The sequence below is a fragment of the Urtica dioica genome, chromosome 8, assembly GCF_054948205.1.
Source record: "Urtica dioica subsp. dioica isolate 48M chromosome 8, U.dioica_male_clone48M_v1_H2, whole genome shotgun sequence".
Lineage (NCBI taxonomy): Eukaryota > Viridiplantae > Streptophyta > Magnoliopsida > Rosales > Urticaceae > Urtica > Urtica dioica.
The window spans coordinates 31,148,278-31,220,366 of record NC_142763.1 but is presented as its reverse complement, the minus strand read 5'-3'; the positions used below and the strand labels follow the sequence as shown (position 1 = coordinate 31,220,366).

Genomic DNA, 72,089 nt, shown 5'->3' with positions numbered 1-72,089 from the left:
CCGCACAATGCACACGAAGCTGTGGTTTGACACCGGGAAAAAAGTTATGTTCATGATGAGTGAAAATTGACAAGTCAAACATCGTTGAAGGATTAGTTTTGGGTAGAGATCGTACCTGGTGTTTTCTACCGGTGAGAGGGGAAAGTTCTAACCATGTATAACCTGCAAAATCAACTCTTGGCATAAGAAGAATATTACTTGAAAGCATTGTAGGCTTCTAGAACAAATTTACCATGGAACTACTCTACCTACCACACACAAATAGGACCCAAAACCAAGATGTTGAAGGAAGTAACTTGCCTCCTTTTCAATTATAATCCATGATATTGTAAATTTGAAATAGAATTTTGAAAGAAATTAGTATGTGTTGTAATGCTCTTTACGATGTTACATGATGCCGAGGGGCACTGTAACAGATTTGCCAATAACATGGATGATTGCCGGAGAGCATATATAAGCTGAGGAAAATTAATAATATAGAAAATTCGTACTGTGACAACACAATTACTTTATACGGAGAATCAAAATATAACCCACAATCTTCGAGGACACGGTGAGCATATCGAGAATCGAAGTTCACGTAAAGAGAGCTTTCTGTGTAATATTTTTGGGATACAGTGATGACACGACTACAAATCCCAATATATAACCTACAAAGCTCTCTTGATGTACTTTCAATTTCCATGATAGTTCAACCTCAAAGTTGCAACTGTGATAGGATTATATTTGACCAAAAAGTCTCTATGATCCGATTTTAGACGAATATAATTCATCCATAGCTTAGATTTGGATTGAACACCCTGCTATCTCGGAGGTGGTCAAATGCCACCAAGGACATTCGAAAAACAGCACGCATTGCTAAAGTAACTTGGGAATTCGAAAACACCAACGTGATTGTTCTAACCATGAGATGATGACCCGATCACTTTATACTCCGTGACGGCATGCTGAGACGACGAAGTCAGTGAGTTGTTTACAACGGTAATTCGGTCAGCTTTTCCATTGTCCAACACCACCTAAAACAATAAAATTACAAATTTCAGCGGACGCATTTAAATTTTGTCATTAAAAAAAATTATCTTGTTTTTGGGCAACATTAAAGACCTAACTTGCACAAATTGTTCTTGTGTTGTATAGCAATGTAGTATCCCATGTTTTTCATGTAGGAAATGCAGTCTAACAGATATTGCTTAGGTGGTACCTAAATCAAATTTTAACTAAGTAAACATTGAAGCCAATTGGTATGCACAAGTGTTAATTCAGCGAAATTCAAGGTCTAACCTTTGCTAAAGGTGCAGAAATTAAACCCTGTGGGCGTCTCGGAGATCCAAAAACAAGGGCCCAATACTTTCTCGTTAGAGCTCTTGGTTCATCGACACTTTCCTACAACACGCATCGGAATAATAATCATTAAAATATAAGAAAACGAATGCCTCGACATGTTATTAGAAGGCATCTTTTTCCGCTTATCAGCAAGTGAAACAACATGTGCAAACATGCAAACTAGAGTGAAAAATAAACATACATCATTGGATGCTCCAAACGTCTTCTCACGGAAAATGGAATGCAGAATCGTGGCACTTGTTTGTGTCCGTCCCATCACCAAGATGCCACTGCAATCTTTATCGAGTCTGTGTACCTAAAAACAGAGTGTCATGATTACAAGAAGACAAAATATTCTGCCAAAAGAAAAATCCATGTAGGCAACACTTTACATGGCTCAAAAGTTCCTAATGATAACCGCACGGTGAAATCATGTACGAGAGTAGCTCTCTAACATAGCATAACAGGAAGCACATATGATCCCTATTTTTTAATAAATAGACATTTTATGTCTTGGACACCGAAAATTTAAATTATAGTGTACGTGGAGCTAACTAATCTTTTATAACCGTTATTTAGTTTTTTTTTTTAATATTTTTTTTCCTGGGACGTGGAAGATTGACAAGGAGGAAGTTCTTCTTTCTATCAGATAAGACAGACATTTCAAATCACAACTTCACAAGCTCTACAGAAAATCATTAGCACGAAATGCCACGCCAGTCCCTATTCTCCCGAGTTAGAGATATAGTACATTGACTTAGATTATACATGGCAGGCGTCAAATAAAACTAAGATCAAAATAAACTCACGAGACGAGGAGGTTCTGGACTGCCAAAACTCAAGCAACTGATTGCCAGTTCATCTAAGCTAGTTCTTATCCCAATGCCTCCCTGTAACACTCATATAAATGTCATGGGAAAAAAAAAACGAATATACAAATGAATGATCTAGCACAACGAATAAGCTGACCTGAACGGGCAATCCAGGAGGTTTATTGACAACAATAATTTCCGAGTCCTGTTTTCAGCAACGATGGGAGAGAGATACAGCAAATCAGCTACTGTAAACAATGCTCATTACACCATATTTAACACGCCAGCAACAAGGTATAAACATCATGAAAACCTTATGCAAAACAAGGCTACGAATGAAGCCAATTTCATCTTCCCCACAAAAGCACTTTTTTTTCGCCACGGGACGCTCTTTCACCGTTATCGGAAGAAGTATCCGATCTCCCAAATTCATGGAGTCTTTAGCTCCTACCTATCAGCAAGTTTTGAAGCACAAATCTTCATAACCACATAAAACAATCAAACAACGAAATAACAGTGCTAGAGCTTGACATTTCCGAAAACTTACCCTTCGAAGCCGAGGCTTTCGTGGTTGATCGCCGGCGTCGGAAACCTCGGTCTCGGAACACTCTCTTCGAACCTGAAATCGTATCAGAAACTCCAAACACCGTAAGAAATAGATTTATCACTCTCTTCAGAGCTTCAGCGGTACGACCTGTCGTAGCCGAAAGAGCTTCTGAACGAGGTTCCTGGGAATATCGGGGCAGCAACGGACGATCCACTTCAATGCCGTGGATTCCGAGGCTTCGCTTAGGCTAACGGAATCTTTTTGAGCTCCAGAGATTCGCTTCCCTAAAACGGCGGCGCTAGCGGTGGCGGTGTATGGTGGCAAGGCGAACCATTTATCGGCAACACACTTCTCTGGTTCCTCTTCAGCTGCCGAAGCGTGTTGAGACCGCACGGTGGCGAACACTCTCTCGGCGGCGCGTGACGGTGATCGGAGGAGGAAGAGCCGGCGGAGCAAGTTTTGGGTTGTCATCATAATTGGGCTTTTGGTTCGTTTGTGGCGGGGGTTCTTTTCCTCTTGATTATAAGAAAACTAAACCCTATTGTTTTGTTAATTACTCACATAGTCACGGCTTTTTAATTGAGCGCAATTTAGTCCTCAAGGTTTTTTTTTCCTTTTAAGAAAAAAAAAAAAAATATATATATATATATATATATATATATATATATATATATATATATATATATATTATAAAGCAGAAGAATCCCCCTGTTTTTTTTTTTTAAATTTTTTAAGAATTTTTTTTTAATTTTTAAGGTAAAATAAAATATTGACCCTAAATACAAATAGTGTTCATTTGTACCGATTTTTTATTTTTTATAAAAAATATAAAAATGTATCCAAAAAATTTTAAATACATTTTTTTCAAACCTAAATATTTATGAACATGTCTCTATATATTTCTTCCTCCAGACTATAATATATTAATTATTTCGCAGCAACGCGCGGGACATATTGCTTGTATATATATATATATATATATATAATTTTCAATTTATAAATATATATAATTTGATTATTATTTCCATGTATACTTTTTTTTAGGTCAAACTTAACTCTTAACTTGTGTTCTTTTTGTTTTTAATTAGATTATCCTGAACATTTTATAATTTTAGGATGTTATTGTTGCGATTTTTCCGTACGCAAGTGCACGTGGTCGCTCAAGTAGTAAAGTTCGTAAGTACGAGTCGATCCCACGAGGAAAATGTTTAATTAAATTGACAAGATTACTAGCACGAATTGAACCCGATGATTTGATGATTGTGATGGTTATTAAAACGAACAAAAATTAAAAGCAATTAAAATACGATAGATCACGATAATGAGAAAGCAAGAACTATTTCACAAGTTATTCCTATGGTTTGGATTCGGGAATTAAGCACAAAACACACACTCTTATGTTTGCTAATCACGCTCACGATAATGGTAATCTAAGATTTCTCTCAAACATCTAAGAATCTAAACTTATGTCGGGATATCTTCTCTCGATCTCAACCCCTAAAAACAACGGTTATCATTAAAAACAAGAACGTTCACACGACTCCGAAACAACCTAGCTATTTCTAGCCTAGGAATGTATCCCGGTAAATTAATCCTTGTGCACGACTAACCTAATCTTTTCAGAGCATCAAGCAATCCTAATATCATGAACACGGTAGCTAATCGAATTCAAGCATTACACACGGAATTCAGCCCCGTTGGTGTTGTTGTTGCCCTTGTTGTTGATTTTGGAACCCCCGAGGCGGTCCTTGATTCAGGAACCCCTGTTGATGTTGCTGTTGTTGTTGAGGCTGCGGTGTCTATGCCAAATTTGGGTTGTTGTTCCGTGCGCCGGTGTAGTAGTTGTTGGAGTTCTGGAACGTTGGACGATTGTAGTTCCCCACGAAATTTGCATTCTCGGCTTGACACTCGTTTGCGTTCAGGAAGTCGTCGGTGAAGCGAGACCCGTTACACCAGAAGCATGAATTGAGATAAATGCAAAATTATGTGAGTAAATCACGAGGGCCAATATATTCACTTTCGAATGATTGTTTTAACTTTTAAGGGAAATATGAATTTCATTAATACTTAGTGATTCTGATAATAACAGAGATAACAACTCTACAAGAATATTTCACTCGTCTAAGGGCGCAGAGAAAAAGCTGTGTCGAGCTACAAAAAGAACGACACGGTTCGCAAACAACTTTACAAAATTAGTAAAAGCACATGCTGAACCTTTGAAGTTAACTCTCTACGATCGATGAAACGCAAGCCAAAAAGGGTAAACTATTCGACTAATTTCTTATTGAGAGAGACGTGTTCATTCAATGCTTTGCTTGTGGATTGAGAGAGAGAGAGAGAGAGAGAGAAAGAGATGTTTTGTATTTATAATTGACTCATGGAACTTGAGGTTAAGAAGAGATACAAATGGCCTAAAAAGTTAAAAAGGATTGGACAAGGGGCTTGGGGCTATGGGTTTGAGACTGAATGGGTTTGAGACTGAATGGGTTTGAACAGATTCATAGGCACAAGCCTAAGTATTTGAGGTGTCATTCTTTTGTTGAATTGTCGTTTAACATCATAACAAGTATCCAGCTCTCGTCCGTGAAGTATTCATTTGAGATGTTTATGACCGATCCAATTAGGGGGAAAAGACCTCATCTGGAGCTTGTGTTTGAAGTAGCTCCTTTAGAGGTAGAGCTCAATAAAGACTAATATATAGTATTTTTACACATTATTTTATTAAAAATACATGAAATATATTTAGAACTAAAATTAATATGTATTATTATATTTTATTTTTATCTATGTACATATATTAATCATTAATACATTTTTATATGAGCTTTGCTCTAAAGGTGGAAGATAATTGTATATTTTTATTAACTGATGGAATTGAATATTTATACAAAATGATTATGCCATTCTGGAGATATTCTCTCCGTAATGGTGAAAGTAATTACAATTGATTTGAGTAAAGTAAGACATAATAACAGGAATTAATTACAATTGATTTGAGTAACGTAAGGCATAATAACAGGAAGGTTCAACTTGGAGACCAATGAATCAAACCATGGTCGATGTAGTGGCTTGGTTAAAACATCCGCTAGTTGATCATCAGTAGAGACGTAGGAAACTCGTAAGGTTCCGTTTTGAACCTGTTCTCGAACGAAGTGGTAGGCGAGAGCAATGTGCTTCATCCTCGAGTGAAAGACATGATTGGAACTGAGACTTGTTGCACCAAGGTTGTCACAGTAAACTACTGGTGTCTTCTCCTGCTTGTAGCCAAGTTTATTGAACAGAGAGAGTACCCACATGAGTTCGGCGGCCGTGTCTGCAAGGGCCTTGTATTCTGCCTCGTGGACGACCGAGCCACCGATCTTTGTTTTCGCGAGCTCCACGAAATCGGTGTTTTACCGAGATAGAGGAGGTAACCCGTGGTGGAGACAAAGTCATCTTTAACGCCGCTCCAGTCCGCGTCCGAGAATGCGTGGAACTCCAGTGGAGAATGAGCGGAAATTGTGATGCCTTTGTCAAGGGACCCTGCCAAGTAGCGAAGGACTCGTTTCAAGGAATCCAGTGGGCAGAAGTGGGACGATGCATAAATTGTGACAGCTTATTGATGGTATAGGTAACATCTGGTCGTGTGAGGCTCAAGTATTGTAGGCTTCCAACAAGGGCTCGGTAGTCTGTTGGAGAGGGAAGCATGGTACTGCCATCTCGTTGAAGTGGAACCGAGGCAGACATGGGCGTAGAGACACCCTTTGTACCATTCATCCCAACCTTTTGAAGGACATCCATGATGTATTTTTGTTGGCTAAGAAAGATGCCATCCGGAGAAGGCAACACTTCGACGCCCAGGAAGTAGTTCAGAGTCCCGAGGTCCTTGAGAGAAAATTTGTTGGAGAGGATACGAATCAGATTGTCAACAGAAGATGGTGTATTACCTGTCACTATAATGTCATCGACATAAACTAACAAATAGAGGGTCGTTAGTCCGTGTCGATAAATAAATAATGACGCATCGAAAACTGCATTTATGAAGCCAAGCGAAAGAAGATAACCCCTTAATTCTTGATACCATGCTCGTGGTGCTTGTTTGAGCCCGTAAAGAGCCTTTCGGAGGCGGCAAACATGATTAGGGTAATCGGAGTTGACAAATCCGAGAGGCTGACTTACATAAACTTCTTCATTTATAGTGCCTTGGAGAAAGGCATTGTTGACGTCCAATTTCTTCAAGGACCAACCATGGTGGACGACAATGGTCAAGGCCACACGAACCATGACGGGCTTGACGACAAGGCTGAAAGTTTCTGTATAATCCCAACCGAGGAGTTGATGGTAGCCCTTTGCAACAAATCGTGCTTTGTACCGATTGATACTTCCATCGGGATTGTATTTTACACGGTACACCCATTTGTAGCCCACTAAGTTTTGCGCGGATGAGGCAAGCACAAGATCCCACGTCCAGTTGTGGTGGAGAGCGTCAAATTCTTGTTGCATCACCGCCCGTCATTCAGGTTGCTTCAAGGCTTGTGTTATAGTTTTAGGTTCGAGGGGAGGAGTGGTTTGAACATGTAGATTTAGTTTGGCTATTGGTTTTGTGATGTTGTTTTTAGAGCGGGTAAACATGCCTGGAACTGGTGGGTTAGTGTGATTTGTGTGTTGTGGGATGTGAGAGGGAGCTGGTTGATTTAGGGGAGTGATTGAATTTTTTGGGCTGGCATGATTTAGCTCAGGAGAATCTGCGAGATTTGTGGTGTGTGTGACGGAGGCATGGTCCGATTGGGAAGCTGCGGGAGAGTGGACCTGGATTGACCTGGGTTGGTCGCTTGGCTGGTTTTGAGGAACCGGAAAGTGGGCCCATTCATCGCCAATTGTCGGGATTTGGGGAGTACACCCCGCAAGAGCGCGATATGGGAATTCTGATTCGAGAAAGCGAACATGCCGAGAGGTGTATATACGGCCAATATTTGGGTCAAGACATTGATAGATGTGTTGATCGGACGCATAACCTACAAAGACGCACATAATAGACGTGGGATCCAATTTATGGTTAGTGTACGGTCGTAACCAAGGAAAACATAAACACCCAAAACTCTTAAGCTTGTGATAATCTGGTTCCTTATTAAGAAGTTTTGAAAAAGGTGAGGCATGGCCAAGAATAGGCGTGGGAAGGCGATTGATCGAGTAAACGGATGTGGTTAAGGCAAGGGGCCAAAACGTGAGTGGTAGACCAGCATGGGTGAGTAAAGAAAGGCCGGTTTCCACAATATGTCGGTGACGGCGTTCCGAGAGCCCATTGTGCTCCGGTGTATGAGGATGAGTTGTGTGATGGCTGATGCCAGTTTAACTGAGAAAGGGGCGAAGGCCAATATATTCACCGCCATTGTCTGTATAAAGAATTTTGATTTTATTTTTGAAGAAATTTTCAACAAGAGCCCTAAACTTCATGAAAATCATTTTTGTGTCAGATTTTTGTTTCATGGGATAAAGCCATACATAACGAGTAAAATGATCAACAAATATGCAATAGTAACGCAAACCATCCCTAGATAAAACAGGGGATGTCCAAACATCAGAGAATATTATTTCCAAAGGATAAGTAGACACAAGAGTTGATTCATAAAACAGAAGTTTGTGACTTTCATTGATTTGACAAGAGTGGCAATCGGCTTATAGAAAATCAGAAAAACCTCAATTAAAATTCTTTTGGATGAATTTGAAAACAGCGGAAGACGGATGTCCTAATTTGTGGTGCCAAGTGGTGGAAGGAGAGACGTAAAGGTGATGGATGGTTGGATGAGAGGAAGGCCACACATATACGCCGTCAACACAAGAACCCTTAAGTACTGTTGTTCCCGTTTTGAGGTCCTTCACAAGAAAATAATCAGATAAGAAAACAATGTAATATTTGTTTTGTTTGGTAAATTGAGAAACAGATAAAATATTTTTTGACATAGAAGGAACGCACAAAACATCTGATAAGGAGAAATCATCAAGCTTAAGAGATCCAGTATGTTTAATTTTCAAACCTGTACCATTATCCATAAATAGTGCACCAAGTCCATTATAAGGGTAGTGCAAAGCGAGATTGTTTAGGTCATTTGTGACATGGTGGGAGGCGCCAGAATCCACAAGCCATGGGTTATGATGAGGCTCGGTAGAAAGGGAATTAGCTTGGGGATTTGGCTGGTGGGTGGAGGCAGGGAAACGGGTTGAAGACGGGACCGAAAGATGGGGATGCTGAGAGCGGAAGGTGGGACATTGGCTGAGCACATGTCCCTGGGTCTTGCACCATTGACACCGGCCAAGAAATGGCTTGGTGGGGGGTTTGAGAGGCATGTCGAATGGGTTGGCTAGAAGCAGAACTGGGCGATGACCAGGATGAGCCGAAAACGTGACCAAAGCGAGATCGGTGACGGGTGGGGCGGGACTGAACATTTAGTGCCATTGCAGGGCCAGGAAGAGGGCGCTGCTCTGTCTTGACAGCAATCTCGCGTTGTATCAGCTTCTCATGAAGCTCTTCAAAGGTGATCGGGGTGTCTCGGGCATTGACACCGTCGATCACAGGTTTGTAACCTTCATCAAGACCCCGCAACACATAGTCGTTGAAGTCTTCGGAGTGAACCAGGTTTCCAATTGAGGCCAGAAGATCGGTAGTACCCTTCAAGGAGTGCATCTAATCAGTGATGGTGAGTGAGCCCTTTTCAGCAGTACGAAGCTTCTCCTTCAATTGTTTGACATGTCCGCGGGAGCCTTTTGCGAAAGTGCATTGCAGAAGATCCCAAATTTCGTGTGTGTGTTGAGTTTGGGTCACTAAAGAGGCGACTGAAGAGGAAAGAGTGTCAAGAACGGCACCGTAGAGGAGACGATCTTGACGTTTCCATGAGAGACACGCTGGATTTGGGGTTGATTTAGGTGGGTTGGTAGAATCGCTGATGGTGGCCTCCGACATGGGATGAGTGCTATCTATAAACTTATAAAGATCATGGCCCTCAAGGGTGGCTTGAATCTGAAGCTTCCAGGTGATGTGATTTGTAGATGTGAGTTTTATGATGTTAGAGAGATGAACAATGGTAAAGGGTTTTGTTGATTCATATGGGTTGGGAAGTTGAGAAGGGAAGTCTGCTGTCATGGTGAAACAAATTTTGTGATTTTTGTGTAGGGCAAGGAACGTTGTGTGCTCTTATACCATAAAGGTAGAAGATAATTGTATATTTTTATTAACTGATGGAATTGAATATTTATACAAAATGATTATGCCATTTCTGAGATATTCTCTCCGTAACGGTGAAAGTAATTACAATTGATTTGAGTAAAGTAAGGCATAATAACAGGAATTAATTACAATTGATTTGAGTAACGCAAGGCATAATAACAAGAATGTTTAATTCATCATTTAACCACTAATATTATTAACATGCTCGACCTCATAACGATCATGTTAATGAGCTCATAAGTCCCAAACAAACTCTTTTGAGCCGAGTGGTTGAGTGCTCGAGCTCATATTGATGATCAAACAAGCCTAAATATGTTCAAATCATAGATGTAGACTACGGTTTTAAAATTACATCTCGAATTGGATTGTTTGTCAATAAAAGAACATAAAAAAATAAGTATCCGCTTTAGCTAATTATTTTGAAAAAGTGTCCAATAAATTTTTAAAATTAGAAAACTATCCATGTTGTTTATATTTTATATGTGAGTGCTTGCAGTTTTCAACTAACGGTTGACAGTTTGCACTTACAATTTAGCAGCAAAAAAAAAAAATGATTTTCTAATTTGAAAATTTAGTGTGCGTTTTTCTAATTCGAACATAACAGAAATGTTTTTTTTATGAGATTTACGAAGAAACAAACAAAAAAATTTCAAGAGTCGTGTCTATCTCTTTCCTTTCTGTTTCAAACTTTAGTACTCGAGTTTGACACTCTCAAGTATAGGGGAAAAAATGTGATTTTGTAAAAAGAAAAAAGAAAAAAGCAAGACGAAAATGAATGAAAATCCAAAAAACTAATTATATTTACCGTCTTATCTCTCCCCTCAAGTACAATGCATATAACTAAAAAATCAATAAACGGTAAACTGTTACACATGTACATCTCATCAAAACTCAAAAGTCAATTACATTATACAAGAACATCAATCCCTGAAATTGCTGATTGGTCGTGGTTTAGTATATCCATCACGATTCAGGCTCAATTTTGTCCGAACCGGCACTGGTGACGAACCGATGACCTGGACCGCTCGGGCTCGGCCCAGAGTGCTTGATCGTCCTCAGAACCAACCGCTCGACCGAACCAAACCTCGTTCCTTCCGCAGAACCAGCAAACATAACGGCATTCAAAACTCGAGACTCTGCTCGAAAAGCAGCCGAGCTCAGCAGAATAGCGAGAATAAGAAGATAATGCAGAGCTCTTGACTGGCCAGCCATAATAAAGATCACCTCAAAACAAAAGTAGAGAAATATTTGATATCTTCGTTTATAAAATAGAAATATTCTAGTTGCATGTGATTTTTCTTGGTAACTAACTAGTATTAGTACATGCTATATGTGGGGAGTGTTACTTAAACCGTTATGGGGGTTTATATAGGACTGCAAAAATATCTAGTTTGTTTATTTAATAATATATAATTTTGTGCAGGCGCATGGTGTTTTCATGAATAAAAGGAACGTGGAGTGTGGAAGTACATTGAACGAAGTAAAAGGGTCCAAATCTGAATATTTTTCGCCGCCGTTTTGTCTTTCAATTCAAATTGATGTGGGACACTTTCAAACACGGTGTAGAATAATTAACATTTTAATTATATGCGGTGTTTCAAATTAGGACGCTACCACAAATATACTACTTTAGTGACACAATTTATTATTATTTTTTAATGTGAAAAAATATGTGATCGGATATATATTTCAAATTACAAACGTACGACTAAATGTGTAAGTTATGCCACGCAGTAAAAAGAAAAGTGATTAGAAATATTTTATTCCAGTAATAATGTTTACATCAAGGATCGAAATACCGTTACCGTTACCGTTCCGAGCCTTCGAATTTACTGGTAACCGCCCGTACCGTAAAGGAATACCGGGGGAAGCGAGAAAAAAAAAGGAAACCGGTACCGTTGAACTTACCGTTACCGTAGAGGAATACCGTCAAATACCGGTATTTACCGAGGGGAATTCAGAAAATAAATATACAAAAAAATATACAAAGTACGTAGGATAAAACAAGTCACAAAATTTTTTCATAAATCAATAAACAAGTTCATCATAACCTTAATCATCACTAACTAATCACAAAATTATCAAATAATTCGGATTAAATCCAAAAAAATTACAAACATCAACACAAAATTTCTAAAATTAAAAACAAGTCACAAATTTATTCATAAATCAATAAACAAGTTCATCATAACCTTAATCATCACTAACTAATCACAAAATTATCAAATAATTCGGATTAAATCCAAAAAAATTACAAAATTTCTAAAATTAAAAACAAGTCACAAAATATCTTCATAAATCAATAAACCACTTCATCATAACCTTAATCATCACTAAATAATCAAAAAATTACCAAATAATTCGGATTAATTACAAAAAATTAGAATCATGAACACAAACCTTAAATCAACACTACATTTAAGTTCACAACTATCAATTTATACTTAATCTTCAAAAATTATCAAGAAATTTCAAGTTTTAAACTCAAAATCATCAAAAAATAAAATTTGGCCGGGAAGTGGACCGGGAAACGGGTTACCGGCGGGATCTGGGAAGATTTGGCCTTCGTCGCGTCGGGAAATGGGCGGGACGGCGGGATCCGGTCGGAAACCGGTCGGAAAGCTGGCAAAAATGGTCTGGGTCGCGACGGTTTTCCCGGAACCACCGGAAAGTTCCGGTTTTGGTGGTTCCGGTGCCGGGGAGCTCCAAAAAGGGGGAACCGGACCGGTTCCCGTCCGGTTCCCCCGGTTTTTAAATCCTTGGTTTACATTACACATACAATAATTATTTTACTAGTCTTAAAATGTCATAACAACATAAAACGGAACAGCAGCGACAAATATGATTGTCACGATTGTTTCTCAAACAGCCGCGACTTTAACCATGATAGTCGCGGTTGTTGTTTCATTGCTGTCCCGACAAGTCGCGGCTACAGTCTGCCGCGACTAGTCGATCATATTACTCGAGAACAACTAATTCGAAATGAGACTTTGCAAAGTTCATGTAAAAGGGTATTATTTTATGGGAAATGTAATAAAGTAGTCATTAGCACATTGATTTTACAAACTAGCGCTCATGTTTAGTTAATTTTGTAATCTAGTTATTAACAAAAGTAACCAAGTCAATAAAATCCACAATACTCTTCTAGTTACTATCCCATGTTTTCAAAATAATTTAAAAAAACATTAACAAAAATTAGTTATCTGAATCAATTAATTAGTAATAATAAATAAAAACAAATTAAACCCCATGATTCATTCCATAACTTATAAATAATTTATTTTGGCAGATTAATTATATATCTCTCATTCTTCCCGTAAAAGTTTTAAATCATAGTATTAAAAAAAAAAACTCAAATTTCGTAACCTATTTTACATGTTTATAAATGTTAAATTCAATAAATAACGTATATGACGTAGTAACCAAAAAAATTATCTTAACGAAATAATTGAACCAATAATCAATAATATCCATATCCCATGTTTATGTCATCAATGAAGTCTCTTTCTTTATTCTATAATTATATTTTATTTGACTTCTCTAATTCCTTTATTTTAGGAATTAGCTATTTTCAATACTCTCTCTCTCTCTCTCTCTCTCTCTCTATATATATATATATATATATATATATATATATATATATATATATATATATATATATATATATATGCTTCTTCCCGTAACATATTTAAATCATCATATTTCGCAGCCTAATTTATAAACAATTTATTGTGCTTAATTTTGGTAAATATCACAGGATCGACATATTCGAAATTCAAAAATAAACATCAATTGCCTAATATAACTATTTTCTTTAATCATTTTTTTTAAAAGAACTAATTCCTAACATAGCTAAAGGTGTTCATCAACATTGAAACATTAGCTACATATTATTTTTCAGTGATTTTTTAAGTAGTAAGGATAATAATGTAAATTGAAATCTAATTAAGATAGACACGTAATCTAATTTGACTATATTTTAAACGTAGTTGAAACATGCGCTAAATAACAAACCAAAGATTTCAAGTAGGCTAGTACGTTATATTTTTCTTATTTTATTCAAACATAATTTTTTTTTCTTGCAGACAATATTCTTACCCTCCTTTTTCCTTTAGTTTCTTATAATTAGGTCGTTCCTTTTTATAATTTTAAGCTCAAGCTTGAATATATATATATATATATATATATATATATATATATATATATATATATAATTAACTAACTTCTCTTTTGAAAGCTCTTTGCTATAACAATTAGATACAGATGATTATGTTGTTTGACTCTTGTCCTTAGTGTGTGTCTGAGAGGGTTTTATGCCATGTCTAACGCCCACACGATTTAGGGTTTTAAGATAAACACAAAATGTTTTTAGGAAAAATGGTACAAAATAGTTATTTAAAATTTATTGATTAATAATATATTCAAATTTTCAATTTTTTAACAAATTAATCAAATTTACGTTTTAAAAAAAAAATTGATAACCAAGATTAAAATTTTTTACGATTATTATAAACAATCTTGGGATCAAATTTTTTTTGAAAACTATTGCACATTATTTGACTATTTCACGATAAATATTGATTATTTTCAAATTCATAATCTTAACTCGACTATTTAACTATATCTTTTTTATTACACTCTGACAAGCCAAACGTGAACATTTTCTTCTGCCTCACGCTATAGATTTATTACTTCTATGATTAATATATTTGCCTAATAATTTTTTATGCCATGAATTTCAGAGATGGCCAAAAAAGAGAAGAGAGGGCATTTCTCTCGTCTGCAGTAACATGTGCCTAATCTTATCTCCCCTATGCCACGTGGTGACTTATTTTTCAAGCACTTTCAGAATTCAACGCTTAATTCGCATTGCAATTTTTAAATACTTTTTAATGTGTCACGCAATGAAATCCTTATATAAAAGCTTAGTAATGTTCTTACTGGTTACCACAAACGTCCATATGACTCCAAAACCTTTGAGTGAACAACTAAATAATGATGAGAAATAGTAAATGAGAAATAGTAAAAATGTAACAGGATATTGAGAAAAATGTACTTATCGAAATTATTATTCCAGTGGTACCTAACTTTTTTTTTTTTTTTTTGAGAATTGCACGAAGCTTTCATTAAAAAACGGGTAGAATATCCATCGATACAGACGAATAACATCTTAGACACGCCACAGACTTAGATCGGAATGAATCTAACACTAAGTACAGGTGTTCGCTCATATTGTGCGTACTTCCAACAGAAGGAAGAATAAAGAACACACTCAAAATCGAGCACACATTTGGCTCTTTCGATAAACCCATAATGGTTGATGGAAAGATCCAAATGACCGCGGTCCGATGACCATGAAGAAGATGACTCTTCAACCTGCATAGACACGAATCTAACAGGAGATCCACACTGGGATGGTGAAGGACGGCTATTCCGCCTCCAAGAAAACAAAACAAACATAATACCAAAACCAAGTCTTAAACAACAGTAAAAAAACAACCAGAAAACAAATGGAAACTTAGGTATCTCGTGCCGACTCGCGCAGAACCACCGACGCCAAAAGCATTCCCCGGTGGGTGAGCACGAGTCTGTCCCGCAACTCCGAGAGAGAACCCGACCGACCACCGCCTGAGACCGCGACCCCCCGAGCGCTCCTCGACGCGCGACCACTGAAGCCCACCCAGAACAGAGAACACGACGCTTCCGAGACACCACCGGATCTGAGACACCACTGCGCGCGAACGGCGCTGGCGCAACGCCCTCTCTTCCCGGATCTGAGTCGTGACCGGCCTGAGACCGCGACCACCGCTCGACCGATCTGACCCCGCGACCACCGCCTGAGACCGACCTGAGACCGTGACCACCGCCTGAGACCGCGACCGACCTGAGACCGACCTGAGCCCGCGACCACCGCCTGCCGACGAAGCGGAGGAGAAGAGCAAACAGAGCTCGCCTTGGATCTTGGAAGCGCTCAACCTGGAGCTCGACGAAGCGGCCGACGAAGTGAAGACGCACGAAACCGAAGAAGCACGTCACCGGAGAAACCAGACTCGCGAAGAATCGCGACCTCGCCTTCCCCCCCGGGTCGGAGTCGAGAGACCGGCGTCCGAATCCCGAGGGGGGCGGCGGAGAAAAGGGATTAGGGTTTCTCGAGAGAGAAAGGTTCTGTAGAGAGAGAAAAGTTCTGTGTTTTAACTACGGTCTCTCCAGTGGTACCTAACTTGAAAGAAGAAAAAAATTGCTTTTTTTTTAATAAATATGGAGTATGTTAACAGACGAACCATTCAAACTATCAATTTCATTCCAATAGGATACTTGAAATGACATTCTAAACATACTTAAATAATGGCAAATCAAACAGAAAATTAACAAATAGACATTCGGTAATTATCATTTAAATTGGACATTAAATTTTTTTTTTTGAACCGTGGGCGGAACCACGGGAAAGATATATTAAAAGCCCTCACTTAAATGACGGAAGAATACCGTGGTTACATCAAGGACTAATACCACAAAGGTCGTTCTCGGCTTCCCGAACAACACAAGGGGGGGCCGAGTCCAACCACCGGGCGCCCGAATCAAAATTTAAAGCATAACTAGCAAGCACATGGGCCGCTTTATTACAACCACGGGGGTGATAAACAAAACTCAAGTTTTCAAAATTAGGTGTAAGTAAGAGGATATCGCTAATGATCGTACCTAATTCCGTAGGTGGCGCGTCAAGATTACGAACCGCCGAGATGACTTCGAGATAATCGGATTGGATAATCACATGATGCCAACACATGTCAAGAGCAAAAATCATACCTTGAAGAATCGCCGAAGCTTCCAAGACTTGGGGCGAGAGACCAAGGTTGATAACTTTAGTTTCCAATCCTAAAATCTCTCCCTTAGCGTTTCGAGCCACCGCCCCGAGGCCAATTCTTCTATCTTCCGCACGCACGGCGGCATCCACCGAAATCGCGACAAGGTTGGCCGAAGGGGGAATCCACATACTCGGAGTGGTTTTCTGACGCTCATCTTTTGGCCCGAAGCAAGCTTTGCGGTAATCGCTGACGAAATCACCCGTCCATTCAAGAAGACCTTCCAGAGTCCAAACCTTTCTTCCCGAGCAAGTATTGTTCCTATTGTTCCAAAGCTCCCACATAATAGTAAGAAAGAATTCGAGAGTACTAACCTTGAGTCTTGTTGCGGCGAGGAGGAGCATCCCAATCATATCGCCAGCCTGGAAGATATTGACGAGATCTTTGAAGCCCCCATATTTCCATACCTTTTTGGCCCAAGGGCAGCCCCATAGAGCATGGAAAATGGTCTCATCTTCCAAATCGCACACCGGGCACCGTGCATCGGTGAGGACATGTCGTTGACGGAGGAGAGACCGGGTTGGGATCCAACCCCTACACACCCGCCATATAAACGTCTTCACCTTTGGAGGGAGGTTGAGGGACCAGAGCTTGTTCCATCATTCGATATTCCCCGACGGCCTAGAAGGGCCCGCCCCGCTCGTTGCTTCTCTCGCTATCCTGTAACTGCTTCGTACAGAGTACTCATCATTTTTAGTGAAATGCCACCGTAGTATGTCAGGTCCTCCTCCTCGACTCTCCGGAATGCTAAGGATTGCGTCGGCGTCTTCAGGAGAGAACATCGTCGTGATAAGGGGGATGTTCCATGCACCTCTAACGTCCTTGAGCTCAGAGACACGCATCTCTTCCGGGATATGGCCAGCATCAGTGAGAAGGAAGGAGAGAGGCCGGGGAATCCAACGATCGCCAGAAACAGAGGTGGTCTCACCGTCTCCGATCCTCCATCTCGAGCCCCTGCAAATAAGATCCTTACCCCAACATAGGCTCCTCCAAATGAAGGAGCCCGTCGAGCCGCAATTGGCCAAGAGGATGTCCCCGTCCGGGAAGTAGCTTTGTTGGAAGACACGGCCCACAAGGCTATCCGGTCGCCGAATGAGACCCCAGAAACTCTTAGCGAGTAAGGCTTGGTTGAAGCTACCCAAGTCACGGAAGCCGAGGCCACCATCAGATTTATGTTTCGTAAGCTCCTCCCATTTACACCAGTGGATCTTTTTCTTTTGCCCTGAGTCTCCCCACCAAAAACTCGCTATGGCCGTATGAATACCATCGACGAGCCCTTAGGGGAGGCGGAAGCAGCTCGCGACATAGTTAGGGATGGCCTGGATGACTGCCTTGATGAGGGTCTGCTTGCCAGCCTGTGAGATGGAGAGGCCACGCCACGAATTTATCTTCTCCCAGACTCGCTCCCGAATGAAGGCAAATATGTCGGCTTTTTTCCTTCCTACCGATGTAGGAAGCCCTAGGTAGCGGTTGTGGCATGAGGTGACCTTCACCTGTAAGGTCTTGGCGAGCTCTTCCCCGAATCTTTCATCTATATCAGAGCCAAAACAAATGTCAGATTTAGAAAAATTAATTAACTGACCTGATGCCGCCGAGTAGGTGTCGAGGCAGCACGCCACTTCCTGGCACTCCTCGGGGTTAGCACGGAAGAACATGATGCTGTTATCTGCGAAGAAAATATGAGACACGACCAGGTTGTCTCGATCGAACCGAACACCCCGTATAAGCCCCTGGCTCTCCCTTTTTTTTAAGAAGACACGAGAGCCCCTCCGAGCAGAAGAGGAAGAGGAACGGTGAGAGTGGATCACCTTGTCGAAGCCCTCTCTCGGGCACCACCCGACCTCGGACCTCACCATTGATGCTGAAAGAGAAGCTCACCGAGGACACGCAGCTCATCACTTTATTAATCCAACGACCATCAAAACCGAGCTTCGACATCATATATTCCAAGAAGGACCACTCTATTGATGTACCTTGGCCCACCTGAATCACAAGTAGAAGACCTTACAGAGTCACAAGGTGAAGTGCTACCAAACTCATAAGCTGAAGTGCCACAAGAATCACAGAAAGAAGACCTTACAGTATCACAAACTGAATTGCCACCAGAGTCACAAGTAGTAGACCCTCTTGTATCACAAGCAGAAGTTGAGCATCACGAGTCACAATTTGAGAAACATGAATCAAAAGTTGAGCATAATGGAACAGAATTTGATGAGCCTGATTCACAAGATGAACAAATAGATCAAGGTAGTGATGAGGCTCAAGCAGAGCTAGAGAGAGGATATGAACGCAGCGATGATGATGTCCTTGTTGATGGTAATGCAGTGGATGTTGATCTGAGTGGAATACATAATAAAGAAAAAGGTCACCTCAGCGAAGAAGAAGAAATTGAAGACATTGACTATGAGAAAGAAATGGGGCAAGATGATGAGTCAAGTGAGGAAAAAGATATCAAGAAGCCATTGTTGCCTAGATTTTCATAGTTCAAAGAGGGGTGTGATATAAACAATCCGACTTTCAAGCTTGGTCTAATATTCTCTGATGGCAAGGTGTTTAAAGATGCAATTAGAAACTTTTTAATGATTGCAGGGAAGGAAGTCTACTTCAAGAAGAATTATCCTCATCGGGTACGTGCAGAATGTAAATATAAAAATTGCAAGTGGGTATGCTACGCTTCTGTGGTAGGCAAGTCATCTACATTCATGATGAAGACATACAAGAATGAGCATAGATGTACAAGGTCAAACAGAAACAAGTTTGCGATGTCATTTTGGTTTTCAAAACAATACCTGCAAGAGTTCCAAGATAATGAATCAAGGTCGGCTCCTAATTTCATGAACAGAGTGCAAAAAGATTTTGTACTTGAGTGTTCCAGGATGAAGGCTTATAGAGCAAGAAAGACTGCAGAAAAGGTCATAGAGGGTACTTAAATCCTAAGGTCAATCCCAAGGTCAATAGTGGAGTTCAAGATCGAGACACTGAAGAAAATCTTGTTTTCAAGAGGCTGTACATATGCTATGCCTGGTGTAAAGAGGGTTTCAGAAACTGCAGACCTATCATTGGACTTGATGGCTGTCACATTAAGGGTCACTACACAGGTCAACTACTTGTTGCAATTGGTGTAGAGACAAATAACAATATGTTTCCAATAGCTTTTGTTGTTGTTTAATCTGAAGGTAAAGAGAGCTGGACTTGGTTCCTGAAATTGGTCAAACCTTATCTGGATAGAAAATGGACATCACTGGACTTTCATAACTGACAAACAGAAGGGCCTTAAAGAGGCATTAAACGGAATGTGGGAGGACAGTTCAGTGATGGCTGAACAGAGACATTGTGCCAAGCATCTACAGAGTAATTTCACCAAGGTAATTTCAACTACTACTTTGTCTAACACTGATTAATATAATTTCAACTAATTTTCAATGTTTTGTTGCAGGTTTTCAAGGGTCAATTGTTGGGAATTAAACCCCTATATATAATCATGCGGAAGAATTAATTACGCTATTTTAAGCTAATTAATAATGATTATATTTAAAACAAGATCTAGTTTTACGAGTTTGGACTATAAAGTTGGAGAAGCAATCAAGCAACCGATAAGAATAAAGGTTCGAGGAGACTAACGGGTTGGGCTCACGAACTGAATTCTTCAAGCCTTGTCAGATCCGTCTTCGTTCTTGAACATTCGTCGATGAAGAGGACTTCCAGATCAGCTTCGAGTCGTCGATGATGACACCGCAGTCTTCCAAAATGTAATCTCCAAGAAAAATAGGACAACTGAGTGGGCAGCTTATATATCTCACTTCGATCTCGAAACAATGGTGTTTCGGATCTCACCGTGTGTTTGGGATTGGAATCACGGAATTCCGAGGGGAAGGGAGGAGGCAAAAATTTCAACCATCCCTCGGATAGGTTGGACGAATTTTTGCTCTATTTTTAGATGATTTTTGTTCAACCCTAGACCCCCTATTTATAGTGGTAGAGTGGAGAGGTTTTATGAAACCCTAGTCTCTAATCAAAGATCAACCGTTAGATCTTTATTTAAATTCCTACTTTCTCTCTCAACCCTTAGATCATAATTTAGGATATATGATAAGTGAGATTCATTCACACTTATTTATGGCTCTTAGATAAGAATCGAAACTTGTTCTTAGTGTTTTTGATGTTATTTTGTAGTTTTATTATGTTTTCAGGATAAAGAGAGTGAGAGAAGCATGTGGTGCGAAAACGGGCTGAATCGGAGCTAAATCGAGGAAGTTATGGCCTCTTGAAGTCAAGTCAACAAAAGTCAACGACGGTCAACAAGAAGTCAACGTTTCAAGGTTGGTGCGCCGCGCCTTCAGAATTTCACGAGTGGCGCGGCGCGCCAGTTACTTTTTCAGTATTTTTGGAACTCGTCTTTTAAATCATTTTTGGCCCTTGGATCTCATCCAATGGTCCATATTTGCTCCGAAAACCTCTCTTAAACCCTCATATACACTTGTTAAAAAAGAATGGGGAGAAGCTTTAGAAAAGAACACTTTTACTTTTGTTTGGAAAACTTGAGAGAGAAAGTGAGAGAGAGAAAGCTAGGGTTTGACACTCATTTTGTTCTTGAGCTTGGGAGTGAAGAAGAAGAGGGAGAAGTGACAACCTCCATCACCCTCATCATCTCCATTTGTTCATCCTTAACTCTATCTCTTTTATTTATTGTTCTTGATTTATTTACTTCACTTATTGCTTTGTTGAATATATTTTAAGCTTTCAAGTATTCTATTTGAGTTTTTGTTGACTACCTTTATCTATTGAGCATTGAGTTTTGTGATAACTTTATTGCTTTATCTAAGTGGAATATTGAAGTAGTGCTTGAGTTTAATGAAAGCTTTATTTGGTTGTTGAGATTAGCATTCAATGTCTTGTTTCTTTATTGTTTTACTTCTTTTACTTATTTCAATTTTAATTTGTTTATTCTTAATCATGAGTAGCTAAGTAGATTTGGGGTGCGATGTAGTTGAGTAGTTGAGTTGGTTGGTCAAACATTTGGATTAGATTGGTGCTTCATGGTTGGGTTGAGAGTGAGATTCTATGGGTATGAGGTGTGTGTTAGCGCTAACTAGAGTAGCTACCTAGTTAGTGAATCTTAGACAAGTTTAGACACCGAGAGGTAATAAACGATTGAGCTCTACCCATCCCATCTTTAACCTTCCTAGAGCTATAGAAAGACTAGGGGGTAGTTGTAGTTGATTGAAATCTCGGGCTAAATAAGGTTTTGTGTTTTAATAGAACCCAAACCGAGAGGTGTAAGTTCGACACATAGCTAGATTCCTAAAGACTCGAGAGAGATTAGTGAATGTTATAAGAGGGATTGAGACTAAGTTTTAACACTCTAAACCCGAGCTTAGAATCGTATCTTGACCGACCGACTCGATGAAATAACAAAATCGTGCCCCTTCCTTTTAACTTGTGTTTAAATATTGTTTTCACTTTTGTTTACATTTCATCTTGTTCTCAAAACAATCAAAAACCCCCATTTTTTCATTTCCATAACTCGAAAAAGAAAGCTAGTGAGTTTGCTTCGGAAATAGTCTAGAGTCCTTGTGGGATCGATATCCGTGCTTTTGCACTCTATTACTTGACGACACGTTCACTTGCGTCGTGTAGAATTTTTCTTTAGTTGAGAAAATTCTCATCAATATATTATTCCATAATATCTACCTTTAAATAAGGAAACTATTTAAAAAAGGCAATATCTTATTCCCTTTTAAATAGTGAGATAATATCAAATCTAATATTATCTCCTAGATATTAGGAATTTAAATATAGAGAGAATAAAGACAAATATCTTATTTGCTTTTAAATATTGTTCTCTCTTTATTTAAATCATGAAAGAGAAAAATTAGGCGTTTTCCGAATATACCCACTATGGGTATTTCGAATTTCATGTGCCCATGAGCAAATGATTTCATTTTTGGGCATTTTCCCAATATACCCACTGTGGGTATGGACAAATTAATTGCTTCTCCATGGGCTAAGGAATTTTGAATTTTGTAATGCCCATAAGGCCCAATTCAAAATTCAATCAATTATTTACTTGATCCAACAACAAATAATTAATTCCACTATAAATAGTTCATTCGACAAATAAACAATTTTCTGAATGTATGCTGCTAATCATATTACAACATGTGAGATTATAATAAAAACATTATTATTAGAAAGTTCATATTCGTCTTTATCAAAGCCGAATCGGGGACTATGGATCTAGTATTTGAAGCTTAACAAATCCGATCAAAAAGACGAAAAAAGTCATTTCTCTTTTTCGATTGATTCGCCTAATCTTAGTCAATACTCCACCGTGTAAGCTAAGACTGAACTCTCCTTTAATACAATAATTATATTTACTCATCGTGACGAGTGTCCACTGATATAGTCAGTACGTGATCAAGATCCTCCAGGTTCAACCCGTATCGAGAAAAGGTCAATTATTTCATTATACATTTCTCATACATATAAGTCCTAAGCATTATTACTTTCCCAGCGAAATATTCTCTCGAACGTTACTTAATTCAAGAGTGTCGGCAATCTATCTGTTCTGGAAACAACCCTTAGGTGAGAGAACATTTACCTTCTTTCCGGAAGGCTGGATTCCGTATCTGTGAAACACTTCCCTTCTACGATCAAGTCCCGAGTTCCCAAAACATTTGTTTATGCAACCTCAATTGGCCTTTAACGTGATGAATCAAAGAACTAAGTAACAAGACCTAGAAGTCCATGAACACTTCAGGATTTAGATCAAGTCTCACTGTGACCATCATAGTCACATCAGCTAGTGTGTCGTAACAGTGCTTAAACGTCACATCTTAGGCAAGGTCTGTCCAGGTCGTACACTTACCAAAAGTGTAGAATGCTTTCACTAAGTGATCAGCCTTCACTTAGTGTTCCACATATATGATTTTAGATACAGCTTCTCAAGCGTGTATCAATCATCGACCATGTTTTAGCATACCGCTCGAACTTAGATGCCCAGCATGTAATCCAGTTTAATACAGAGGCTATGGGGATAGTTGTTATTGATTCTATATATTAATATCAGAATTCAACCCACTAATCATAAATGCTACAGTGTTCTTCTTATCGAATTCAATAATCATTTATCTTTAGTGGGCAATATTCCTAACATCAATATCTCAAGGAGAAAATGATGCATGCAACTATAGCTTATTCAAATGAAAAATTCAATGAAGAATTGGAGTGCATAAAAGCTAAGGATGTCAAGACGTTCGAGTGGCACAATGAGAAAGGGACAGGCATTGGGACAGAAGTCAGTTCAGAACCACACTTAAATGTGATATGGTACAGAACAACATGCGTGAGTGCTTTAATGGAACCAAGTTAGTAATTTTATTAGTTCAAAGTTTATTATGTTTGTTATTTTATCATTTTAGTGTTTAACTATAATTGCATCTGTTGTAATCGATTCTTCTTGCACGACAAAAACCTATATTGTCTATGCTCGAGGGAATATGAATGTATCTCCTAAGACACTTTACCAAACAGAAATTGGCAGTCAGCAAAACAAAGAGGGGATTTGAACAGAATGATGTAAAAAAAACCCCTAAAATCATAATCATCAAACATAACTTCATTATCTTGACATCACTTTCAATTTTGAGCGAACAAACATTAGGTTCCTGTTTACAACTTCGTTGCTTCCATCGACATCTTTTTCATCGCTGTTTTTCTCTCCGTACTTGTTTATCTTCCTCAGCAACTCGAGAATGATCTAAATCGATCTCTTACACATCCTCGGACCGACTCACTCTAAGAAACCACAACCATTAATGTTACCCTTCTGCCAAATTCCATACTCAACAAATTTCATTCCCACCAAAATTCAGTGACAATCAGAAGAAAAATATTAAAAACATTAAATATCATGTCATACCTTATATTAAACGCACCCATAAAATCTTCGTCCAGGATTCTGATCAGTCCAAGACGTTCGTTGAACACTAGGGATTCCACCCAAAAACAATTTGGTCAGATACGAGAATCGCTATCATTCGATGTGTCGCTGCTATTAGACTCTGCACCAACGCATGGACGAAGTCGTATCCTCGATTCCCCGCTCCTATATTGTGCCATCTCCGAGACTGGCTTAGAATCAATGTTTCCCCCAAAATTGCGAGTGTTTATTTTTATTTATAAAATCAGTTCAATTAGAGTGTAATTCATTTTATAATAGTTTTAATAAGGGTATTGTAATAATTTAACACATTTAACCCTTCACGTGCATAAAACGTGACTTAATAGTCTTCACACCATCGTTCAATGTTAACAGAAGGAGCATAGTTTAATGCATGCTTGTTTTTGAGGTCTCAACTATTTTTTGAATTTTGGGTGCACGTCGTTAAACGCGTCAGTGATGAGGAGACAATGGTGTAACTAATCCTTAAAATAATATATGAACATGAGTTAAAGGGAAGACAATAGATGCCCAACGTATGGAAGTTTAAGGAGGTGATCAATTTTATAAAAAATATATATATATATATATATATATATATATATGTTTAAAGATCAACATGCAACAACCCTAGAAGTAAATCAATTGATAACATGAAGGGGGACGCCCGCTCCCAAACCCTAGCCACTGCGATCTCTCTCTCAAAAAATCAAGACTTGGCCTTATAATCTTTTGTTTCATCGTCTTTCCTAAGATACGGAGACTCTGGTGATCTCGATCAATGGAGGACTCTCGACCCAATGAAATTTGCTTTTTATTTTTATTTTCTTCTTCATGTTATTTTTTTTTCTTTTGATTATATTTCAATAATCCAGATTCATTAGATTTTGTACTGCTCGATTTTAATCGGAGTAGTTTTGGATATTTGTTCAAATCTGAATATCAAATCTAAGATATGTTTTTTTTTTTTTTTTTGCGTGGATCTCAGTTGGAGAAAACCCCTAAAATCGTAATTTGCAACAGGCGAAATTGGCGTTTTCGCTCGTGATTCGTGTAGTAATCTGATGATGATTAGTTATCTATATAGACGGGTAACTCATAGGTTATTTTGTTGTATTTATGATTGTTTGTGGTCCACTTTTTATCTTCTTCCTGTAAAGTTTTTAAATTTCTTTTGTGCTATTCTTGTAATCTAAACTTTTGGTTTTTATTTGAAGCGTCATCTATAAATAAATAAATTAAAAAAACAACCGAGGGTTAAAAATCAATAAATGTTCTTTCAAAAGAAACTTAGCTTAAATATGACTATTCAAGTCCTGGTAAACAGAAGAAATGTTGGAATTATGAGATACCATATATTACACAACTGTTGATCATTTGGAGCGTTTTACCTGATTCAAGGATTTGAAAGTTAGGTCCTAGATTCGATCTAATTCCATTTATGGAGCCAAACTCTGGACACTTGATAGCAATGGTATTGACCGATTTGGGACAATAAAGACTTATATTTGGTTTTTTTTTTTTTTTTTTTTTTTTGGGTATCAAATGAGACTTTATTAAGGCTGCAAACGGCCACTCTAAATATAAAAAAAAAAATAAAAAAAAATAAAAAAAAAAAAACTTGGATTCCAAACACGACAAATTTCTTGCTAAAGGGCTCCGTCAGCTCTCTATCTATTACAATAACAGTTGATCCAACACAACAGAATTTTTTTATTTCAATTTCAAATACAATCATGCAAAGAAGAAAGTTTCCAAGCGGGCTGATTTCTGCTGCAATCAAGAGAACAGTTTTTTTACAATCCTCCTAGCCAATAACAATATTGAACTTTTTACCTACATGAGTTAAAACCATAATTACACCATTTTATAAGAAAACCATTTTTATTTTCACACAAAACAAAACAAAAAGCACAATTTACTTTTTTTTCTTGCAGTATCCAACAAAAAGAGATCTTAAAGTTAGACTTTGTTCAGTAAGATTGAAAAGAAAATGAGTGGATGAATTAAGTATGATGAAAAAAAAAGAGAAGGTAGTTGATGGATTATAATTTTCTCAAAAGTTTATTAGTATAATGAGAGAAAAGATTATTATTCATTCATTTGTAGTTTTGTATAAACAAATAAAAGAATAGAATGATTAACGTTTGTGTAGTAAAATCACTATTGTACCCTTGTATAATACTTTATCATGTACTTCTATTAAGGTTATAATTGTAAATAAATGAAATTGCTCTCTCTTTCAACAATCTCTCCAAATTGAGAAGATGGTTTTTTGGTGGGTCTTGCGGATTCAAATCCCTCTTCTTTCCTTCTTATATACCAAACAAAAAAAAAAGTAAAAATCCATCCACCCAAATCCATCTACTATAATCCATCCTTCCTGAATCCACCTTACCAAACAGGGCATTAAAGCTGAAATTTTAGGGATTCGATAAAGAGAAAGTCTAAAATAATAACGTCTGCATGGGAAATATAATAATCTGGGTATATAACCCTAACACAACCAAATAAAAGAAAGACTAAAATAGCTCTACATAAATATAATAATGAAAAATATACTATGCTAATATCCCCCCTCAAACTAGCGACGTTATATCAATAAGCATTGAAAGTTTGTCAGCTAATAAGCGAAAGCGCGAAATGGAATGAGCTTTCATAAACAAATCGACAATTTGAAGATAAGAGGGAAGATAGGGCAATGTGATCGCACCAAGCTCTAAATGATGGTGAGTGACATGGCAATCAATCTCAATATGTTTGGTTCGGTCATGAAAGATCGAGTTACGAGCAATCTGGATGGCACTCTGAATATCAATATAGCGGCATAGGATGATGAAAAGTGACACCCAGATCAGCAAGTAACGAGCGTAACCAAACAATATCACATATAGTCGTGACCATAGCGCGATACTCAGCTTCAGTGGAAGAGCAAGACTTCTTGCTCTTCCAAGAGATGAGTGAATCTTCAAGGAAAACGCAGAATCTATTGGTGGACATGCGATCTGTAGGATCACCAATCAATCACCAGCGCGTATCTCTACGAAGATGAGGAGGGAAACAGTAGGCTCTGAAACTGAGCACCACGAAGATACCTGAGAATGCGAAGAATGACAGCTCAATTAGCTATAGTATGAGCAGTTACAAACTGAATGATAACATGAACAACATGCGCAATGTCGGGATGAGTAACCATGACATAAACCAAGCTCACTACCACCGTGTGGTATATACTAGGATCGGGCAGAGGAGACTCGTTAGATGGAGAATAGTGAGTATTGGTTTCAAGTAAAGTATCAACAGTCCTTTTGTCAGTGAGACGAGAGCACTCAAAAGGATCTGCTATATACTTTGATTGAGATGTAACGTAGTTCTTCGGAGAGAAATCCACCTCTATACCATGAAAATAACACAACGAACCAAAAATCTTTCATAGCAAAGTATCGAGCCAATTTAGACTTCAATTATTCAATCTCATCATAATCATTGTTGTTAGATTTCAATGATTCAATCTCATCATAATCATCGCTGTCAGACTTCAATAATTCAATCTCATCATATCATCACTGGTAATAATCATAACATTAACATACGAGGACTACTTAATACAACTTGTACTTGTACTCTTGAAAAACAAATCGAAATCATGCTGACTAGGAAGAAAGCCAAGAGAGGTGATCACAGTGAAAACTTCTCAAATCAATCTTGGGGAGCTTGTTTGAGACCATAGAGAACTTTGCACACATGACCGAACTGATGCGCAACACCCAGACCCAGAGGGGGTGTCATGTAGACCTCCTCGTGAAGAACATCATAAAAGAAAACATTATTCACATCCATCTGAGATATCTTCCACCAATGAACGGAAGCCACGACGATCAGAGTGCGAATGGTCGTCATCTTCGCAATTGGCGCAAAAGTCTATTCATAATCCATACCATACTCATGTGAATAGCCTTTAGTAACAAGATGGGCCTTGTACCGCTCTATAGACCCATCAGATTTGGTCTTGATCTTATAGACCTAACGAGAGCCAATGGCTGCTTCCCCGGTGACAACAGTACGAATTCCCAAGTGTGAGTCTGATGTAGAGCAATAAGTTCTTCAGCCATAGCATTTTGTCAAAGAAGGTCAACAACAGCCTCTCTATATGACAAAGGCTTAGACAAAGAGTGAAGAGACACGAGAAAAGAATACAAAAGAGATAAAGTATGAAGAACAAGCAAAGTCAGAAATTTTAGTGGACTTACGAGTACGAATGGAGTAACGCAGAGGAAGATGATCTGCAATCTCGAGTGATGGCTGAGCAGAGTAACTGACAAAATGTTAGGAATTCTTGCCCACGAGAAGATACTTATGTAAATTCTCATTGAAATTATTAATAAAATAAAGTTTGACATTTATTATCTATTTGAATTGAAAGCGTTATTTCTTATTTATTGAGATTTATTAAACATTCATTATTCCATAGCCTCCGTATCTAACTGAGTCACGTGCTGGGCACCTGAGTTCGGGCGGTGTGCTAAACATGGTCGATGACTGATATACGCCTGGAAAACTATATCTAAAGTCATATATGTGGAACACATAGGTGAAGGCTGATCACTATGTGGGAGCATTCTACTCTTGTGGTAAATGTACGACTTGGACAGGTCTTGGTGTAGATGTGTCGTTTAAGGACCGTTACGACACACTAACCGAGGCCACTATGATGGTCACAGTGAGACTTGATCTAAATCCTGAAGTGATCATGGACACTGGGTTATGTTACTGAGCTCTTTGACTCATTCGCTAAAAGGCTATTCATGCTAATCACAACTTATGTCTTGGGAGTTTTCTCAGAGCATAATTCGAGTAAGAAATGATTTACAGATACAGAATCCAGCCTTCCTGAAAGAAGGTTAATGTTCTCTCACCTACGGGTTGATTCCAAAACCAATAGATTGCGCGCACTTTCGAAGTAAGTAACGTTCGAAAGAATCTTTCGCTAGGGAAGCATGTATCAAGGGAAGTATAACGGAATAAATTGACTTTTCTCGGTACGGGTTGAACCTGGAGGATCTTGATCACGAACTGACTATATCAGTGGACACTCGTCACGATGAGTAAATATAATTCTAGTATAAAGGAGAGTTCAGTCTTGGCTTACAAAGTGGAGTATTTGACCAAGATTAAACGAATCGATGGAAAAAGAGAAAAGACTATATTTCGTCTTTTTCATCGGATTGGTTAAGCTTCTATTATTAGGTCCATAGTCCCCGACTCGGCTCGGATAAAGGCGGATAAGAACTTTCGTATAATAATGTTTATCATTATTCATCTCATTTGCTGTAATTATGATTGACAGCATTAATTCTGGAAAACGGGTATTCGCATAATTAAATAAATATTTATGGTAGAATTATTTATTTATTGTTTGATCAAGTAAATAAACAATTATTAATTATTTGTTTATTGTTGGACCAAGTAAATAAATGATTAATTGGGTTTTAAACAATTGGGCCTTGCACACATGGAAAATTCGAAATAGGGTTTATGGCACTAGGATTTGTGCAAATCTCCTTGGTCGTGTGCCATCAAGTTCGAAAATTTCAAAATTGGTATTTACCAATATTTTTTCTTTAGTTGTTTAAATAAAGGAGAGAGAATAATATAAGATATTGTCCTATATTCTCTCTTTATTTAAAGGAAAGTATTTAGGAGAATATATGAGAATATATTTAAAAGGAAATAATATATTCTCCTATATTATCTCACTAAATAAAATATTCTCTATTTAAATAGAAAATAATATCCCATAGATATTGATACGATGGATGAGAGAAAAAGTAGGATTCACTTGTTGAGATCCAATGGCCTAGATTTAATCCACAAAAATTCGTGCATTCTAGCCTCTCTTGGCCGTGCACTTCTGCCTCTCCCTCCCCTCGGAAATTCGTTTTCATTCTTAGTAAAATAAGAGAGAGATCTCGAAACACCTAGTTTCGTGATCTAGTGAGATAAAGACTGTGCCCACTCATCTTTCTTATTCGTCTTGGAGATTACGTTTCGGAAGACTAAGATGTCATCCTCGAGTCCTTCATCAAGACAACGCAAGGAGTACGCGATTGGTTTCGGAGCGTTATGTAGCTGAACCGAAAAATCAATGTAAGTATTCGTTTACTCTTATTTCGGTTGCTTGACATATATGCTCTCGTATAATTTTAATTAACGTAAATCTAGATCTTGTCATATAATCAATGAATTAATTAGCTCATGATTAGCGTAATTAATTATTTTTCCGTATTAATATGGTTATATGGGGGAATCATCCCCAACAAGTGGTATCAGAGCGATTGTTCGTGTCTGATACGCGCTTGATTCCCCAACAAGTGGTATCAGAGCTAGTCGATTTACTTAATTAATTGATTCGTTCATGTGATTAAATTTAATATGGTTTGAATGAATTTATATTTTGATATGAATTTCATGCAATTCAATATATGATTATGTGAATTGTGATTTGTGGTTGATCGTAGAATTTTTGATTCTCGCTTTTCTAGTTTTTTTGTACACCCGAAATTCAAAGGGTATAGGTTTTTTTGTAAATCTTTTATTATTATTATTATTAGTGTAATCCGACGAGCGACGTTCTTGATCACGATGATCGGCGAGAGACGAGACGGACACACAACGAAGAAGCATAACGGACGAAGAAAGCCTCCACGACTACGCCACAAGAAAACTTGTCACAAAATGTTGTGACAAGTCTCGGCCGTCCTCTTCGTGCCGGGCTGCGCCCTCGTGGCGGCGGCGGTCCGGTGCAGCCTCAAGTCTAATCTTGACCTAGGTCAAGATTAGAGGATTCGTTCGGACCTCAGCCCGGAAACCCTAGTGGGCCCACGGGCCCACTCATTAAAAAAAAATTACCGAAAAAAAAATTAAGTTTTTAAATGTTTTATTTAATTAATTGTATGGGCTGAACCCTAATGATTTTTATGTAAAACATTACAAAATAAATTATTATGATATCGATTTATTTTAAATGGGACATTAGAATGGACCCTTAATTAATTAATTTTTTCGATAAAAAAAAATTAGAAAAATTAAATAATTTGATATTGAGTTATTTTTCTAAAGGATATAAGAATGGGCCCAATTCAATCCATGGGCCAATATGATTGGGCTCATCTTGATTTATTTTTTAAGAGTCAATTAGGATACGATCAACACAAATCAAACCATGCTTGCTATGCTTGTTTATTTAATTGCTTTGCCATGCATGTATGCTATAACTTAGATCATGTATCGTATGTTAATGGTTGTCATGGGTTTCATTCATTAAAATTGTCTAATTGGATTAGGATAGTATTAATGAATGAGTTGAACGGATCGGAGAGCTTTGTCACCAAGTCGATAAAGGGCTAAGCTGAGAGGTACTTAACACATTCTAGTCTTGATTATCCTAATAGTATTCCTCAAGCTCCCAGCTTTTAATATGATTTAGTAAACACGAGTGTATCACCTAGATTAAAGTAAATGCTAGGAAATTAAAATACTAAAAGTATATTGAGTCTTAGGCCTCCAACATTGACACAACACCGTGAGGATGAAAGATCCCGTCGTGACCGGCGGTTTTCTAAACATGGTGGTCAGTTCCATTCGGAAGGGCTAATACCAAGGTTGTATCTCTGACGATAGGTGGGAGGGTTGATCTCTGCGTGTACTAGTTACGCTAGTGCGTATGGGCTAGATTTCTTTCACTGAAATGTTGGGTCGACTCATGCATGAACCAACCGGTGATTGCTCATGTGGCTAATGATTCCTATTAAAATGATAGTTACTGAGCATAGTTATGAAGGTACATGTACTGTGATTGTTCACTAATCTGAAATGGTTCTCATTTTCACTAGGTGCACTCCGTTACGTCACCAGAGTGAAACGGACTGTGACTATTAGTCGAATTACCATGGAATATAAAAAACTGGGTCTTTTAAATCTTTAGTATTTTTCCCCGTGCTTATGCATTATGTTTTTTATTTCCTAAATTTATATGATGAATGTTTTTTCTTTTCAATAGTAATTTATGTACTTGTATTTTATTAATTTCAGCATGACTTCAAATTATCATCTCTTGAAGTATATTATGGATAACAAAATGAAGTCTGGTGAATGTGCAGTTCTCTATATGAGAAACATGTTGGATTGGATGAATCAAGCCGCCTTTCGGGCATAAAGATTGATGAGGCAACTCGGGTTGAAATCATTCTGAATTCACTCGCCGAGGAATACGCCGACTTTGTCATTTACTTTCGTGGTTTTGGCCCGGATTATAAGATGACGAAGTTTCAAAGCGAACTTCTTTCTTGGCGTGATGGTTTGATAGAGTATGCTTACCATCAGGTGCAACCGAGTTTGGCACCACAGCCTCGTCAACCTTCACCAGAATGATTCCTGATGATGATGACATCAGCCATGAGTCGTGTGAAGGTAATGTACCGTTCACTCACTTACATGTATTAGAAGCACTATATGCTGGAGATTCTCTCTCATCCTGGATAATTGATTCGGAGACAACTAATCATGTTTGTACAACCTTACAGGTGTTTGACTCGTGGGAGGAACTGAGGGGAGACGAACTACAGCTTAGAGTGGGGAACGGAGAGTCCGTCACGGCTAAAGCTTTAGGAATAGTTCAACTCCGATTTGGAAATAAATATTTGATATTAGATTCAGTTTATTTTATACCTGGGTTCTGTAGAAACCTAATTTCAGTTTCTGAATTACTTAAATAATTTTTTTTTTATCTGTGAATGAGAAAACTATGAGTGTTTCTTTAGATGGAAGAATAATATGTGATGCCTTATTATATAATGGTTTATATGTATTAACTCCTGAAAATAAATGTTCATTTAATGCTGAAATGTTTAAAGTAGCTAAACCCACATCTAATAAGAAAATTAAACTGTCTAGTGATGAACAAACCTATTTATGGCACTTAAGACTTGGTCATATAAATATAAAGAGGCTAGAGAGGCTTTCAAGGCTTAGGCCGTTGAAACACCTTCAAGTGGGAACTCTACCTGTTTGTGAATCCTGTATTGAAGGAAAAATGACCAAACGATCTTTTGCTGGAAAAGGATTAAGAGCCACCGAAACTCTGCAACTTGTTCACTCTGACGTCTGTGGACCAATGAGTGAAGCTGCGAGAGGCGGTTATGAATACTTCGTCACATTTACTGATGACTATTCTAGATATGGTTTCATTTACCTAATGCAACGAAAATCTGAAACTTTTAGTAAGTTCAAAGAATTTCATGCTTGTGTTGAAAACCAAATGGGTAAGACTATTAAGACCTTTCGATCGGATCGGGGAGGCGAGTTCTTAGACACTGAGTTCACCGATTACTTGCTTGAACATGGGATTGAGTCGCAATTATCGGCTCCTGGTAACCCTCAACAAAATGGGGTTGCTGAAAGGAGAAATAGAACTATATTAGACATGGTAAGATCCATGATTAGCTACTCTTCACTTTCAACATCTTTCTGGGGTTATGCATTGAAGACTGCCATATATATCTTAAATCAAGTTCCTTCAAAATCTGTATCTGAAACACCCAAAGTACTATGGAATGGAGCACCTGAAGGTTTGCGTCACTTCCGTATTTGGGGTTGTCCCGCTCATGTCTTGAAAAAGAAATCGAGCAAGCTGGAACCAAGAATAAATGTTTGTTTCTTTGTTGGTTATCCAGAAGGGACAAACTGAGGTATTTTTTATGATCCTATTGATAGGAAAACATTCGTTTCAACTCATGCTACTTTTCTTGAAGATGATTATGTTAAAAATCATAAACCTCGAAGTACAATTATACTCGAGGAAACTGTTAGACCAACCCCGAAGACTAACGTCCAAGGGAATCCATCTCCACCTACAATTGTTGTGAGAGTGGGAGATGAAGAAGAAAACACAAACGTTGGTCCAAGTGCTACACTGCCTCGTCGTAGTGGGAGGGTCTCTAGAGAGCCCGACCGATATCTTGGTTTTGAAGCAAACGTCGTTGCCTTGGATGCGAACGACGACGACCCCGTGTCATTTAATGACGCCATGGTCGACTTGGACAAAGAAAAATGGCTAGAAGCCATGGATCTAGAGATAGAGTCTATGCACTCGAACTCAGTCTGGACTCTTGTAGATGCACCCGAACAAATTAGACCGATTGGGTGCAAGTGGATCTATTAGAGGAAGAAATGAGCTGATGGACAAGTCAAAACCTTTAAGGCTAGACTTGTGGCTAAGGGTTTTACCCAAAGAGAAGGAGTCGACTACGACGAAACCTTCTCTTATGTAGCCATGTTTAAATCCATCAGAATTCTTCTGGCCATTGCCGCTCATTACGATTATGAGATTTGGCAAATGGACGTAAAGACGGCATTCTTGAATGGCTATCTGGAAGAAGAAATCTATATGGCTCAACCAGACGGATTCATAGAAAAGGGTCAAGAGCACAAGGTTTGCAAATTATTGAAGTCCATTTATGGACTCAAGCAAGCGTCTAGATCCTGGAACCAAAGGTTTGATGAGGTGATCAAGACCTATGGTTTCGAACAAAATATTTCTGAGCCTTGTGTTTACAAATACTCGAAGAAAGTAGTTGTTTTCTTAGTCCTTTATGTAGACGATATCCTCCTTATAGGAAGCGATATTAAAGTAATGTCTGACATAAAGGAGTGGCTGGCAAAGCAATTCCAAATGAAGGATTTGGGGAATGCTGCATTTGTTCTAGGAATCCAAATCATTCGTGATATGAAGAACAAACTACTAGCTCTGTCTCAAGGTACTTATATAGATAAGGTACTTTCTCGCTTCTCGATGCAAAATGCCCATGGGGTGTTGTTGCCAATTCGTTCAGGAATGTTCCTGTCGAAAGAGATGTGTCCTAAGACACCGCAAGAAGTGCAGGATATGAATCGAGTTCCATATGCCTCAGCAGTTGGGAGTCTGATGTATGCCATGTTATGTACTATACCCGACATATGCTATGCAGTGGGAGTAGTTAGTAGATACCAGTCAAACCCTGGTCAAGAACATTGGGTAGCTGTTAAGCATATCCTAAAATATCTTAAGAGAACTAGAGACATGATGCTTGTATACACAAGTAATGACTTGGTGATACAAGGATACATTGACTCTGATTTTCAGGCAGACCGTGACATGTTAAAGTCAACGTCTGGGTCAGTGTTCACTCTCAATGGAGGAGCGATTGTCTGGAGAAGCGTTAAGCAATCTAGTATCGCAGACTCTACTATGGAAGCTGAATATATTGCAGCTTCCGAGGCAGCTAAAGAGGCTGTTTGGCTTAAGAATTTCTTAGCCGAACTGGAGGTAGTTCCTAACATGAACGAGCCTGTGCAACTCCACTGTGATAACACTGGAGCTATTGCAAACTCGAAGGAACCTCGCAGCCATAAGAGAGGAAAGCATATAGAGCGAAAATACCACCTTATAAGAGAAATAGTTCGAAGATGAGACGTGGCAGTCGTGAAGATCTCGACATTGGACAACATCGCGGATCCAATGACAAAGGGACTATCTGAACATGTGTTCGTGAAACACGTGGGAGGAATGGGCCTTAGATACCTGTCATATCTTCTCTAGGTCAAAGTGAGAGATTGTTAGGAATTCTTGTCCACGAGAAGATACTTAGGTAAATTCTAGTTGAAATTATTAATAAAATAAAGTTTGACATTTATTATCTATTATTTCTTATTTATTGAGATTTATTAAACATTCATTATTCCATAGCCTCCGTATCTAACTGAGTCACGTGCTAGGTGTGCTAAAACATAGTCGATGACTGATATACGCCTGGAAAACTATATCTAAAGTCATATATGTGGAACACATAGGTGAAGGCTGATCACTATGTGGGAGAATTCTACACTTGTGCATGTCTTGGACAGGTCTTGGTGTAGATGTGTCATTTAAGGACCGTTACGACACACTAACCAATGCCACTATGATGGTCACAGTCAGACTTGATCTAAATCCTGAAGTGATCATGGATACTAGGTTATGTTACTGAGCTCTTTGACTCATTCGCTAAAAGGTTATTCATGCTAATCACAGCTGATGTCTAGAGAGTTTTCTCAGAGCATAATTCGAGTGAGAAATGATTTACAGATACAGAATCCAGCTTTCCTGAAAGAAGGTTAATGTTCTCTCACCTAAGGGCTGATTCCAGAATTGATAGATTGCGCGCACTTTCGAAGTAAGTAACGTTCGAAAGAATCTTTCGCTAGGGAAGCAACAATGCTTAGGGCTGATATGTATCAAGGGAAGTATAACAGAATAAATTGACTTCTCTCGATACGGGTTGAACCTGGAGGATCTTGATCACGAACTGACTATATCAGTGGACACTCGTCACGATGAGTAAATATAATTCTAGTATAAAGGAGAGTTCAGTCTTGGTTTACAAAGTGGAGTATTTGACCAAGATTAAACGAATCGATGGAAAAAGAGAAAAGACTATTTCGTCTTTTTCATCGGATTGGTTAAGCTTCTATTACTAGGTCCATAGTCCCCGACTCGGCTCGGATAAAGGCGGATAAGAACTTTCGTATAATAATATTTATCATTATTCATCTTATTTGCTGTAATTATGATTGACAACATTAATTCTGGAAAACGGGTATTCGCATAATTAAATAAATATTTATGGTAGAATTGTTTATTTATTGTTTGATCAAGTAAATAAACAATTATTAATTATTTGTTTATTGTTGGACCAAGTAAATAAATGATTAATTGGGTTTTAAGCAATTGGGCCTTGTACACATGGAAAATTCGAAATAGGGTTTATGGCACTAGGATTTGCGCAAATCTCCTTGGCCGTGTGCCATCAAGTTCGAAAATTTCAAAATTGGTATTTACCAATATTTTCTCTTTAGTTGTTTAAATAAATGAGAGAGAATAATATAAGATATTGTCCTATATTCTCTCCTTATTTAAAGGAAAGTATTTAGGAGAATATATGAGAATATATTTAAAGGGAAATAATATATTCTCCTTTATTATCTCACTAAATAAAATATTCTCTATTTAAATAGAGAATAATATCCCATAGATATTGATACGATGGATGAGAGAAAAAGTAGGATTCACTTGTTGAGATCCAATGGCCTAGATTTAATCCACTAGTGTGAACACAATGAAAGGAAATAAAATATTCTGGAATGTTCCATGAATATCTCATTTTACTACTATAAATAGGGGTTCATGATAAGGCAAAAAGAAGCAATTAATTTTTGAAAAAATTCGTGCATTCTAGCCTCTCTTGGCCGTGCACTTCTGCCTCTACCTCTCCTCGGAAATTCGTTTCCATTCTTAGTAAAATAAGAGAGAGATCTCGAAACACCTAGTTTCGTGATCTAGTGAGATAAAGACGGGGCCCACTCATCTTTCTTATTCGTCTCGGAGATTACGTTTCCGAAGACTAAGGTGTCATCCTCGAGTCCTTCATCAAGACAACGCAAGGAGTACGCGATTGGTTTAGGAGCGTTCTGTAGCTGAACCGAAAATCAATGTAAGTATTCGTTTACTCTTATTTCGGTTGCTTGACATATATGCTCTCGTATAATTTTAATTAACGTAAATCTAGATCTTGTCATATAATCAATGAATTAATTAGCTCATGATTAGCGTAATTAATTATTTTTCCGCATTAATATGGTTATATGAAGGAATCATCCCCAACACAAAAATCATTAGAAGTATATTCATCCCTTAAATCACAACGAAAACATTCAATGACAGCAGAGTGTTGTGTTTTTACGAATGAGCTAAAATCAGAAAAATGCCAAAAATATCATATCTACGCTTTAGTAGATAAACCCAAGTGTAACGACTAAAATCATCAATAAATGAAACGTATATCTAGAACCACTCTTAGTAGACACGGGAGCATATCCCCACACATCAAAATGGACAATATCAAAGGGAGGAAGATATGACAAAACACTTTTATGATAAGGTAAAGTTGAAAATTTCGCAAGTTTAGAACCACTACAATAAAAAAAAAATATCATGGGAATTCAAATGCCCTAAAGTTCCCGTAGAAACCAAAACATGCAAATGAAACGCTGAAACATGACCCAAACGCGAATGCCACAAATAAAAGTCAGAAGACAAATTACTCAAACGAAAAGAATATAAAATCAACACTAGATGCAGACAGATCTAATATTTTGAGTTCATCCAAGACATAGGGTCTCCCTTGTCTACGGCTTATCTCAATCAGCGTCTGAGATCACGGAACCTGAACACAATAAGTGAAAGAAGAAAAGGTGACTAAGAAACCAGATTCACATAATTGACTAACATAAACAAGATTTATAGCAAGATTAGGGATATAGTAGACATCACGAAAAGAAACACGAGATGTGACAACAGAACCAACACCCACCAGTAGCATAGGGGTGACATCGGCGGCCATAATGAGAAGAGATAAATGACGAGACAATGACACAAAAGATGGAAAGTGAAGAGACATATGGTGGGAGACACCTGAATCAAGTATCCACAAGGAGGATGGTATACATGGGACCGACGATGAGGACAAACCTTTTGAGGAAGAGGCGGACATGGTATGAGGCTGCGAGACAAGAAGCTGTATGAACTGCTCAAACATGTACGCCACGGATGGGGCATCAACATCATTGGTGAGTTGAGGTGGACAAGCTGCTCAGTGCCCACGGAGCCGTCGGACAGGGTACCCATGCAGCCGACAGGCACTGCTGAAGCTGGGGTGGACGTTGTTGTTGGGGTGGTCGTTGCTGCTGCTGCTGCGCTTTGCCTCTGCTCAACAAATTGGATACTGAATCTTCCAATGCCCACTCTCCTTACAAAAGACACACTTATCTAGATGGACCATCATTAATGCCTTTGGCACTATCACCAAACGACCGATGTAGGATAGCAAGGACAGCTGGCGATGCGGGTGGTGGAGTCTCCTTGTCAATATTAGACTTGAGATGAACCTCTTCAGCCAGCAGCTCATTGACCACATAATTAACATAAGGAAAAGGACTGCAGTGAAGAATCGCACCACGCACTCCCTCAAACTAAACTAATCGCTGCTCTTCATGCCGAGAGATGTAAGCCATCATTACCCTCAACTCACCCAACTCAGTCAATGCCAACTGATCTCACAATAGGTACATAGCATAATAGAACTCCTAAATACTCATATCGTTTTGCTGAAGTGCACGAATATTCATCTCCAATTGATATTGCTTGACAAAGTTAGACTGAGTATAAAGTCTCTCCAGATGATCCCAGACCTCATTCAGAGTCTCATACTTCGCCAACTAACCAACGATCGAGTGGGTAATAAAATTGTTAATCCACATGATGATCTTCGCATTATCAGCCTCTCAAACATCCAGCAAAGTCCCAAAATCAGCTGCCTTCTCATCAGAGGGCTTAGGCCGCACACCCGTTACGTAACTCCACATAGACTTTTCACGCAAAAAATTCCTCAAACATAACTCCAATATGAGTAATTTTTGTCATCCAATTGAACACCAATCTCCTTAAGAGAATCATCTCTACGATTCGCGCGCCATATCGAAAACACCAATCAAAACAGTCCAAAAACAAAATCCAAACAAACAAAGGGAAACTCCCAAATCGAAATCCAAAATCGCAATCACCAATGCATCCAAACAACACCAAATCGAAGGAGAAAACAATCACCCAAGCAATTACGACATGCACAAATCAAGGAAAAGAGATGAAAATACCAAATATACGGACGAAAAACGTAGCCATGGGTGAAGATGGTGGCTCTAATACCATGAAACTTCACGGATTCAGATAAAAGAGAAAGTTTGAAATAATAACGTATCAATGGGAAATACAATATTGCGTGTATATGATCCTAATACGTACAATCAAATAAAATAAAGACTAAAATAACTCTACATAAATATAATAATAAAAAAATATTATGCTAATAAAAGCTAGAAAGGGATCTCATTTCCCTTCAATATTAAGTAAAATCTCAATTTTGTATCTAACACCAAGTTTTCTTTTCCGTTGGTCATGCATTATGGTCATCTTCCTCGAAGAATGTTACTAAAGTTGGAACAAAATAGATAATTAGTTAAATACATTGATTTGTTTACACTAATGTAGACAAAGTAAAACATTTCTAAAAAGCAAAAAAAAATATAGACAAACTTACAAAGTGAATTTCACGCTATTTACATTAATTTGATTACGGAAACTTATCATTACATGTATCACATTTGACGATGATACAATTCCAACGAAATTGTGATTATCGTGACATATACTTCATTAACTCATTAATTAAGTCCATAAATAATCTCATTTGTTGCGCCAGCTCATTTCAAATAAAACTTGGTCCCCAGGAAGTTATTGAATTTAAAGAATATCAAGCAAACCTTTTAAGACCGATTGTGGTTCTAGAATCATGGATTTATTCCCCTTTGGATCAAGATCACCATCTCTAATCTAACGGCCTCAATAACAAACTCAACCGCATATGAACATCACACACATTTTGTTTGAAGAGTCATGACATACATTAACACAGCCACTCGAATTCGGACTCGTTATATACTATACTAAAACAGAGTAAAAGTTGAATAACTAAATCACTCCTCACAAATTTAATAAAAATTATTTCGTCGTTTGGGCTATGAATGGATATTGTTTTCTTATATTTGTCACCAAAATTTTTGAGTTTAACCGGCTATTAATACGTCTATGTGGGCCCTGATAATACCGGACCTTTTTTTTTACTATTATATTTTGTTTCCATTTGGTGTACATTATCTATTCAATAATTCACGCAATAGAGAAATTTTATTAATTGGGCTTAATAAGCCATTAAATATCAAGATTAGACCCTAATGTTTAAAAATATCTGAATATGGACTTTTGGCGCAAAATCAGACAAAAATACCCCTGATTCAAAAAAACCCATATTTTTCTCTCATTTTCAAATGATTTTCATCACAATTTTTTTTCATGTGTTCAGTTTCGATTTTGAGGGTTTCACCTTGAATCTCATCGTACGACATCGTACAGCATCGTACGACATCGTACGATATGAGTATGTGTTCAGTTTCGATTTTGAGGGTTTCACATTGAATTTCATCGTACGGCATCGTACAGCATCGTACGACATCGTACGGCATCGTACATTATAATGTGTATGAATTTTATCGATTTTGAGGGTTTCACATTGTATCTCATCGTACGATGTTGTACGATGTCGTACGATGCTGTACGATGTCGTACGATGCCGTACGATGAGATTCAATGTGAAACCCTCAAAATCGAAACTGAACACATACGATGCTGTACGATGCCGTACGATGCTGTACAATGTCGTACGATGAGATTCAAGGTGAAACCCTCAAAATCGAAACTGAACACATACCCAAATTCCTATAAAAAAAAAAAAAAAAAAAAAAATCGGGGCGTTGCCCCGAACCCCACGAGCTCAGCGGTGAGCTCGACCACCGAAAATTCTAATCCTAGCGCAACCAATTTGAAGACCAAAAAGAATTGTGATGAAAATCATTTGAAAATGAGAGAAAAATATGGGTTTTTTGAATCAGGGGTGTTTTTGTCCGATTTTTGACCAAAAGTTCATATTCAGATATTTTTAAACATTAGGGTCTAATCTTGATATTTAATGGCTTATTAAGCCCAATTAATGAAATTTCTCCAATAATAACTATTGCTATAAATTTAGCAAAATGTTATCCTACATCTCTTTCTGTTTATATATTTTCACAGCTATACATGATACAAAAGTCATATAAATCTTAAAAATAATGCCCCAAATAATGAAGTCATTTATTTTTTTTAAATAAATAAATACATCATTGAAGTTAATCAAACGGACAAAGTTGACTTTGACACTAGACACTATTGACATTAGTGAGCCTCCAACGAACAGCCTTGACACGTGCTATAGATGTGGGAGCATCAATACCCTTCTTGTGAAACGCAAAAAAGATTGAAAACTAAACCGGATTTAATAACAAAATTAGCGCGTTAAAGACTTGCGAGACAAGCAGCAGAAATCGAACAAGATGAGATATAGATTTTTTATCTTTGGTTTGAATCGATGTGATTCTAATAGAAGCACAAGACTAGGACGTCCTTGATCCAGTACATGATGTCTGTTTACAAGTTTTAGATCTACAACACTTCTCGCCGAGAAAGTCGATCGGAGAAGAAGACGCTTCACAACTCCGGTGATTTCTTTCCCGAACTCTCAATCAAGAACAAGTTTTTTTATTACTACATAAGAACTTTTACATTGTTTCTCTCTAAACCTCTCTAAGCGATGATGCCATATACAAGAAGGTACTTATACACCTCCTGACTAACTAACTCTGCTAGTTGTCGACGTGGCATTTTTTTATTTGTTTCAAAGGCTGTGACGTGGATACACATGCTCACAACTATTATTAAAAAAAATTGCATTTAAAAACTTTAGACTAGCCACCCTAAGAAAAACTAATTCATCTAGCCCCCATAACCTAATTGTCACGAGCTTTTGGTGTCGGGACGAAGAGGAGTGAGCTTTTGAGGTCAATCCGAATATGTAAATGGATAATCCCAACTATAGGTTCCAATTGTAAGAAAAGAATAAATAATCGGTCGATCTATGGTCCGACAGGTAATATCGGCCCTGGTTTGAACGATACCTTAGATCAAGACTAGAGGGTGTTACAATGGCAACACCACCATCTCTCTCTCTCTCTCTCTCTCGGGCACTAAATGACAAACACAAGATTACCCCACGACAAAAGATAACAACGAAAATGAAGGCCATATTGTTCATATGACGATCGTAAGATGGTATTCAGATAATAATAATTATAATTATAATTATATAATAATAAAAAAGACTAGACTTTGATATCAGTTAATTTCTGAAATCCGAGCAAAAAGAAAAGTTATTTTCTGAAGGACCCGAACTAACGTACATCATTCAAAGAGGCATCTTGAAGATAAAGTTGGATCCATTTATTTATACTTTTAAGACATATTATGGGAAGAAGTTTCTGCTGTGGTAAAATTTCTCCAAAAACATTAAAAGTAAACAAATACCAGCAGCGAGCATCAACATAAATAGGTTGAACGGATTTGAGATCGTATACAATCGAGCACAATATAATTAAGTTAACAGTATAGAAAGATAGTACAAGAATTCAGTACTTTACAGTTGATTTGATGGCATCCAGAATCTGCATCCATTTGAGGCATGACATAAGTATTTAGATGACAAAAAATAAAATAAAAAATCATCATTCAAAACTTGAATACCTTGTTCTTGTTTGGCATATAGAAAGGCTCAAAAACCAGTGGAAAAGGAGTGTCCAGACCACATATTCTTGCTACAGGTGCTTCTAACTGCACAATATACACCAAAATAATTATGTATATTTCGAGAAAGTTTTAACGGCATTTATGTCAAGTATTTGTATTGGAGGCGATATAAGAACACACACACACAAAAAAAGCTATTCTTTCAACGTCTCTTGAATTCATGCCCAGCTCAAATCAAAGCAAACCAACGCAACAACACAGCAGCGTTTCAAAAAGGTTGGTGGATTAATTACCCTTGAGAAGCAACGCTCGACGATCGAAGCAGATATTTCAGCTCCAAAGCCTGAAGTCACTGGAGCTTCATGGCTGATCTGCGTGAGTAAATGAAATATGTCTTGTCAAGATTCATTCCATACCGAAAATCCACTAATCGGTCTGAGAGAATTACTAACAAGAAGCCTTCCGGTCTTTCTGACAGAGGCCTCCACTGTTTCTTTATCCCATGGTATCAGAGTTTTCAGGTCAATCAGTTCGCAAGAAATACCTTCCTGAAAATTTTCCGAGGCCTCAAATTGCTTATCGTATTTACCAGAACAAGAATTTTATATGAGAAATTACCTCATTTTTCACCAATTTCATAACATTTTCTCACTTTCCACCAAAAGACTGATTTGGCCCAAAATGCCTCCATTTATGTCAACAATGTTAACATCTATTTTTGTCCTTCACTATTAGATGTCAACATTGTTGACATAGATGGTGGTATTTTGGGCCAAATTAGTCTTGGTGGAAAGTGGGAAAATGTTATGAAATTGGTGGTAAATGAGGCAATTTCTCATTTTATATTCGGTTTGTTTTGTTATACCTTTTGGGCATCAATACAAGCTTGTTCCATTACCGATAACTGAGCTCCCCAACCAACAAGCGTGATATCACCGCCTTCTCGGATCACCTGAGAATCATAGTGTTAGGAACTTAAATTAAAGAGTAATATCATGATAAGTAGATTAGTAACTTATATTTTTCATACATACATATACATCAATTCGTATCAAATTGGTATTCTACTTATTGCATATGAATTCTAAACATAAAGTATCGGCCTAAAACCTGACATCCTCGAGAATCAGAGAAGTTCAAGTCGAACATTGTACCTCAGCCTCTGATAAAGGCAACATGTAGTCGTGCTCTGGAACATCCTCAACCGACAAACGATACAGCCACTGCAGAGCAAATCAAACGCAGAGCTGACTCCCATTTGCAATACAGACAATATTCGATATTTGGATATAATACCTTGGGCTCGAAAAAGACGACCGGGTTGGGATCGCGGACGCTGGAGAGCAACAACCCTTTGGCTTGTTTGGGGCTGCGAGGAATCACGACCTGCATTGCATTTCAAAGGGAAGATTTGAACGATTGAGATCGCAATGGAAAGAAAGAGAGAGAGAATAGGAAGGTACTTTGATGCCGGGGGCGTGGCAGAAGAAGGCTTCCGGGGACTGAGAGTGGTAATGTCCGCCGTGGCCCACCGCTCCGTACGGGGCCCGGATTGTCAGACCTGTTCAGTATCAAGTCCATGTCAGAGAGAGTTTTGGTTCTTTCTCTCTTTTTTATTGTTTGTTTACCTCCGCAGTTGAATTGGTTGCCACTCCGGTATCTGAATTTTGCGGCTTCATTCACGATCTACACACATTATTCCCAATTTGAATCAGTAACACAGTGCGTGAGAGAGAGAGAGAGAGAGAGAGAGAAAGAGAGAGAGATTGTGCCTGATCAAAGGCGGGGAATATGTAATCGGCGAATTGGATTTCGGGGATAGCTCGGTTTCCCTGTTGTTACACAAAATCAAAATGTAATGAGCGAGAGAGAGAGAGAGAGAGTGTTTCAAAATCGGGAAGAAGAAGTGATATATCATATATGTATATACCATAGCGGCAAGACCAATGGCGAAGCCGACGATTCCCTGCTCGCAGAGAGGGGTGTTGAAGACCCTGTTTTTGCCGAAGCGATCGGCTAGTCCGGTGGTGCACCGGAACACCCCTCCGAACCCCACATCTTCGCCGAACACGTACGCTCTACGATCCAGAACAAGAGAGAGTGAGACACAACGCACGATGTTCAAGAGTAGCGAGAGAGAAATGGACGAACCGGGGATCGGAGTCCAAGGCGATGTGAAGGGCTTGGTTGACCGCAGAGTAGAGATTCATGGATTTGGAGCCGGAGCTCGTTGAGAAACTCCGCCCATTGTTACCCGCCACTTGCCTCACAATTCTCCAGCAGCTTCTTCCCATTATTACTCTGTTGATTATTATTGATTTCGGCTTTGTATGAATCATATGATATGAGATGATGATCGCAAGAGTTTGAGTGGGACAAGCAACAATTTCCCTCGTTTATCACCTTAACTCATGACAATAGCTATCTTATTTTAGCCTACATGGATTCGAGGTGTATCGGATTGGATTGATGTCACTCTCATTCCAAGTTTCCATCCATGTAATCGAATCTTTCATTACCGCTCTTTATATTTATTTGCTTCACAAAAATATTTTATTCTTCCATATAGGACTTTTCTTATCACGTCCTTTAATTTTCATTGATCTGTTGACTGGTGATTGACGTGGATGAGTGTGTACACAAGTGCTCCATAGAGATAGAGATGCAATTTGATTCGTTACCCGCGTTTCGGAACGGAATAATCATTCTGTACCCGGTTATTCGGGACCGACCCGTTAACTTTTAAATATTTAAAAAGATAATAAATTTTTATATATTGCAATGAAGATAATAACGTTGCAATGAAGATGATCAAATTTACAATGAAAATGATCAATTTGCAATGAATACTTCTTTTGTATTTTTTATTTATTTATTTTGAATTTTAATGTTTTTATATTTAAGTAACACTTTGATATTTTTCACCAAAATTTTATTATTTTTAAACTTTATATTGGGCGTGTTTGGCACAGCTTTTTTAAACCTGTTTTTGCTGTTAGCAAAAACCAAAATGCAATCTTACTGTTTTGTAAAACAGTTTTTAGAAAAAAATTCAAAAACGATTTTAAAAATTGTACATGAGTCACAAAAGCTACGAATCTTAGCTTTTAGAAAAAACGTTTTGGTATTTGATATAAAATTACTTTAATATACTCACGTGATTATCCATAAGACTGTGAAATATTTATTTTATGTCTATTTTAGTCTTTTTACTATAATATATTTATTTTACCAAACGCAAAATCAGTTTTTGTTACCAGCAACAACTGTTTTATAAGCAGCTTACCAAACACATGTCAATTTAAAAAAAAACAGTTTTTTCCAAAAACTGAATCTAAAAGCGTTTTTTTTTTAAACAAAGCTATGCCAAACGATGCCATTGTTGATGGATTTTTATTTTATAAACGGGTAAACGAGTTTACCCGACCCGTTACCCATTTTTTAAAAGGGATAAACGAATAACGGGTCCAATAATTTTAACCTGCTTATCCGACGGATATCCCCGTTATCCGTCCCGTCTCAAAATCCGGGTAACGGGTAAAAAAAAAAAAATTAGCGCGGGTAACGAGTTGCCATCCCTAGTGCTCCACGCTTTACTTATCAGAAAATGAATATTCTAGAATAACTTGCATAACGAGCCAAAAAGAACGAGGATTACTACAGTACAGCCAGAAACGACAAAAAACACAGCGAATTGATATGTGAAAAATCTCGACTATATTGTGATACTTTCCCACCTTGCTTCTTCTAGCGCTCTCCCTCTAATTCAAAGTACAAAACCAACTCTGACCCGGCAATAACAAAAGCTCTAGATTTACAAGATGGGAAATTGCCAACCAAACGAAATAACACCAAAATTTAAAAAAAAAAAAAAAAAAAGACAATATTAATAGAAATAATAATAATAACAAAAATAAAAGATATAAAACCCAACTAAAAGAACACATGATAATACCCCTAAACCCAAAATCCTAGCAATCTCAAAACCTTGTTAGGAAACTAATCACTTTAGTAGGAACCAAATTTAGAATTATAAAAAAAAAAAAAAAAAAGGTTGAACATGTTGTCTTCTGAAAACCCTTGTAAAAGCCTGCTCTTCTCTGAGAACCAAAAACCCCTCCCTTCACTTGCCATCATTCCTCTTCTCTTCTCCTCTCCCTCAACGAAATATTGATTCTTCTCCTTCCCTCCTCTCCACCACAAACCTCGGCTCTCTCCAATTCATGGCAGTCCTCAAGTATACCCACACATGTATTTTTTTTGTGGCCAGAAACTCGCACCAATGTCAAAACTGCTCTTTAGGACAAAGGACCGCCGTCTTGCCAAGTCTCCCTAGCAACCATTTGAGATCCCATTTGCAACTACAGTCTTCTTCTCCGACCCAGCAACGACCGGCTTCGCACCCTTTGGGGCTTCACCAATTCCATTCTCGACGATCTTCGCATCGCCAGAGTTCACAGCCGCCGGAACCTCCTTGGTCAACTCCGAATTGACCTCCGTGGACTTCTTGGTCACCTCTCCATTCGCCACCACTACTTCTTTCTTCTCATCTGTGTTGGGCTTTCCTTCCCATACCTGAAAACAAATAAACAAAAGAGGCGCTCTTCTGAGATTGGAGTTCTGACTTGTGAGTAATCGCAATTAAGATCACACATTACATTACACCGACCTGTTTCTGAAATTGTTGCTGTTTTGCCTTCTTCTCCTGAATTGTCTTCTGCCTGGTCTCGTAAAAACCAAAATCATCCAGGATGCATGTTTTGCTAGAGTGCTCCTTGAAGATCTTGACCAGTTTCAGACCAGGCTCCAACTTCACCTGAAAAATTACCCCCCAAAAAAAAGATTTAGAAACACGAAAGTTAAAAAGAACCAGCAATCTAGAGAAAATCTTTCGCAATAGTAGGTTGTACCTCTTGGGTGTCCCTACTGTTGGTCACAGGCTTGTTCTCGTTGTTCTCAAGTGTAATGTGCTTCAACAAGCTGTTGGGGACATCCTTGACGATATGCCACTTAACAGGGAAACAACCGTTCCACTTGTCCTGTTGCCAGTATTCCACGCTCTTGTTGAAGTCAACAGGTCCGACCATCTCAGCAAGACCGACGAACTGCCCACTAGTATTGACCTACAGTTTGAACAATCATTCAGTTAGAGCTAAAGATTCAATTAATATGAAACCCCCAAATCACACAACGTAATAAAGGATAGACATTCTCACCGAGAATAGAAGGTAAATAGGGCAGCCACCAGATTTCTCCTGAGCCTCTTGGTACGCAGCGTGAAGCTTCTTGTTTCCATTGGGCGTGCTTGCCCAGACATTATACTTGATGCTTTTGTGGACATCATCTTCACTGTAAGACTTGATGATGAAAAACTTGGCATCAGTGTGTTCCTCGGGGAAATCTTCTTTGTTGTACTGATCTTTATCAGGAACAACAGACGTAATCTTGTCTGCTTCCTTTTCATTGGTTGGCAGATTCTGTCCCTTCACTGCCAGTGCGGTTGGGGCAAAATCCTTTTGGTTCTTGCCACCCTTTGCTCGAGGACCTCGGTTCAGTTCATTCAAACCATCCATATTCTCATTTCCATAACCATAGTAGCCGCCACTCCGTCCCCTAGGTTTGAACTTGCCATCAACAGCCAGCCACGTACGTCCGCCAGCTCGCGAGTCATAGCCTTGGTATCCAAACCCCATTCCAGATCTCATTGTGCTTCCGTACTGACCATAAAGCTTGTTCGGGTACATTCTGTTCATGAACCCGTGATTCATGGCAGACATTGGCCTGGGGCTATGTAAGCCCTGCAAATCAAATAGTCATGTGAGAACCCTTGCAATCTGAACAAGAAAAAAAAACATAACTATATCAGATATACGCTGATTTGTACCATGAACTGAGAGTTGGGACGGTAGTTCTGATTCCTGGACGACAGCGTGTTGTTTCCGTTCGAGAATGAGGATGCCGTGGTAGTCATTGGCCTCGGCTGCCAATCTGAGTACAGCGGGACATCATACCCAGGAGTCGGAACACGACCCGGCATTGGTCCCCTCGCATACGAACCCCCAGAATTATAATTCGAGTTCTGGTACGCAGGTTTCAAGGGAGCGGAAACATTGTTGTTTCCCTTCGCACTGTTCGCAAGCCCATTCGAGTTCAAGTTCGTCGTCTCAACAGACAGCGGCTTCTGATCAGCAGCGACCGAAGGCGTGACGTCGCTTTTCGGAGCCGCCGCCGAAGTCGGTGTGTACGGCGCACTTGTCGGCGTGAGAGGCTGGAAGTACTGCGGGTACTGGTACTGCTGTGGCCCGTAGAGCTGGCCATCGTTCCCCATCGTCGGAACCGGAGTAGTGGCCGGCGAATACGGGCTGTACGGTCCATAACCATAGCCATACATGACAGACCCATTGTCCCCGTACACTCCCTGGTCAACCGTGCATATACAAATCAGAAACGTGGAACATTAACAACGTGGACAGAGGATTAAAAGAGAGAGAGAGAGAGAGAGAGAGAGAGAGAGAGAGCCCACTAACAGAATTCATGTCGACTCCATCGGGAGTGACGTATCTCGAGTAGTCATCCCAGTCGTTACCGGAACCCTCGTAGGCTGCAAGGGAAAATTAAATAATTTGAGTCCGGAACATGAAAGACTAATTTGAGTAAACGCAAGAGAACCAAGTTTACCTCCGTAATAGAAGCCTCCTGCCGAGGGGACATAGCACATGGATGGATCCATGAAATCCGGCACAAGAGGAGTCACCGACCGTTCAGTCGGCGGGATCTGGACATTCATGGCGTTTGCGTTGCCAGAGTCGACAGAACCGAACTGATTTCCAGACAGCTAAAGAAATTTATAGCAAACTTGAGTCAGTCTTCTTCTGAAGAACAATTTTCTTTATGAAAACTATGCAGCGTAGCACAGAGAATAAATACCTTCTTGGCTGGCTCGGTGACTTCCAAAGCCTTCGGCTGCGAGTCAAGATTCATTTTCTGTAGCATATCTGACGCTACTTCAGAAGGAGCAACTGTGGCCATGGTATCTTGGTTCAGTAGTACGAAACCCTAAACGATCGAGAATCTGAATACCTTCTGAAAAGATAGCAAGAAAGAGAATTAGAAGAAGAAAATTAATATGTAGAATCTTACTCGACTCCAACGATGCGGCCATAGGAATACCAACTATAAATCATAAAATGAAAGACAAGAAAAAAAATCATTCTTTCATTCACAGCTTTGTAAAACCCATTAACCATTTAACAATTGAATATATCACAACCAAATTGGCGACGAAACATAGTCGGTGTCTAAAACCCTAATTCAAATCTCACATGGAACGAAAGAAATGGATACGAAAAAATCACAAGAGAAAAAGTCAGGAAGTGTTCCTAAAACCCCAAGAATTGGCTGAGAAAAATGAATTCGGATAAACCCTAAACCGGACGTGAAGAGAAGGTGTGAGAGAGAGCGGATCGAACCAGAGAGAGCAGATCGGGCTGCGATTTGAAAATTGGCGCGGAAGAGCCGAGATCGGAGTGGAGAGAAAGATTAGGGTTTTCGCAGCCGACGGCGAGGAGAGAGCGGGGTAAAGAGAGAAAAGAGATAGGGTTTTTTCAACAAATCAAAATCGTGCGCGAGTTTGAGTTTTGGCAAAATTTATGAGTAAGTTCTCTTTTGTAGGGCTGTACACGAACCGGGTAGACCCGAAAGATTAGCTATCCATCCCAGCCTAGCCCAAATCGGCCCAAAACAGTCCAATTGTCTTTGCTTTCACTACTGGGCTGTGTAGCCCAATTTGTTCAGTTTTGACACCCTGAACATGCCCTTGTTATTGGTGATACTCATTAAATTTGGTAATCTCATCTACTAAGTATATAATTTACTATATCATTATCTTTTCCCACTATTTTTTTAATTATATATTCTGAATTTACATATACATTAAAACCACTCATATGATATAAGAACTATTATTTTAATTTATTTAAGATACTTGCCGACATTCTATCATCGTCTGGTAGATATTAAACATCGTGAGCCGCTCGTGATAAACATCATTTTCTAGATTTTAAATATATTTTAAAATTAGCTTAAGAATTTTTTTATTGTATTGAGACCTTTTAATTCTACATTAGTAGTGGGTGTATACTGTTAATGCCTGAAAATAGATCAACACGAAAATCGGTCCGCGGTTCGGTCTAGGGCCGGACCCTATGACCGCGCGGTGGTCGAACCGGGAAGTTGTCTCGGCACTTGTCGCCTCCGCCGTCGGAAAGGGGTTTCCGACGTCTCTTCACCTGAAAAAGAGAGAAACGTGAGCTAAAGAACCCCGGAGGGGTTTCCTCCGGCGGGCACTCCGACGTTCAACATTAGTCCAAGTGTCTTGGTTCAAGGTTCTAGAGAGAGAAAGTCTCAGATGAGAGAGAGGCAGAGGTTTTGTAAGTCGTGAGAGAACTTACCTCCAAATGAGGAATCTGAAGGTATTTATAGAAGTGTGATGAGTCGGGGTAGAACGGTCATTTCATTTTTCCCTCGATTTTTGTAGGGGCCGGCCTTGCATAATGCTTAAACCTTCCTTGCCCTAGGTCGGGTTGGAGTTTTCCTCGCCCTTGGATGGGTCGGGATTTTCTTTCCCTGCCCTTGGTGAGGCCGGGACGTCGCCCCATTGCCCCTAGTAGGGCCGAGACATTTCTTTCCTTGCCCTCGGCGGGACTGAGATTTTTCCTTCCTTGCCCAAGACAGGGCCGGGATTTTCCTTGCCCTTGATCGGGCCGGGTCTTTCCTTCCTTGCCCATGACAGGGCCGGGATTTTCCTTGGCCTTGGCAGGATGGGATTTTTCCTTCCTTGCCCATGACAGGGTCGGGATTTTCCTTGCCCTTGGTCAGGCCGGGTCTTTCCTTCCTTACCCATGACAAGGCCGGGATTTTCCTTGCCCTTGGCGGGATTTGATTTTTCCTTCCTTGCCATGACAGGGCCGGGATTTTCCTTGCCCTTGACTGGGCCGAGTCCTTCTTTCCTTGCCCATGACAGGGCCGGGATTTTCCTTGCCCTTGGCCGAGCCGGGTCCTTCCTTCCTTGCCCTTGGCAGGGCTGGGATTTTCCTTGCCCTTGGCGGGATGGGATTTTCCTTCCTTGCCCATGACAGGGCCGGGATTTTCCTTGCCCTTGGCGGGATTGGATTTTTCCTTGCCCATGACAGGGCCGGGATTTTCCTTGCCCTTGGTCGGGCCGGGTCCTTCTTTCCTTGCCCATGACAGGGCCGGGATTTTCCTTGCCCTTGGCCGAGCCGGGTCCTTCCTTCCTTGCCCTTGGCAGGGCTGGGATTTTCCTTGCCCTTGGCGGGATGGGATTTTCCTTCCTTGCCCATGACAGGGCCGGGATTTTCATTCCCCTTGGCCGGGCCGGGTCCTTCCTTCCTCGCCCATGACAGGGCCGAGATTTTCCTTGCCCTTGGTCGGGCCGTTCTTTCCTTCATTGCCCATGACAGGGTCGGAATTTTTCCTTGCCCTTGGTCGGGCCGTTCTTTCCTTCCCTGCCCATGACCGGGCCGGGATTTTCCTTGCCCTTGGTCGGGCCGTTCTTTCCTTCCTTGCCCATGACCGGGCCGGGATTTTCCTTGCCCTTGGCCGGGCCGTTCTTTCCTTCCCTGCCCATGACCGGGCCAGGATTTTCCTTACCCTTGGTCGGGCCGTTCTTTCCTTCCCTGCCCATGACCGAGCCGGGATTTTTCTTGCCTCTTAGGCCGGGCTCGTCTTCTCAGTTTTTGGGTTGGGCTTCAATGTTTTTTCGGGTGATGAAAAATCTCCCATTACATATACCACTGTATTTAATGAAATTTTTGGGCTTAAAAAAACTTGACTACATTAGAAAACAAAATTATCAAGTAATTTATTACAACTAAATTTGAGTTTAAAATTTATAAACTATTAAAATTTGTAAGTTAATCTTTTCATCCACATTTATAGTTCTCTAGATGTCTTAACATAAGTTAAATTTATAAACTTTAAACCACTAACTAAATATTATTGACTAATTCAGGATACTTGACTAATTGACTAAATATAATTCAAGATTCATGTTCGGCCATAGTGAGCGACATACCCATGTCGCTCATATTATCATAATGCATTCGTATTGAACTTTCAAACCATATTGGGAACACAGTATCTCTCCATCGGACTCTCAAACGATCTTGATCAAAGTGAAAAAAGTAACAATATAGATGCAAACTAGAGGGGTGGTAATCAGGAGATAGTCTTGTTGAATTAAAAAAAAACATACTTTTTCAGTAAACAATCAATCTGGTTGTAGTTACATTTGGATTATATGCTTCTATTGATTTTTCCAGATATTTTGTTAAGTTACTTTTTAGTTAGGGCGTCCGAGTCTAGATGTCTGGTATTAGTTCAATTTTAATGAGTCTTAAACTGCAAACACTGCTACATTTTTTGGCTTATACAACATGACAAAATCGTGTAGAAAGTTCTACAACGGTTCTATACTATTGTAAAAAGCTTCACAACGATGCATGTACCATTGTAGAATCTCGGGTTTTTATAACGGTTCTCGTACCATTGTAGAAGCTTTTTTAACGCTTCACGTGCAATTGTACATCTGGTAAACTCACCGCGGCGATGTATATTTTTCGCTGCGATGAGATGTTCTACAATGGTACAATTCGTCGCGGCGAAAAAATACTAAGTCTCTGTTTGATATTGCTGCAGCAACCTACAATTTTCATTGCGGAGAGTATTCGAACATCTCGCCGCAATAAAAATTGTAGGTCGCCGCATTGACGTACAAAACTTGATACGGCGAGATCGGTATGATGTAACGTTGTAGAACATCTCACCGTAGCAAATGTTGTACGTCGCTGTGGCGAGATCAAACAGAGTGCTGAACATTTTTTTCGCGGCGGCAATGTATATTATTCGCTGCGGTGATTATTGCCAAGCAAGACAATGGAAATTGACTTCGAGAATCGAAAATCGAAGGCTATTAAGGTGGGCATTGGAGCGTACTCCAGATGATTTCTCAAACGATTGCTTGGAAGAGAGTCGCCTATGAACAACAATCCCACTAATGATAGCATTTTATGCGTGTTGTGATTGGTGGCTTTAAATTATGGGGCTCACTTCTTTATTCATTTCTTTATTGTATTTTAATACATAAAGTGATGGTATTGTTGTTGTTAAGAGACGTGCCGAGAGAAACAAATAGAGAGAGAAAAAGAGTTTAGGTGAGAGAAAAGAAAGAGGAAAAAATAACTTAGAACAACTTAGAGAAAAATTCTTGAAAGAAAAGAGAAAGTTTTGAAGGCTTGTAATCTTTGTAATCTCGGATTATTATTTGTTAGTAGAACCACTCTTTAAGAAACATGTTTGTTTAAGTAGGACATCTTTGGTCCGAACCTAGGTAAAATTCATCGTCTTATCTTTTTCAATTATTGTCGATTAAATTGTCTGGATTGGAGCCACGGAGGCATATATATAAATCTTTGTGCTAGTATATTTTGTATTCTCCAGGTATATGACCCCGAATTGTTCCCCCATGTGTAAACAACTTGCTTGCGAGCTTGGATTTAATATATTCTCGAGTGAGTTCTATTTGTTTTAATGTGTTTTTGAGTGAAAATAGGTTTTAGAGTCAATTTGGTGTTAATGACGTGATTGGAGTCGTTTGTGAAGTCCCGTAACTAACGGAACATTTGACACAAAAGGAAATCAATTAAAGATCCATGGCGCGCCGCCGGCCTCCTCGGGATTCTCCCATGGCGTGCCACGCGGGAAATAGGGGAGCGCCGCATTGCTCAAAGACCTTCAGGCGCATTTTGCGCATTGACCGATGCAAAGCCAGTGCGCCGCACAGTGTCCTTAACGCGCTCGCGGCTCCCTTGCACGCCGTGGTCTTTCTTTAGCACGCTGTGCGGGCTCCCTTCCGCGTCACGTAGATGTGTTTTCCAAATCAGTGATTTTCACGATTTTTTTTGTTTTCGACCATCAGATCATATCCAATGGTCCTAAAAGCTCCGAAAATAACCTATAATACCATATAAATAGGGAGGTTTTTCGCCGTTCGTCGCCGTTGATAACCGCGATTCAACGTTTTTCCTTCAAATATTATTTCTTGGGACTCCTTTTTAATTATGATTTGCTTGTATTTATTTATTATGGATTTCTTTTGTTTATTTTCTTTGTTTGTATATTTATTATGGCTGCTACAGAGTCCTGTGAACGCTATTGATTGTAATGTTTGCCATATTTTTAGGGTTTGAGACTGAGAGATAAAAATCAGGTATTGACATAGGTTGTTAGATGCTCGAGAGAGATTTAGCAATAATATTACGTGAGTGTGATTAGTGAAGATATTTTTATCTCTCAGTCTCAAACCCAAAAAATACGGCAAACGTTACAATCAATAGCGTTCACAGGACTCTGTAGCAGCCATAATAAATATACAAACAAAGAAAATAAACAAAAGCAATAGGTTGTTAGATGTTCGAGAGATATTTAGCAATAATATTACGTGAGTGTGATTAGTGAAGATAGAGAACCAAAAAATCGTGTGTAATTATAGGAATCCCGACCATAAGAGTGTTTTGGACGTCGTTGCCCTTGCCTTCTACACATCCATTCACTCGTGTTACTTTGTGTTTGATTTCATTTGTTATTTTCTACTTAATAATCACATTCGGTTATTTGCGTTCAATTCGTGGCTAGCTAGTTTTATTTTTGGTTAAACACAGTACTCTGGAATTGACTCGTACTTACGATTATATTACTTGAGCGATTATGTACACTTGCATACGGAAAATATCCCAACACCCACCGGTGTCGCTACACCCCTGTCAATCCAAGAAGACCATATTAGGAACGAGCTAACCCCTACCGGACTCTCAGACGATCTTAGTCAAAGTGAAAAGATCGAGGAGAGGGTTATGCAAACCGGAAGGGTAGGTAATCAGGAAATAATTTTGTTGATTTGCAATGTTTTTTTAGTTTTAAAAAAATATACTTTTTTCATTAGGCAATCAATCCATTTTAATGAGTGATACATTAGATTGACGATTCGATAGTAATATTTTTAGAATCCGGCTTTGTTATTATTCTATGAAATTAAGATTCTCTTTGCAAAAATCTGCTTCAACACGTATTTCAGAAAATTCCCAAAAAATTTCGTTAAAATGAAGTCAAACTTATTTTTTTTCTTAGAAAATGACGGCATAAATATTTAATGTTTTTTACTTTATATATTTATGTACTCCTTCTTTCTTTCGACGCCAGCCACGTGTCTTTTCATTCAAATTTAGTGGCTTGATAATTAGGGTGCAATTAAAACTACATATTATGTATTTATATCGTCGAAAAAATGAGTATATAAGTGTATAAAGTTGAAAACATACGGTCATTTCTTTTTGAAACTGATATACAACCTTTTTTACCATAAAAAATAAAATAATTAAATTATGGAATAATTTTATATAGACTTTTTTGCATAAAAATAAGGGATGCAACACCGACTTAATTGTAAGTCCCATTTTTTTATTAATATTTTGACCATTGACTAAAATGGGTATTTTTAAAATCTCATACTCTCTTAGTTCACTTCTCCCGTACATACTCTCTCTCTCATCTATATCTCTCCCAATTTTTTTTTCTCTTTTTCTCTCCTTCTTTCCGGCCGTTTTTCGACCAAACCGGTGGGAGGTGAGATACACCTCCACCACCATCACAAAGTACTCATCACAAGGATCGTTTTGAGTACAAACTTTGTCCGAGCTGCTGCCGTTAGACGGAAAAGCTTGGCCGAAGTCGAAGAAAAGGTGGGGTTGTGTTGATTTTTTTATCATATATCTTCCATCCGAACTCCAAATGATGTGATTATTTTTGCATTGTGTTCGTTCAAAAGAGATTTACAATTCTGAAAATTTTGTACCTGATATTCGCAGTAAAGGTTGGTTGTCGGAGCATCCCCAGAAAAAGTAAGTTTTAGGTGTTTTCGCATAGATCTAAGTTTTTGTGTGTGTTTCCTTATAAAATCAACCCCGTAAATGTATTCAGAAGGTCAAGGAGTTCGAAGAACACCTTTCGGATAGATTTTACAGTCGCCAAAAATCGCCACCGCCGCCGGACCGCCGCCGTCGCCGGATTTTCGGGCTAAAAAATTTGAGTAGAGACCGCTCCCGAATCTGTTTTGTCGTTCCGAGCGCAACCGTAAACTCCGTTAGACCCAATTATCGAGCTTTTGGATAATCGGCCATGTTCGGTGACACATACTTCGAGGCGAACACTATCTAGCTTCCCGTCAAGCGCTTTTTGGGATCCAAAGAGGTAGGGATTTCTTTACTCGTCCTTTGTGAGAGTTTTTCTGAAATTAAAATTGGATAGTAATATGTAGATGTGACTAGGTGGCTAAATCTTGTTGACTCGTTTCGTTTTCACGATGAGTTAGAGCTTTCAAAATTATAACCTAGTATGATTAGGTTAGATGAAATGAAAAAAAACTTATTCGACGTAATGGGCGATGCGTTTCCGTCCATGGGCTGTGATGTCCAAAAAGGTTGTTATGAGGGAGCGATGACGCATTCTGCTTCCTTTTGCTGTGCAGCAGGTTTACGCGAGACGAGACTCGGGGTTACCGGTCGTTGGGCCCACCTCGCCTAGTTGCCTTGGGTCTAGCATTGGTCGTAGGTGATGCGCGTCCACCTAGAACTTTGTAGTCCATGGTAGATACTCTTGGCTTCACGGCGGAGGTCTCATTGATAGTTTTAGTATGAATAAAAATTGTTGTTATTTATCGGTTAATAACGTAAAGTTGATAATCATGTTTTTGATAATTAATGGTGGTTTTATTTTTTTTTAAATGAATAAAACCTTAGGGTGAGTAACAGAATTTCTACTGAGCATGTGGAAGCTCACCCCCTTTTTCCCTTTCTCCTCCCAGGTGGTGTACAGTGTGATCTCCCGGACGAGGAGTGACGGAGGCTAGCTCGTAGGTTCAAGCTCTTTGTTTTTCCTCATTGTACACGTGGTGAGCAACTATGTGACTTGCTTGACCATTTTGACTTAGACTCCTCAATGATTTTGTCTTATGTTTATTTTTGTCGTGGTGATATACTAAACTGTGGTCATTTGTGTTTGGTTGTTGTCTTTCTTTGTTGATGTTGAACTTTGAGACGTCTAAATCACATGGGTGAAACTTTTGTTGACTTTTCAAACTATGTCCGACGTGTCTACTTATTTTGTCGTGTTGTTATGAAAGTGTCCTTCAAATTTCCTTTATTTCTATTATTCTACTAGACCCCATTTTAGGGTGTTGTAAAGTTGGTATCAGAGCTCTTGGTTCCGTATAGCCTAGGGGTATAGCATCATTCCTAATGTCGCGTTTTGGTTTGATTTTAAGTTTTATTTATCATCGAGGTTAATCTGGAGTCTGGGTTATGCAGTCAATGGTGAGGGGTCGGGCACCAACGAATGATGGAGCCAATGCTCCTCCAGCTTTTACCTTGAAACAAATGACGGCTATGTTTCAAGCTTTCCAAAATGCTCAACAAGACACCATGCCTAGACGTCAGAGACTACTCTTGGATTTTCTGAAGCTGGATCCATCAAAGTTTTCGGGTAGAGCCGATCCGATGGTGGCCAAGAGGTGGTTGAGGGCCATGAAACGGAAACCTACCAAAATGGATGTTCCAATGCAATACTTTGTTGGCTTCGCAACATATTGTTTTGAAGACTCTACGTTGGATTGGTGGGAAATGGTGAAGAGTGGTTGTGAAGACCACGAACCAGCGTGGGATGAGTTCGAGGTGTTGTTCCGCCAGGCTTATATTCCAGAGAGTCATCGATTGGCAATGATGACTGCGTTTGGACAGTTGACGAAAGGGGATATGACAATGGACGAGTATCTTTATCGATTTAATGAGCTTGCACGCTACAACTCGGCCACCATATCCGTATGCCTCTTATACTTGTGGACAACTAGGGCACATGAAAAGAGATTGTCCCTCGAAAGATGCCACACCACCTGTCGCCAACTCAGGACAACAGCGTAGCCATGGTGGCTATGCTACTTGGGGAGGGGTTCGAAATGTCATTTTTTATGTCGTTTCGAGCCCTCTGATTTACGGAAAATCGACACGCCGATGGAAAACCGAACGGAAAATTGTGGAAAAAGGCAACTGATATGCCGTTTTAAAATGCCGTTTTCGATGGAAAACCGACATGCCGATGGAAAACCAAACGGAAATAATATTGCAAAATATGTTTTTTATATATATATATATATATATATATATATATATATATATATATATATACACACACACGCACACATATATGTATCTTTCAATTATTAAAATTTTAATATAGTAATAGCAATACATTTACTACATATTATTTAATATATGTTTATCCTAATTTTATTTTATTTAATACATATATATCCAGCTATATAATTTAAAAATACTCGTGTTTATATATGTTGTAAAAATGGGTGATAAATATTCAATGATAACACAATTTTTTTATAATATTATTTTCTTTTATAAACATTCGTTTTCATCATTTTATTTTGTTTTTATACATTTATTTTTTATACATAGTAATATAATTAAATACATTACTAAAAATGCGGCATTAATGGAAAATATATCATTTTTATTAGTAAAGTTTTATTTGTTACATTTATATATGAATTTTTATCATATATATTATTTGTCTACAATCATAAAACAAATGTAATATATAACTAAAAGTAAGCAATACAATTACAAAATTCGTCCATGGTTCAACTGGGAAAGGCTTAGCTTACCCGCGTGGGTGACTTGGGTTCCATTCTTCACTAGCTCCATTGCATTCCATTTAAATTTTGTATAAAAAAAACGACAACCACCAACGAAAATCGGCGAAAAACGACAAAAAAACGAAAACGACGACAAAAGGGAAATTATGCTATTCGCCAGCCGTTTTTACTCCGACAGCGGCGTCGCCGCCGATTTTCGGCGAATTTCGCCGGAATTTAAAATACTGGAACCAAGCATCAGCCGCACCGGCTCAGAGTGTCTCAAGATCATTTTCTTCTCCAGGACAACCACAGGGATTGCAAGCACAATATTATTACTAATACCAGCCACGACCTCAAGGTTCCGGATATCAGCAAAGTCACCACTCTGGCAACCATCGATTCACACTGGGAAATCATGTGGCATCACAGTCAAGTGGTACTTCTAGTGCGAGCGACAGTCAGGCAAACAGTAACAATCGAAAGGGAAAAGGAAAACAGAGCGGACAGGCTTATGCATTGACTACCCCGACCACGCCTAGAGATCATCATGGTGGCACTTCAGTAGTAGACGGTATGATACTCATTTCTCATTGTTGGACTCATACTTTGTTTGATACTAGTGCTAGCCATTCGTTTACATCACTATTGTTCGCTTTGATGCTACACTTAGACGTTCACACTCATGAGACTCATTTGGTTTTATCCACACCAATGGAGGGGGTTAGCCGAGGTATCTATGGTTTGCATGTCAGTTTCAGTTATCATAAAGGACCAGAAATTCTCGGCTGATTTGTTTGTGTGCCTATGTCCGAATTCGATGTTATCCTTGGAATGGATTGGATGGAGCGTTATCGAACTAGAACAAGTATCCACTACCACGTATCGATGAGTTGTTCGACTAGCTTGGTGGCGCTCGATTTTTCTCGAAGATTGACTTACGATCAGGGTATCACCAATTGAGAATCAAGGAAGAAGACGTTCCCAAGACAGCCTTCTGTACTCGATATGGACACTTTGAGTTTTTAGTGATGTCGTTTGGTCTAACGAATGCCCCCGCAGCCTTTATGGACTTGATGAATCGAGTATTCAAGCCTTACTTGGACCAATTTATCATTGTTTTCATTGATGATATCTTGATCTATTCTAAGACTTGGGAATGTCATGTTGAACATTTGTGGATTGCCTTACAAACTCTGCGAGTGTTGTCAATGGTGCCCACAAGAAGAGTTGTAGTTTTTATATTGTACATTTGATGTAATAAAGTCTCATGAAGACTCTTGCTTGTAATTGCTTATTCATTAATAAAAAGTTGAAACGTTCATTCATTATTCCTTGTATGTTTGAAGCTTTATGATAAAACATTAGTTTTTAGTCCATAAACAAACTAAACAACTTACGAAGAGACAAATTTAGATTTGCATGAACAAACTCTTCGTAGTTTGCTTGAAACGATATATTTGCAATCTAAGGGTCAAAGGACTATTGACCTCAGTATGATTGTTAGGAGAATCTATGATGTCTGGTTATGAGGCATTGAGAGTTGGAGACTCTATAGTTCTTCTAGGTATCTTCCGAAGGTATTGAATTGACCAGTGCACTTCTAGAGACAAAATAAGAACAAACCATTTAACCTCTTATGTCTCGAAGTCACTACGTATGAATTGCATCATGCTTACCTTAATCTTGAAATGAGACATGCTATTTGACAACTTACGTATTCTCATTTGAGAAAGTCAGAGTTCGGACTCACTATGTGATTCCGAACAGGGCCTATTGGTGAAGTACTAAGTTGTGAGAATGTCATGAGTAACTTTGTGAAGTTCTCATAGATATGGAATTCATGTACAAGATTGTTGAAATGCAATGTATATCACCTCATGCTTTGTTCCTTGGAGTGTGAATAAATGAACTGGCCAGTGTCCAAATTGAGTCTTGACTCTTTTGGATGAAACAATGTGAGTTGTTAGCTCCTCGTCAATACATTGTTTCTAACTTATTCACAAGCGACAAAGGAGTTGAGGAAATAACAGCTAGAAGGATAAAATGGTAATATTGTAAATCCCGACTAGCTGATGATATTCATGAAGGGTAAACATAGATAATATTCAGTGGATCCGCTCATCATAATTTGGTTGAATTCTTGAGTAGAAAATAAATTCATTTGAACCGAGAGATTTTCAGTGTCAACTCTTTAGTGGAGTCAGTTGACATTAAGCTAAACTTGGAAAATGTTTGTGAACTTTTGAGTCCAAGTATTTAGCTTAAGCTTTGTTCATTTGGATCCATGAGGTCACTGTCACGAATCACATCGAGTAGGAATAGTTAAACTGGAAGCTAAGTCAAAACAAGAACGAAAATTGTCAAAAGGGTATTTTTGTCTTTTGAGACATAGGATGAAATGAATGTCAATAAATTTTTAGACATGGTCATTTGATGACATGCATCACTCGGCCAAAATTAGATTTATCGGGCCTTGTGGATTAATTTCATTTCATAAGAATTTTATTGAAAATTCTTAATGGGCCTTTTACATGTTGTCATGAATAAATGGAAAAGCTTCTAAAAGCCTTTTCTAGACAACATGGGCGCCTACTACCCAAGGGAAAGAGAGAATATTTTGTGCATAAATGTATCAAGATACTTGCCAAAAGAAAAAGAGGAAACAAATTTGCATATGGATGCACTAAGGGAATCGGCCAAGTAAAGTCAAGGCAAGGCAAGGAACAAAAAAGGAAACAAATCCAAGTCTTCTAGAAGGCTGCCTTGGCCGTGTGACATAAGTGGGAAGGAGGCAATATTTGCTCATGAATATGTGATATTCTATAGAAGAGGAAACTACCTTATTGAAGGTGAGACCTCTCCTATAAATAGGAGCCTCATTCCACACATTTCATTCATCCAAAGTTTTAGAGATTGAGAGATTCTCTCTCTAGACTTGGCCGCCCATCTCCTCTCTCTCTCTATTCAATTTCGTTTTTATTGTTTTGGCACCTAGGTCCTCATTTGACCTAGTGTTTAGCTCTGCGACTTCAAGACTCGTTCTTAAGTCGTAGTGTTTAAAAGTGCCCACACACTAATTCATTTTCTCTCGAGTGATTTAGTGATAGAAACTTTCGTGGTTACTCGAGTTGCCGAGGAAGGAAGAGAGACGTGCTGCGAGGGGAGACGAACGTTGCAACCTTTTCCAAAAGCTTCTCAACGTTCAAGCTTCTAAAAAGGTTAGTAATCTTTTATGCTCATATTAGTTTTTATTTACATGTGCTTGCTCTTTGTCTAGGTTAGTAAAAACTGTTTTACTTGTAAAAGAAATTTTTTAAAATTCCGCCGTTTACCGAAGCGTTAAACTTTTTCTTAAACCCTAGATCAATTCCAACAGCGAGATCATCAAATTTACGCCAAGAGGGAAAAATGTGACTTTTGGATGAATGAAGTCAAGTTCCTCGGGCAGGTCGTGTCGCAAGATGGAATCTCTGTTGACCTCGCTAAAGTTGAAGCAGTCGTAGCTTGGGAACACCCGAAGAATGTTTCTGAGGTTAGAAGCTTCCTTGGTTTATCTAATTTCGAGGATGAAATTTCTTAAGGAGGGAGGTATTGTAAGTCCCATTTTTTTTATTAATATTTTGACCATATTTGGTCATATTTTGACCATTGACTAAAATAGGTATTTTTAAAACCTCACACTCTCTCAGCTCACTTCTCCCATACATACTCTATCTCTCATCTATATCTCTCCCAATTTTTTTTCTCTTTTTCTCTCCTTCTTTCCGGCCGTTTTCCGACCAAACCGATGGGAGGTGAGATACACCTCTACCACCATCACAAAGTACTCAACACAAGAATCGTTTTGAGTACAAACTTTGTCCGAGCTGCTGCCGTTCGCCGGAAAAGCTTGGCCGAAGTCGGAGAAAATGTGGGTTTCTGTTGAAATTTCTTTTTATCATATCTCTTCCATCCGAACTCCAAATGATGTGATTCCTTTTGCATTATGTTCGTTTTGAAGAGATTTACCATTCTGGAAATTTTGGGCCTGAGATTCGCAGTGAAGGTTGGTCGTCGGAGCATCGCTGGAAAACGTAAGTTTTGGGTGGTTTCGCATAGATCTAGGTTTTTGTGTGTGTTTCCTTATAAAATCAACCCCGTAAATGTATTCAGGAGGTCAAGGAGTTTGAAGAACACCTTTCGGACAGAGTTTCCGGTCGCAGAAAATCGCCATCGTCGTCGGACCGTCGCCGGAGTTTCAGGCTCGAAAATTTGAGTAGAGACCGCTCCCAAATTTGTTTTGTCGTTCCGAACGCAACTGTAAACTCCGTTAGACCCGATTATCGAGTGTTTGGATAATCAGCCGTGTTCGATGACACGTACTTCGAGGCGAACACTATCTAGCTTCCCGTCGAGCGCTTTTCGGGATCCAAAGAGGTACGAATTTCTTTACTCGTCCTTTGTGAGAGTTTTTCTGAAATTATAATTGGATAGTAATAGGTAGATGTGACTAGGTGAACGCTAAATCTTGTTGGCTCGTTTCGTTTTCACGACGAGTTAGAGCTTTCGAAATTATAATATAGTATGATTAGGTTAGATGAAATGAAAAGAACTTATTCGACTTAATGGGCGATGCGTTTCCGTCCTTGGGTTGTGATGTCCAAAAAGGTTGTTATGGGGGAGCGATGACGCATTCCGCTTTCTTTTGCTGCGCAGCGGGTTTACGCGAGGCAAGACTCCGGGTTACCGGTCGTTGGGCCCACCTCGCCTAGTTGCCTTATGTCTAGCATTGGTCGTTGGTGATGCGCGTCCACCTGGAACTTTGTAGTCCATGGTAGCTATTCTTGGCTTCACGCCAGAGGTCTCGTTGATAGTTTTAGTATTAATAAAAATTGTTGTTATTTATCGGTCAATAACGTAAAGTTGATAATCATGTTTTTGATAATTAATGGTGGTTTTTTTTTAAATGAATAAAACCTTAGGGTGAGTAACGGAATTTCTACTGAGCATGTGGAAGCTCACCCCCTTTTTCCCTTTCTCCTCCCAGGTGGTGTACATTGTGATCTGTCGGATGAGGAGTGACGGAGGCTAACTCGTAGGTTGAAGCTCTTTGTTTTGCCTCATTGTACACGTGGTGAGCAACTATGTGACTTGCTTGACCATTTTGACTTAGACTCCTCAATGATGTTGTCTTGTGTTTATTTTTTGTCGTGGTGCTATACTAAACTGTGGTCATTTGTGTTTGGTTTTTGCCTTTCTTTGTTGATGTTGAACTTTGAGACGTGTCTAAATTCCATGGGTGAAACTTTTGTTGATTTTTCAAACTATGTCCGACGTGTCTACTTATTTTGTCGTGTTGTTATAAAAATGTCCTTCGAATTTTCTTTATTTTTATTATTCTACTAGATCCCATTTTAGGTGTTACATTAAGTTCAGTCAGATAATGACTAGTAACTTATGAAAGCTTTATTTAGCTCTATTTTGTTGTTAGATTTTTCGTAATAGCGGTTAATGATATAAGTTGTAAATTTGTATTAAATATTATAATTATATATGCGGAGTTAAGCTTAATCGTTGTAATATCGGGCGATCGGTGCAACTGTAATCATGATTCAGGAGAACAGATTGCGTAGAAAGTTTAAAATTAGCAATATATCCTAAAAACTTTGTCAGTTGCAAGTTTCAAGAGACAGAAAAGCTTGCGTAGTCCAAGTTCAATAAATAGTTGTCATGTTGAAAAGTGCAAATCAAAAAACAGATAGCAGTTAGTAGTCTGTAGTCCAAGTTCAATAAATAGCTGGGTACGTAAATCTAGGAAATAAATATTTTTATTATGATAAGAGTTGAGAATTGAAATTTGTATTGCGTATTCTTTTGTTTTATATTTTGTTACGATGAATACAAAAATAATCATGTTTTTTCTTTAAATAATGCTATAATGAAAATTCATACAATTTTCATGAAATTTTATTAAGTGATTAATATAAAACGAATAAAGTATATAGTCTAAATAATTTTCATCTTTCGAGCAAAAAAAAAAAAAAATAGTTTTCATTAGAGATAATGAACATAATATGATTAATAATATTTATTATATATGCATAAAATGATTAGTAATATTTTATCACTCGTGAATAAAATAAAATAAGACCGACAATAAATAATATTTATTATATATGTATATGATGATTAATAATATTTATCATTTGCATAATTAAAAAATGAGAAATTGTCCCATTTGTCACCAATTTTATAATTTTTTTTCCCACTTTCCACCAAAAGACTAATTTTTCTCAAAATGTCACCATCTATCTCAACAATGTTGACATCTATTTTTGCGCTTCACTATGAGATGTCAACATTGTTGACATGTTGACATCTCGGTGGCATTTTGAGAAAAATTAGTCTTTTGGTGGAAAGTGGGAAAAAATTATAAAATTGATGGTAAATGAGACAATTTCTCTTAAAAAATTGAGAGTTACTAAAATGAATGATGAAGATTAATAGTCATTAATCGTCGCTAAACAGATTATGTCACAAATCAAGAGAAACGCAACCAAACAACATATGAAAAGTCTTAGCAACAAAAAATGTTTAAATCTGGATCATCAGATTTTAAATTTCTTGTGAAAATAAATTATTTTGAATCAGATTATGAGTTTCTAAAAAAATATTCACAAATCCGACTCGTCGATGATAAAATATACTAAATTAATCTTTAAAAAATAACTTAAAACTGGCTATTTTTAATTAAATGACAATTTAATTGTAATTTTTACTCACCCTCCAAGAGGCTAATCACTTACTAATCTTGTAAGAAAAAGTTTAGATAGTCCAAATATTTATAATCACTAGTTATAAGATCGATTACTGTTTTTTTTCTTCTAAAAAACAAAGGAGTTTTATTTATATTATGAAGCTTGAAATTTGATAGATAAAAATCTTATAATAAAGAAATATATTTGCTCATAAAAGTAATGTATTTTTATATTTAATATATGATCAACGTCTATAATCAAATAAAGCATCTATAATCGTATTACTGTAATTGTACTATTAAAAAAACTAGCAGATGAGTGTGCCTAGTATAGGCAGTGATTAGAAACTACCTTTAAAAGTGGAGATCATGGAATTTGTTTTTTCAATCCAAACAAAACTGTCTAAAAAAAGAAGAAAAAAAGGTTGTATAGCGAATTTGAAGTGTAAACAGAAAAAAATGAAGAATTTTTTTTAGGGTTATATAACTAAATAGCCTCTCAGTTTAGACAGTTTTGGATTTAGCCAATATTTGGTTAATTTCGTGTTAATAGACAGCCCAATTTATTTACATAGATAAAAATACCAAAATAACCTCCCAACCGTTCCCGCCCATTAACCTCACGAAATTTAATATCATTAAAAGCAATATCTTCGGATAATAACTGCCATGTAATTAAACCACAGATACGCGCAATCTTCTCTCTCATAGAAACAGAAATTTCAAACACGAAATCCCACTCCTTCTCCTTCTTCTCTTCTGCGCGTGGCCACCACCACCAACCCGAGCCCGAGCTTCTCTTCCTCGCGCGCGCCATCCCGCTGAGACCGAGCGCCGTCGTCTTCTTCTCCTTCTTCTCTTCTGCGCGCGGCCACCAGCATCAGCCCGAGCCCGAGCTTCTCTTCCTCGAGCGCGCCATCCCGCTGAGACCGAGCGCCGCCGTCTTCTTCTCCTTCTTCTCTTCTGCGCGCGGCCACCAGCACCAACCCGAGCCCGAGCTTCTCTTCCTCGCGCGCGCCATCCCGCTGAGACCGAGCGCCGCCGCGAGCCGCCGAGCGCGCCGCCGACGAAGAGACACCGGAGAATAAGTAGAAGTGCGCTGGAGAGTTCAATTCTAGCAGGTACAATATGAGGTTTTGTTTACCCAGATTGATTTCGAAAATTAGGGTATTGAAGATTGATTTGGGGGTTTGAGTTCTCAAGAGGAATTCTGTGGTTTTGATGTTCTTTGATGTTTGACTATGGCTGATTAATATGATTGGATGCTCGAAATTGTACATTGAATGTGGGTTGTGGCTTCATGAAAGTGTTTGGCCGTGTCTTTGATTTTGAGTTTTGGCCGAGTGGTAAATACGAAGCTTATTTACAGTATATTCATTGTAAATACGAAGCTTATTTACAATATATTCATTGTAAATACGAAGCTTATTTATAGTATATTAATTGTAAATACGAAGCATATTTACAGTATATTCGTGTAAATAAACTGAAAAAAATTTAAAACATCTGTGTATACAAAAATTTAAAATGAATTAGGCGGCCAAATGACAGTATATTATCGCCAATAATGAATGAAAATAAAGATAATAAATGCTAATTATATTGAGATATGGTGTATATTCTATTCTGCCACAAAAATAGAAACAAATTTTCTAAAACCAACCGTTATATATTTCAAATACACACGTCCAACATATCAGGAAATGCAATAACTGCTTTCCAAAACAGTTTATTCCAAAAATAAAAAAAAATGGGAATAAAATATTAAAAACCGATATTAAAAGAGTCAACACACGTCCATATAACTACTTTCCCTTTCGGTTTATTTCAAATTTTTTAAAAAAACTGCCTCTAATATAATGAAGGCGAAATTAATAAGGGCAAAACAGTAAAAAAAATTCAGTTAATATTATGCCACGTAAGCGTATTGGCTATTAACGAATAATTAACCAAACGTTGACTAAAACACAATTGCCAACGTTTGTAAGGCTTATATGGCCAATTTTTTTGTTTTTTTTATTCCTTCATACTAATGCGAAGACATCTCGCTAAAGGTGGACTTATGAAAGCATGCAAAATTCCACTTAGAAACGGAATTTCCTTCCAAATGTTGATCGGAAATTATATTTCCATATATAAAAAATAATAATTAAAATAAATATATTTTTAAAAGATTAAAATATAGTATTTTTTAAAAATAAGGACTAAAATGTAAAGCGACGCCAAACAGAGAAAAGGAATATATAATACATTTCTATTCCAATTATCACACATTGGAAATGGTTATATTTAAACATATGTTTTAAAATAAATAAAAAAAAAAAAACAAAAAAACAGTGAGCTACGCATATATATATTTTCTTCATTACCCTTATTTGCAAAACAACAAACAAAATCTACCAACAATGGGGACAGAAACCAAGTCCAGCACCACCACCGCCGTCCACGTCATCCTGGTCTCTTTTCCGGCGCAAGGCCACATCAACCCCATGCTCCGCCTCGGCAAGCTCTTGGCCGCCAAGGGACTCCTCGTCACCCTGACCACCACCCGCCACGTCCGCAAGCTCATCCGCTTCGCCGACGGAGTCCCCGACGGCGAGCCCATCCCCGTCGCCGACGGAGGAGGCTTCCTCAGATTCCAATTCTTCTCCGACGGCTTCGCCGACGACGAGGAGCGCTTCCGGGCCGGCATCGGAGGCTTCATGCCCCGGCTGGAGCTCGCCGGAAGAAAGTCCCTCCCGGAGATCATCTCGGCCCAGAGGAGCAAAGTCTCTTGCATGGTGAGCAACCCCTTCATCCCCTGGGCCGGTGACGTGGCGGCGGAGCTAGGAATCCCCTGCGCCACGCTCTGGGTGCAATCCTGCGCTCTCTTCTCCTGCTACTATCACTACCACCATAAAACCCTACCCTTCCCCGTCGAGCCGGGCTCCACGGTGGCGCTCCCGGGCCTTCCTACTCTCGGCCACGACGAAATCCCGACTTTCTTGAACCCCAAGAGCCCTTACACCTCCCTCGGAGAAGCCATCCTCGGGCAGTTCGGGAAGCTCGAGAGCTCGTTCCTCGTCCTGGGTGACACGTTCGAGGAGCTCGAGAGCGACAACGCAGCGATGCCCGGCGTAGTAGTGAAGCCCATCGGCCCGCTGTTTCTGCTCTCCGCCGCCGAAGAAGAAGACCGAGAGGGTTGCCTCGCGTGGCTGGACGGGAGAGAGAGAGGCTCGGTGGTTTACATCTCGTTCGGGACCTTGGTCCAGCTGAGCCAAGAAGAGGTGGACGAGATAGCGCACGGCGTGCTGAGCTCGGGAGTCTCTTTCCTGTGGTCGATGAGAGGGAAGGCGAAGCCGCCGGAGGGGCTACTAGTTTCGGAGAGAGGGAAAGTGGTGACGTGGAGCCCCCAGGAGGCGGTGCTGGGCCACGTGGCGGTGGGGCTGTTTCTGACGCACTGCGGGTGGAACTCGGCGGTGGAGGCGCTGGGGCGCGGGGTTCCGGTGGTGGCGCTGCCGCAGTGGGGGGACCAGGTGACCAACGCCAAGTTTCTGGTCGAGGTTTTCGGGGTCGGACTGAGGCTGGGGAGGGGAGAGATTGACGGACACGTGGCGGGCAGAGAGGAGGTGGAGAGGTGTCTGAGGGAGGGGATAGAGAGCGGAGAGATTCGGAGGAACGCTTTGAAGTGGAAGGAGGCGGCGGCCGCGGCCGTGGCCGCCGGCGGCTCGTCGGATCGGAACTTGGCGGAGTTCGTGGAGGAGGTTAAGAGGAGGTCCGGTGGTGGTGGAGCACCGGTGGAAGAGATATAAAAAAAAAAATGTGTACCTACTCTTTTGTTTTTGTTTTGAACAATATAGTTGTGTGTGAAGTGTGAAAGTGATGTTTAACCGTACGTTATAATTTTCTCGTCTGTCGTTGTTGTGTGGGACTCATAATGAATAAAACGTTTAGTAACGCGCCTGTGAATTATTTAGATAGATGTGATGAGTTGATTTGTTGATTGTGATCGTAGGCCTAATGTTAGAGCTAGTCAAGTACTTGGGTGAAATCTTAACATATCCAAACAGTTTTTTTTTTAAAGAAAATGTAAAAATAGCTAATAATTACGAAGAACACTTTGCGTATGAAGTAAATAAATAAGAAGACACAATAATTTATCTTTTGTTCGGATCAATAATTCAAATCCGGCCCGGCTCGAGGAAAATTAACCCTATATTTGATCCATTAATTATTGAACAACGGTTACAATCATGAGCACATCTTTCAGAGTTCCTTTCTTGCCGTTAATCACACCTAGTCCATAATAGACACCGGAGAATCCAAATTCAAACTCAAAGATTGTTGATTTCGAGAACTCGGAGCAAAGAAAAAAATTGGGGAAGAAGATGAATAACAGAAAAAACTGAATTGTATTATCTCGAGGATCAAAGATCCTTTCTATATACAAAAAGAGTGATAGAACGACAAGTCGTTTAACACTAAAGGAAAAGATAAAAAAACGACAAAACTTATGAAAAGGTACAAACGAGAATTTAAACAAACTAAT

The 72,089-nt window shown here is 38.9% G+C and overlaps 4 protein-coding genes and 1 pseudogene across 6 annotated transcripts in view; 2 read left to right on the top strand and 3 right to left on the bottom strand.

Annotated features, from left to right (window-relative positions):
• LOC149389183 (Pseudouridine synthase family protein) overlaps positions 1-3,224 on the bottom strand; it is a 3,886-nt gene extending 662 nt beyond the window's left edge. The window contains exons 1-10 of the mRNA XM_089621576.1: positions 2,830-3,224; positions 2,683-2,754; positions 2,449-2,586; positions 2,293-2,340; positions 2,133-2,213; positions 1,526-1,639; positions 1,282-1,383; positions 905-1,016; positions 116-162; positions 1-19 (exon numbers count right to left, since the gene is read on the bottom strand). The exon at positions 1-19 is cut by the window's left edge and continues 662 nt beyond it. Of these exons, the coding sequence (XP_089477702.1) occupies positions 1-19; positions 116-162; positions 905-1,016; positions 1,282-1,383; positions 1,526-1,639; positions 2,133-2,213; positions 2,293-2,340; positions 2,449-2,586; positions 2,683-2,754; positions 2,830-3,156 (1,060 nt within the window). The 5' untranslated portion in view covers positions 3,157-3,224. The remainder of the gene's footprint in view (positions 20-115; positions 163-904; positions 1,017-1,281; positions 1,384-1,525; positions 1,640-2,132; positions 2,214-2,292; positions 2,341-2,448; positions 2,587-2,682; positions 2,755-2,829) is intronic.
• Positions 3,225-35,537: 32,313 nt separating this feature from the next.
• Positions 35,538-36,425, top strand: LOC149389182 (secreted RxLR effector protein 161 pseudogene; annotated as a pseudogene).
• Positions 36,426-43,723: 7,298 nt separating this feature from the next.
• LOC149389181 (2-oxoisovalerate dehydrogenase subunit beta 1, mitochondrial) lies at positions 43,724-46,594 on the bottom strand. Its single transcript, XM_089624600.1, has 12 exons — positions 46,200-46,594; positions 45,979-46,126; positions 45,821-45,880; positions 45,677-45,734; positions 45,512-45,609; positions 45,345-45,434; positions 45,203-45,271; positions 44,914-45,000; positions 44,501-44,596; positions 44,342-44,419; positions 44,046-44,132; positions 43,724-43,966 (listed from the first exon to the last, which is right to left on the bottom strand). The coding sequence occupies exons 1-12, from the start codon at positions 46,385-46,387 to the stop codon at positions 43,931-43,933; spliced, it is 1,095 nt and encodes a 364-aa protein (XP_089480726.1). The 5' UTR covers positions 46,388-46,594; the 3' UTR covers positions 43,724-43,930.
• A 1,148-nt stretch (positions 46,595-47,742) lies between these two features.
• ECT2 (evolutionarily conserved C-terminal region 2) lies at positions 47,743-51,681 on the bottom strand. 3 transcript variants are annotated; one of them, XM_089622094.1, is made up of 9 exons: positions 51,518-51,681; positions 50,976-51,131; positions 50,727-50,883; positions 50,576-50,649; positions 49,933-50,466; positions 49,265-49,846; positions 48,959-49,171; positions 48,718-48,864; positions 47,743-48,623 (listed from the first exon to the last, which is right to left on the bottom strand). In XM_089622094.1, exons 2-9 carry the CDS (start codon positions 51,075-51,077, stop codon positions 48,381-48,383), a joined length of 2,052 nt encoding a protein of 683 aa, XP_089478220.1. In that variant the 5' UTR covers positions 51,078-51,131; positions 51,518-51,681; the 3' UTR covers positions 47,743-48,380. The 3 variants fall into 3 exon arrangements, with proteins under 3 accessions (XP_089478220.1, XP_089478219.1, XP_089478221.1); XM_089622093.1 differs by having other exon boundaries at positions 50,976-51,128; XM_089622095.1 differs by having other exon boundaries at positions 50,976-51,120.
• Positions 51,682-69,750: 18,069 nt separating this feature from the next.
• Positions 69,751-71,496, top strand: LOC149389179 (putative UDP-glucose glucosyltransferase). The gene has a single exon (XM_089624666.1). The coding sequence runs from the start codon at positions 69,967-69,969 to the stop codon at positions 71,350-71,352; it is 1,386 nt and encodes a 461-aa protein (XP_089480792.1). The 5' UTR covers positions 69,751-69,966; the 3' UTR covers positions 71,353-71,496.
• Positions 71,497-72,089: the final 593 nt, after the last annotated feature.

Excerpts from the sequence above, each read along its gene's own strand:
- LOC149389179 (XM_089624666.1), top strand. The coding sequence starts at position 69,967 with ATGGGGACAGAAACCAAGTCCAGCACCACCACCGCCGTCCACGTCATC.
- ECT2 (XM_089622094.1), bottom strand. The coding sequence starts at position 51,077 with ATGGCCACAGTTGCTCCTTCTGAAGTAGCGTCAGATATGCTACAGAAA. Across the intron at positions 50,884-50,975 it reads TCACCGAGCCAGCCAAGAAG|CTGTCTGGAAATCAGTTCGG; the intron begins GTATTTATTCTC and ends AAATTTCTTTAG. Across the intron at positions 49,847-49,932 it reads GTCCCAACTCTCAGTTCATG|GGCTTACATAGCCCCAGGCC; the intron begins GTACAAATCAGC and ends TTTGATTTGCAG.
- LOC149389181 (XM_089624600.1), bottom strand. The coding sequence starts at position 46,387 with ATGATTCATACAAAGCCGAAATCAATAATAATCAACAGAGTAATAATG. Across the intron at positions 45,001-45,202 it reads TGCCTTTATCAGAGGCTGAG|GTGATCCGAGAAGGCGGTGA; the intron begins GTACAATGTTCG and ends TATGATTCTCAG. Across the intron at positions 43,967-44,045 it reads ATATGCCAAACAAGAACAAG|ATTCTGGATGCCATCAAATC; the intron begins GTATTCAAGTTT and ends AAATGGATGCAG.